Consider the following 72,089-nt stretch of genomic DNA (forward strand, 5'->3'; position numbering starts at 1 on the left):
ACCTTTTTTGGCAAAAGATAGTAAAGCATTCTAATTATATCCGCAAGAATATCATAGTCTGCATTTGTTATAAACATACACAACTTTGGATACAAACTATCAAAAAAATCATTTAGTATCATTCCTGGTAACTCATGATTCTTAATAAAAAGTGTTTATTTTAATTTAAGTATTTAGTCAAATTGTAATAATGAATACTTTGTATATGAAGCTCATCTCTCTAGAATATCAAACACATATGAAGGAAAATTCTAAGATTCTGTTAAATGTTTGATATATTTTCAATTGTTCACCTTCTATTATTGAATAAAATTCTCATTATTATTTGATATTAACCATTATGAATTTTGATATAGATTCAGGCTGAGTCTGTATGAATTAACAGAACTGAAATTTGAATTTTTTCCCTCAGGTTTGGAGGAATTTAACAATTTCTTAATACCTTAATGTTCATTGAATTGAGTAGTATAATCAAATATATTTGACCACCCAAACACTTTCTGGAAAATTCATTAAAAAATAATACGTATCTGCTATACTCATGCAGCTCAAGGCAGAGACCTGAAATCACAAATGAAACATTCCAAAGAACCTAGACTATCTTCAGTCTGAATAGTTTAGCTGCAAAGAGCACCTAGTAAATCATCTTTATTAATCCTGATGCATCAATTAATGAGGTCTTATCTGGTTGTAAACTGTTCTTATAACTGGAATCAACTATTTGCAGTAACTCAGTAGAGGAAGGAGGAGAAGAAGGAGAAGGAGGAGGGGAAGAAAAAGAGAGAATAAACACTTTCACTTTTACCTCTGTCAGAAACTAATGTCTTTTGTCTAGATGATTATTTGCTTTCCAGATATTAATTACTTAGCGTGAGGTCCAGGCCACAATTTCTGTGATAATTTTCAAGTCTGGTAATCACTTTTGGTGTACCAAAAGTCACCACATTCCAAATAAGCTGAATTATTTATGGGTAAAAGAGAAAAAAATAAAATGTGCAAAAGAACTGTGTTATTTTTGAGAGGGAGGGAGGGAGAGAGAGAGAGAGAGCACGCAAAAGGATAAACAGGAGGAGGCACTGAGGAAGAAGAAAGAGAGAGAGAACCTCAAGCAGGTTCCATGCCCAGTGTGGAGCCCAACATGGGGTGTGATCTCAAAGCTGGGAGATCATTACCTCAGTTGAAATCAAGAATTAGAGGCTTAACTGACTGAGCCACTCAGGTACCCCAAGAACTGTGATTCTTAAGATAAATAATGGGTTCAAATAAACATATAAAAGTGGTTTTTCTATAAATTTAAGTAGAGAGGAATTTTTACTAAATTTTTGGCAAAGATGAATTCAAACAGAGCATGAGTAGAAAACTTAGAAATATACATAGTATGGTTCAGTGATATGTACTGATTAATTAAACCTTTAAAATAAAAATTATCCAAAATGATCAATATTTAAATCAATATTTGATTTCTATTTTAGATGTAAATCTTTTGGCTAGATTCCTAACTTAAAGTGATTATAAGAAATTATAAATTTATATCCTGGTATATTGAAATTATCTGTTTGATATGTTTCTCTGTCCAGTTAGATAATGTATCGAAAAAAATGATTAGTTCTATTCTATCAATATTTTAATTTGCGTGCCTGTAGAGTGTTTCCTTGATGCTCAATGAGTGAATGTCAATCTAGCAAGACAAGATCTATTCATTCATGTGCTTACTCAAAATAAAAGAAAACAAAATCTGGTCACTGTATTCAAAGGTCAAACAAAATTGGCCAATTTCTAAAAAGGACTGCTGTCCATTGTTGAGAAGTAAAAAATGCCATGTTACTTTACCCTACAGAGACCTCACTTCCCAACTGATATGAAGACCTGGATACTTTGAACAATAAGAGTAATGGGTAAATACTGAACGTACCATACCCTCTAGCTGCCTTATTTTTCTGCTTTTTCTGAAAGTGGCCAGAATGATAGTCATTGGACTTGTCACATGACTGTTTTATTGCCTTACATGGTTTGCTGCGGTGTGGTGGCTGTCTTCTCATTTTTAGAAGGCATGTCCCTATCTGCAATATCTTCCTCTTTGCCCTATGGTAGAGACCATAGTCTCTATAGTGACTTCTCACAAATACAAAGATTCTTTCTTGTCAGCAAAATCTGTCTGCTTCTGTCACTTCAAAGGCATATATTTTCTGCTTCAAACTAGGCTGAAAAACATTCATATACAATTTCTCTGCCTCACTCACATGATAGAAACAATATAATTTCATAGTATTATTAGATAATTAGTTAGAAATGCATTCACAATCCATCTTGGTGAGTAAGGGGTTGACTTATTCATGACCTGACCAAGTCATTAGACAGTAAGGATGTTGGAATGAAATAAATGTTCCCTAACTAGAAATGTCCAAGGCCGTGATATTTTCTGAAGAACTAATGAAGTAGAGGCTTGTTTTAATGAATGCTTAATAATATATCCTTCATTTAAAAATCAAATCAATATTTTAAAAAGCCATTCTCAGAGATGCAATATTCTTTAGATTTGTATGTGTTAGTCTGGACAGAAAAAAATCATGCAGATTGTTCTTAGTGGACTTTTAAAAAAGGTACCTATAGCAAGTGTCCAAATCACTCTATTGGAATCTATATATAGCTGCATAAAATGTTGCAGCCATATCTATTTGCAATGATAGTGTATCTTTAAGGTTGTGCATTCTTAAATTTACCATTGGCTTTATCTGGCCACCAATGATTACAAAAAAGTAAATGAAGAAAACACGCACAAAACCCCTCAGCATTTCAACACTAAATGAAAAGCATTAGCAATTTAAACTCTACATACATTTTTCTCATATATTTTTGTCACTCATATACTGGATTAAATACAAAGTTGTGAATTGATTAAGAAAAACATAAAAATGAAATTACAAATGGGGAGATTTGAAACACTATCACCCATAGTCTGTTTTTGAAGTTGGTACTTTTTCTGATATAAATCAAACTATAAAACATACTTGTCTTGTATACTACTAACAAAGGTAATCTAATGTATAATATCCCTTAAGTATTTATTACACTAGGTGAATATTACAATGTGTAATATTACAATGTGTCTACGTGACAACGTTCAAAAACATTAAATGATTTAAGTTACCAGTCAGATCACGGTTGTTAAGTTCTGCCTTCTCCAAAGGTAAAGACATGAGGGGCTTCTCCAATTCTAACAAAGTAATTATACCTTTCAAGGCCTGCAGAAGGAATTCAAGGTAGATAGATTGTGTGAATTTGGCAGAGTGGAAATGAAAGTCTTGGAGATGAGTATTTAGCTCAATGATCAGCAGCTCCAGGAAGTAGAGAATAAAATGATACTCATAAAGCAACGCATCCTACCTAGGTCAACTAGCGTTTGTCTAATTTCTTTCCTTTTTCTAATGCTTTCCCCAGCCACTATTCTATACTTCTCATCAGAGTTTCTTTCCTCCATTGATCCTGACTTACGATGGCTTGACTTACATTTTTTTGACTTTATATTCCTGCCAAAGAGATAACACATTCAGTAGAAAACATACTTGGAATTTTGAATTTTGCTTTTTTCCTGGGCTAACTCCATGCAGTGGATATTCTCTGGTCATGCTTAGAGCAGCAGCAGCCACGTGATTATGACGGTAAACAACCGATACACTGACAACCATTTCTGTGCCTTCATAGTCATTCTGTTTTTCACTGTCAATACTGTATTCAATATGTTACAATGAGATATTCAACACTTTATTATAATATAAGCTTTGTCTGAGATGATTTTGCCCAACTGTAGGCTAATGTAAGTGTTCTGAGCACATTTAAAATAGGCTAGGCTAAGCAATAATGATCACTAGGTTGGATGAACTAAATGCATTTTCACCTTATGATATTCTCAATTTATAATGAGCTTGTTGAGATATAACTCTATTGTAAGTCCAGGAAGATCTGTAATGGAAAACAGCTACAACTACACAGTATCTCACCTACCTCAACAAATCCACAGACTGTCTATCTGTCTACCTATCTATTGATCTTCTATCTATCTATTATCTATCTATCTATCATCATTGGTAGTGTTAGGGAAATAGAGTTAAATTTCACTTTTCTCCTTTAACCTTCCAGCCTCTTTTGGTATAGAAAGAGTAATAAAGTCAAACATATCCATTCACACACACAAAGTTCCTAATACATGAACTTAAAAAAAAACCAAAAAAAAAAAAAAAAAGACCAAAAAAACAAAAACATCTACATGTCAGAAGGAAATATTGAGAAAATATCACAGAAACTAGGCCCAGAGCTTTGCACTCACCACAATCAGGTACTTTGGCAATTGTAAATGGAGAAATGGAGCAAGCATCTGAAAGCAAGCATGTATAGTCCTCAGGGTGATGAAAAGAGTGGTAGAAAGAACTCCCTTTTCCAATTCCTTTCTTTCCCAGCCTCCCCTTCCCCCCGCCTCAGTTTCCTCTTAACTACATTTCACCACCAATGGCTCCACCTTGCCTCAGCCCAAGGAATCTGTGCATGTGCAGAAGGTAAAGGAAGAATCCTGGGCAGCATCCTTGATGATGGAGCAAGGGGAGCAGGCAATTTCAAGTGCAGCAGCAGAAAACGCTTGAGTCCAAAAGCATCTAACTGTGGTGATACTTCTTAGATGGCTATTCCAAAGTAAGATCTTTGAGTGACTCAGAAATTGAAATTGTCAGAGTATATAATCTTAGGTAGTTCTTTGTTTTGTGAATTTTTTAAATTTTTATTTATGTTTGAGAGAGAGAGAGAGAGTGAGCATGAGTGGGGGAGGGGAAGAGAGAGAGGAAGACATATATAATATAATATAATATAATAATACCAAGGCAGGATCCAGGCTCTGAGCTGTCAGCATAGGTGCCCCTGTTTAGCATAGTTTTAAAAATCAATAATCCAAATGAATAGTCATTGTAATCCAAATTTAACTAAATTTAGGAGGTTAGGGGAATAAAATAACAGAAAAGGACCTAGGGAAAAAATACACAAATGAATTATCCTTGCATAATATATAATGGAACTTTCACTTGTACATGAAACCTTTTATACTATTTCCCTATGTATTGTGTCAGGCTTCAAGAGTACTTGAAGCAATAAAATTAAATGAAGAATAAAATTTCCAAATTTTCAAAATTCTAGTTTTATACACACACACACACACACACACACACACACACACACACACAATCAGGGCACAAGTAAAACAGTAAAATCTCTTTTTAAAAATGCATGGTTCTGAAATATTATTTTTTACATTTTTTAACTTACTAAGGACTTTCAGATCATCATGTAAATCTTGTAATAAGAATGAACTCCACATAAGCAAAATATCAAGGAAAAGGAAAACTAAAATAGTACATAGCAAGTAGGGCACCAAAATGCAAAACAGGAAAAAAGAAGACACCAAAATGCAAAGCAGGAAAAAAGAAAGGAGACCTGTATGTTATACACCGAATCATTGTTCACAATAGCATAGTTTGTATAGAGTAAAACAAATAATGATAATGATCTGGAATTATATAATAAGGAATATTTTTAGACACCTGAGTAATTTAAACATTAGGGTTTTTTAGATAAGTAGAGGAGAAAATGTGAAATATGCAAATAAATGACTATTCAAAAAAGAATGTCAAAAATAATGCTGGGGTGACAATGCTAGAAATATATTGTATCAAACAAGGCAAGACTTGATACAGAAAGTCTTAGAAAGGGAGACTAATTCACAGTAAGAGCTCAATATTTCAATGGCTTTGCTCTTTTGTCTTATCTTGATTATATGACACTTAGTTTTACTTTACTTGTAAAAAAGCGTAAGAACGGAGAGATTAAAAAAGTCCTGTAAGGAAGATGTGGCTTTATTTACTCACTCAAAATCTTACTAAATTTTTTTCTGGTCCAAAACTATCATTTGAAACATTGGTCTATTTGACAATGAAAGTTGAAGATAAGTGGTTATTCCTAACAGCTTATTACCATCCCCTAAATCAGATAACAAACATATATGCAGTTAACAAGGCATAGCTGGCCACTGAACGTTTGCAAGCCCCACTCTGTTTTGAGGACTTGGCCAATGAAGTGTATAGCTCACAGGTCTTGGCATTATTTTCTGCTGGTGATTTGATGGGATAAAAGAATTGCTTAAAGATTATGGAATCTTCTTTCAAATCTTCACCATGCTCTTGTATGTGTAGCTTATAACGAAAACAATTACAATGGCTTAGAAAATATAAAAGAGAAACAAGCAAAAATTGATGAAACCAGCAAGCCTTCCTGTAAAACTTGCATAACGTGCACACACACACACACACACACATACACACACACATACACAAACACACACACACATCATAACCCAAAAAATGTCCTGAAAGGAAACATTACTTGCTTCTTTAGTTCTCTTATTTTTGTATACAAAAAAGATAAGTTTAATGATCCAGTTCAAAATTGCTGACCATGCAAATTCTTCTTTAGCAGTTACCTATTGGAGTGTTTTAACATAGGTTAAAGATACTAAAGATCTTGAAATACTAAAATTATAAGGAGTACTTAATTATTTTATCCTACTTGATATATTATTTTATAGGAAAGACATCTAATGCCCTGAGTTTGAGTTTTCTTTTTTTTTCAAATATTTATTTTTGAGAGAGAGAGAGCGAGAGAGCACATGGGTGCACATGAGCAGGGGAGGGGCAGAGAGAGAGGGAGATGGAGAATCCCAAGCAGACTCCACTCTGTCAGCACAGAGCCAAAAGCAGGGCTCAAACTCATTAACCATGAGATATAACTGTGAGATAAGAACCTGAGTAGAAATCAAGAGTTGGACACTTAACCTCTTGAGCCACCTCAACACCCTTGAGTTTTCTTTTTAAAAATCCCAATTGGAAGACTAAAAGCACTTCTGTGATTAAGATCATACTTAGAAAAGATAAGCACAAAATCTGTTTTATTCAGGAAAGAATCACAGAATTATGTTACTATTGAGGAGTTCTGTTTTTACTGAAGAAGCTATTTAAATTAGAATTAAAAGGGAATGAGTACATGTGCATTTGAACATTTCTCTCATGAAATTGCATTATATGTGTGGAGAAAGAAATAATATATTTCATTGTACCAGTAAATAAATAATAACTGAATAATATAATACCAAAATATATTTCAACTGTTTATAATTTATTCAGTAAATATACATAATTGTTATATTAGCCAATTAATTAAAAAACTATATTTTCTTTGACAATTTTTTAAAATGTTTATTTATTTTGAGAGAGAGAGAGAGAATCCAAAACAGGCTCAGTACTGTCAGCACAGAGCCTGATATGGGTCTCAATCCCACAAACAGTGAGATCATGACCTGAGTAAAAACCAAGAGCTGGGTGCTTAATTTACTGAGCCACCTAGGTGCCCAGATGTGACAAACAGAGTTTAAAACAAAAGTTTTTAAAAAGGTATTAACATATAATGGAATTAATTAGATTTGGTGATTAAAATGTCCTTGTCTTTTTACCCTCCCCAATTAAAAAAATTTTTTTTAATCTAAGATAGAAAATATAAACCACAAAGAGGCAGGTGAGTTATTCCCTTAAGTGGCTATATTTTCTATGTGATTGTCAGTCTTAGCTGAGTGGGCTAATCTGCATAGTATCTGTCTTTGGTGCTGAGCTTGGTTTCCTGTCCCACTAACCTCTATCATTGCTGTCAGGGAACCTGGGTTCTGTAGGTAGAGGTATGTATAACAGCCTTGAAAATCCTTTTGATCTCTGAGTTACCTTCATCATAATGTGTCTCTCATGAGGCAAAATGTCAGGAACAAATTAACACTCCAGAAAAAATAAGTTGAAAGGAAAATGATTGTAACTTGCTTGGTGAACCACAGGTTAAAAGGCAAGCCAAAACAGAGAACAAAACTGAAAGAGAGGTGTTATTTATCTACTTCATATTTTTCTTAGCTTAAATCCAAGCAGTTTGAGCGGATTCTTAAAGTTATGAACAACTAGAACAATGTAAATTCAAAAATTTGTCAAAACTCATAGAGAGTGATCACAGTGTACAATGTTTTCACTGAATTGAATATTGTTAATAAGTAAAAAGATCAGTAATCACTTTAAAATATTTTTGACTTCCCTATGTAGAGAGATGCCATATCCTTACATTACTTGAATTGGCTAGTAACTCTATCTGGCTCATTGCATTACAAAAAAAAATTATCAGACAAAATGCATAAAAGGAATAGGGTAATCTTGATAAGAGGTAAATTGTTAAAAGATCCATGAATTACATTCAGTTAAAACAATATAAACCATAACAATGTATCATGAAATGTAGTCTAACAATAATGTACAAGCATGAATCTGGTTCATGTGAATAATTCATTATATAGAAACTTTTACACCAAAATTCTATACACATTGGGGAAATAAAAAATTAAAGGGAAAACTTTGACACCCCCCCACCCCTGCAAAGCCCTAAGTCCTAGTTAATACAACGGAGTGATTCAAGTTGCAAAACATTGAAACTATCCAAATACAAAAAGATATATATTATATACATATGAATATACATATGAATATACCTACATATTGAGAGTTCATGACTGAATAAATATTTGGTTTAGACACTTTTATTGATTTTTTGGAGATTTTCTTCACAGTACCTGAAGACCCAGTGCCACACCAGTTCCAGATGATAAGACTTACATAGGGTTTCAATGATAGAATGTTTCTAAAGGGCAAAAACAGCAGCAGTAATAGCAACATGATTCGTTAGAAGAAAATGACATGAAATGGAATTTTGCCTAAGACTTCTAACATTTCAAATATGAATCTAATAGCAAAGTTGAAACAGCTATGATGTAGTGGGATTAAGAGTTACTTTAAAGTTATTTACTCAAAATTTGTATGTAATTACTGCATTTATATATTTAGTTCCTACCTGATTGATACTAAATTTGGAACTTCTTAAAACAAAATTAGGCTTAATTATTTTGAAAAATGTCTTAGTTTGATCATAACCACAGTATTACCTTCCTTTCTTTCATTGTGGCCCCATCCCATTGTTGCATGGGAAGTTTCCTGTTTTGTAGAAAGATTTTCAAATGAAGAGGATATCCATAGATCTATAGCAGTAAATATAATAAGTTGGAAACAAAACTAAACCAAACATTGCTCTTTCCATTGGAACATTTACAAATTTGTCATAGCTGTGGTACAGATTCCATATAAATAATGGCCTAATATCTTTTGTTGTTTGCTCATTTGAAATAGCATATTTAAAGGAATTATCTTTAGCATGTATATCGATATTGGCATTATTTGAAATAAATGAATAGATAGTATGTGAAAATACACACTACCAACTGAACCACCATGCAAACACCCAGAGATCAGATATAGGTTAAAATTTGCCACATACATTATTTTTTCTAATTATTGTTATTTTTAAAAATTTTTTTAAAGTTTATTTATTTTGAGAGAGACAGACAGCATGAGTGGGGGAGGTGCAGAGAGAGAGGGAGAGAGTGAATCCAAGCAGGCTCCAAGCTATTCCCACAGAGCCTGGTGCTGGGCTCAAACTCACGAACTGTGAGATCATGACCTGAACTGAGATCAAGAGTCAGACGCTTAACCAACTAAACCACCCAGGCACCCCTCTAATTATTTTTAAATAAAAATTACTTATTTTTTTAGACTGTTTCCTTTCTCTGGCACTGCAAGTAATGTCACCTTTAGTATTATTCGTAACACATATAATACACTAACTTTTAATGTAATTTTATTTAAAATATTTTTGCAAATAGAAATTTCACCATAAAAATTGAGTAAAATATTTACACATTGTTTAACCTTAATACAAAAATTCAGTTTCTGTCAATACGTAGGTGGTGGTATTTTTCAAGTTACTCTATAAAAATATGCATAATATGAGATGATTTAATTTTTTACCAATGTGATGATCTTAAATTTTGTCAGTTAGTTGTCTAGATGTTATATCATTTTTTCCCAATTCAAAAACAAATATGTAATTTAAACTATTAAGGCAGTATTTAAATCATGCATATGAATACCCACATTCCCATTTTAAGACAAGTAAACAGAAATCTGCACATCAATATTGTCTAAAAAATCACAGTCCAAATATTTAAAAGAGATTCAAATTATTAAAAAATGATTGCTTTTTGCCTCTTTACAAGTATTTACTATGTTTAAGCATATGATAAAACAACTTTGATATATAACATATAAATAAGCTTTACATTTCTAATTTATGAAACTCATTTCAAAAATAAATGATCTTAATTTTAGTTATTTGAATACACAAATAGCTACATCAAACTTACTTATTTGAATAAGTCTACTTATTATTAAATACCACTACCTATTAAAAACAAATTGGGATTTTATTTTTACATAATAAATAGCAATTCAAGTGAAGCAATTTTTGATGAACATTAGTAACAGGAAAACTGATTTGGTATTATGAAATGAGAGAAAGTAATAGGAGGAGAAGAACTTTCCCAAATACAAAAACTTAACTTTCATTTTGATAATATTCAGTATTTTGAAAAGGTGCTTCTTTTATTTTTATTCCTCATTATTGCACGAGTCTGGTACTCTTAAAGTGAAATTCATTTTTCATATCTGTCATCAGATTTCTATTGAAATGTTTGAATACTGATGTATCTTCTAAGAAGGAGTAATTTACTGTAGTTGATGGTTATGAAAGTATATATTTTACAAACAAAAGCAAATACCAACACATATTAATGTTTTAGTATTATATATTTTTATATCTAATTGGTTCTTATTTGGAAAGAAAATTATAAGAATTTGTGAAAGAAAAAATTTAATAGCTAAGTACTTAAAATCCAAAAAGTTATGCAGTTGTGTTCTAGTAGTCTTTAATGGACAAAAACAGTGACCAAAAACAATTTTAAAACATGTGAATATTAAATATAATTTTGAAGAATTAAACCATGTGGCTGCAGAGTCAAACAATTTCACATTCTTAATGCGTAAATGCTCCAAGACACTCGAAATAATCACAAGAAGTAAATAGTTCATCCTCCAAGTGCTCGTCACAGTTAAAATGAAGTAAGTTTGAATGTTGAGAAAGAGTTTACGTATTGGCATCAAAACAGCTTAAAGACTTCTAAAATTGTGCTGTTTGGAGTTGGTTGGTGAAATTCTAAAGCCACTTCATTTAAGCCCCTTGTTCTCTGTCTCTAAATTTAACAAAATATGTAAAGTACATATAAATAATTATTGTATCTCAAATATGAAGACAGCTAAAATTTTAACAATAAATAAAATTTCCTAAATTATAATTATATATCTAAAAGCTCAGAAAAATATGTCAATATATATTCAAAAAATACTGTATCCTACCGTCACGATGACTTATGACTAAATGCAGTGATATTTTAAAATATTAAAACTTTCTAACTAAAATATACACGCAGTCAGCCCCAGAGAAAAATGTGTCCCTGTGCAGGCAACTGCTGGAAGGAAAGTATTATTCCTTCTGGATTGCATTTTCCCTGGAGGTAACATTCTCATTAAAAGGATGAACTGATTTTCTCACACCCAGGGGAAAACACATAGTGCCCAGAAAAGCTTTCTAAATAGATAAATAACTCACCAGCTTAAAACACCAAAATCCCTGCAAATTTTACCAGTACCTCTATTAAGGCACGCTCTGAACAGTAATATAAGTTCAGTACAGCAATCATTTCTTTTCTTAATTATTGAAACACGTAGCCAATGATTCCAAAAAAACCCCAAAATTAATAATTGCAATTTAAAATTGGGTTAAGTTTTATGTCTAAGTGCTCAAGATTTATTTCCATTTCTCCTTAACTATCAGATCTTTACCAGAGAAGGGGACTAAAAGTGAAGCCATCTGGAAAATATTTACAGTGCTTATTATTGTAAATATATTTAAAATTCACTAGCATTCCCCAATGGTTTTCTAATATAAATTTGCATGCCAAGGTACTAAAGAGTCACTTAATGTTCTTATTGATGTTTTAGTCACCTGTGAAGTTTATGCCAAGGTAAATGGTGTTCTGATAAACAATTTAGGAAGTTTATAGTGTTCACTGAATTCACATTAGTTTGTAGACATCTGTAAATACCTATTTGTTAACTCAATAAGGGAGTGCCTAATAAGTGTAACCTTTAGTTCTATGGCCTCGTGATAGATACAGTTATTATGACAAGTATCCATTTTTCTAGACGAATTTTGCAAGCAAATAACAGACAGAAATTGTGATCAAAATAACTCTGGACTAATCCTCTGTTACACTGAATAGAAACATAGTATTTGTATAAAACAATATAAATGTTCTACAATGATATTAATAAGATTTTTTATTAGGTATAAATGTCAGCTTGCTACATTTCCAATATCTTTCGAGACATTATTTTAATGTATTTGAGCTTCTGTTCTCTTCTTAATGGAGAAAGTAATGATTTAATTATTATGTTTATAGTAGATTTGTCATTACTACCATTTTAAATTCTAGACATTAGAGCTCTCTGTTTATAATATTCTATAAAGACTCTTTGAGCATTTCAGGAAGAATTCAGATTGTCAATGAGACTAGTAAATAGCAGTTGTAATAGTACTTTAAAATATTGAGAATGGAAACAATTTCATTATTGGATTAACAGCCAAATTCATACCACAGTAGATAAAATAAACTTAGTACTATCTATATTATTAATCATTATGTAGAAGAGCCGTAACTTTAGAATATTAAAATGATGAATGCTATGTCACAATTTATTCCATCTTTTGTAATTAACACTACAAAAATATAAGTCAAAGATCATTAAATATTATACATGGTACATATTATTGGTGCATCTTTCTATATTTATTATGGAATATTATCTAACAAAAAATAAGTATGCCCAAGATTGTTTGAATTAAAACCAAAATAATGGAAATTACCTCACACATAATTTCAAAACGTTTTAGTTAAATGCAAACAATATAAGCCAATGTAAGAAAAATTGCCACCCAAGTTAGAAACAGAACTCAATTTTTTGAGAAATGAGTATTAATCATATATTTTTGAAATACACCGAAAACTCAGTGTTACTATTTCAAAGAGTAAGAATATGTCATGAAGTCAATAAAATTATACCAAGTTCTCTCCTTTTCAAAGAAGTTGTACCTTTAAATGTACTGTAAAATATCTACCAATGATGACTTAATATTATAAAAAGAATCCCACAGTTAATGGAGAAATGAAAAAATACATTTCAAACTAATATAATATTAGAAAGAGAAGAAAGGATGTTTTTATCTGAAAGATATATCTTTCATAGATACAGTATAAATAGCAACGATAATTAGTATGTTAGTTTTAGAAAGAATCACAGTTGACATACACCCAGTAGAGACAACAGAAAGCTAATTTTTTAAGGTGTTCACAAATCACACACATTGTATTAATTTTTACAAATTGTAAATAAGGCTGAGATACAAAGAAAGTTGCCAAAGGACAAACCATCTGTAATGGAAAAAGGAACATATTTCAGAATTTTAGAATCATCTTTCTGCCTTGTTGCCATTGGCTACCATTTGTGGTATAACATAATGAATAACGTGAAACTATTATTTTGTTATTTCAGGCACAGCTTATTAAATTTTCTACAAAGAAAAAAATTAAGATTACATGATTGTCAAACCAAATCAAGAGTAAAAATAAAAGTCCAACTGACAGTATATTAATATATCAAAGCTAATTCACATTGTGTTAGAAAATTAACAGAGAAGATGAAATTCAAAATTTCTTTACAAAGTATGTCAGTGTTTAGTCTTAAAAAAATCTTAAAAGAGAAACACATTTAGAAAGTTTGGGAATCTCATTATGTTATCTTTTACTTCCTCTAAATATACATCAACTTGCTTCCTCTAGATATACACCCAATTACAAACAAGTTATCATTGGCACAGTTAGCAATACTAAAGAATATCTGTCCTCATTATTTTCTTCTAACATAGCGAAAAAAAAATAGTCTTGGCAATTCTGTCTCCCTCTTTTAAAAATTTTTGCTCCTAAATCTATTGGATCAGCTTTTCCAAGTTATATCTTCCATCCTTGAAATGATTCTCATAATATTTGATGTTTGACATATTTTCATTGAATTGACCTTTTGCACTGTTTTCAAGCACATCAGCAGTTAGACATTTGGGGGAAAGCTTCTGTTGTGAGCTGTGATTATAATTTTCCCTCTGTAATAACACACTCTTAAGTTACTATTGCAGCTCCCCTTAGGATGTCCAGGGTCCTTCAGAGTCAGGGCCGTTTGCAAAGTTGGCTCTGGAGACTCCAAGTGGCTGTAAATCTTGTATTTACATTTTTAATAGAACATTCATATGTAGTAAACTGGTTTCCTCTGGTTGTAAAACTATTCACTGTTTTTTTTCCTACACTTAATTTTAATTTCTTTATAGCATCAACCTACATAGAATTTGCAACTTCATATATATAAAGCATTGATAAACTCTTGAGCTCCTAGAGAACACTGCCTGAAAATCCATGATTGTGATACATAAATTATAATACTGCAGGAGCAAATTTTATTTAAACATTCTTAAAAGCTAAAATGCCCTCATGGTCCAGCAGATCTATTATATGAAGCTGCTACGTTAAGACAATATGAAGAGTGCTTATCTAGCCTAACGGCATTAGAATTCAAATTTATTTTTTATCTTATTATAAGATATCTTATTATATGTTATCTTTTATAGAAGACAGATTTTTCAGAATCTAGACTGTGCCTTACCACTTGGCAAGCATTGCTTTAGTATTTACAAGCACACAACAGTTGCATTTGTAAACTACACGTGCTACCCAGTTAATCAGTGTGTGTAATTTTAAGTACATTAGCATTCCAAGAAACACTTCACCTCATCTTTACATGTTTTGTATTAAAGATGGTTATTAATGAGTGACGAGTCCACAGTAACAATTTAATATCCACATCCTCACACTCCCACATTAAGTCATGCTTACATAGTGCTTGGATTGTTACACCAGGAAAAAAATCTGAGTAATCATGTCTTTAATGTTTTGAGGGGATGTCATTAATCTGAGGATACCTTTAAACTTCATGAAAGCAAACTGAAGAAATATACCAAGTTTTTCTTTTCAAAAATTGTGGGAGATAAATGGTTTGAGTTGCAAGAATTAAACATAATAATACAGACCATTTTCAATGTGGTTAAAATTGAGCTTTTAAAGGAAAGAGTAGATCAAAGCTATAATGTGACAACAAGCATATTCAAGTGCATCCTCTGTGAAAGATATCTTCCCTCAGACGAAAATTCTTAAATGAAGACAGTTCATTGTTAACTTAAAGTCGAAAGATCATGTAAACCATATGGAATTAGCAATTTCAAAATTGCATAAATTTATGCGTAAAATGCATAATTCTATACAAAGACCCTTCCTAAATGGTTTTCTGTATATACAATTTTGTTAGTTTTGAAGAAGATATTTTAAGATTAGAATCCAAATACTCAGCATTTATCTTTTACCTTTTTTTTTCTTAATTACCAAGGAGATCCTTAATTTTCATCTAAGACTTGGGGGTCTTTAATCCTAACAGGGTAACAAAAATATCACTGCACTGATTGAATGAATTAAGATGACAGTAAGGTGAATGATATTGAATATATTTTGACATATATGAGCAGTTTCTGGATCTGAAAGTTCACTTTTGTAAGTACCTATGTAAATATACTATTCACTAGCTTTAAAAGTTTGAAGATAATTGTAAAATTGAAAGGTACTATTTAAGTGAAATGAAACTTAACAGTGTTAGCTCATAACTTTATTTTAATATGTGCTACCTAAATATGAAACAAGAAAAACACTATGGCTATTTGTATACTTTAGGGGTACTTTATCAGGAGCAGAGTTCAGTAATATAGAGAAAAACATGTACAATGAACTTTATAATTAGGACTGGAGATTTAAAGTTCATATTAAAACTCGGGGTTTAAATAAATTTGATAGATAAGTGTTCCCCATTATTACTAGTATTTTCAGAAGTGAAACACCCTTTTGACTTTGGACATAAACATAGTAAAAATATTCTATTGTTGTAATGATAAAAAGCAGGATTTTTATACAGGTGATTTAAATAGATATATCATCACAAATAAAATATTTTGTTGATCAAATAACCATTTTTACATATTTTTATATTTAATATTTAAATGTATAGTTTACATGAGCCTGGTGAATCTCTCATGGATAAAACATGTTGGTCAAAAATTTTACTATAGTACCTGACAAAACAATTTGCTAATCAGTTAACATAAGTTTATGGCTACCCTTCATGTTTTATTTAAATAGATACATATCTAATTATAAATTGAAAAAATATAGCAAATTTGGTTTCAATATCCAATATTAAGTGTTATTTTTAAGGAAGCATAAAATAAAATTCTTAAAAAATATTTTAGTTGGAACCACTGGAAATTATTATTGGTGGTGGAAGTAAATTTGTAAGAAAATCTACAGTGCATATTCCAGAACACTGAAAAGTCACCGAATTTTCCTACTTGTCTTTATATGATTCAATATTGATCACAAATTCGAATTCAATTTATATCATGATATTTTGAAAATGATCTCTAAATAAGTTTGTCTAAAATAAGTAGACCAAGAAATTAATGAGCCTTTAATAAAGTCGCAGTTCCATTTCTGCATAGGTTAAATTTTTAAAAGAAAACAATTTATCCTTCATGACACTGTTTTATAATTTCCACTTTTAGAAACACATGTAATTTTTAAACATGTATATGTTTATTTTGTATTATAAATATACAATATTCCTTCATGTTCTGATAAAGACCTAATTAAGAAGAAAACTCTGGAAGACTTCCATTCAACATATCACTATGAACATTACTCTTCTTTTATAAAATGAATTTCCTAATATGTAATAAAAATGTATCTGATATAGTTAGCATTATGCAATATATCATTACATTTTAATTTTGACAGTAAATAGAAAATGAGAAAGTAAAATGATTTCATACTTGCATTACATCAATTCTTTATGAAATATTTCTGTTTTGATCTTCAGAAATTTTTTAAGAAGTAATCTAAGTCACTCTTTAACTGAATCAAGGTTAAAAGTCATTTTTTTTAAATGAGTATAAAATTATTCATTTTATAATATTGGTACAATTGCCATGAGAAATATTTGACCTGTGTCTTGTAAGCCAAATAGTCTGCTGTAAACAGAGTAAGAAAAGGGTATTATACTATAGTCACACTGAAACATTACAGTGCATAAAATCATTTTCTTTCCCCCAGTCTAACATGCCTAAAGCATAGACCATAAAAGTAGAATTTGAAATAATGTAAAAATTTGAAATATAAAGAACTCCAGATGAAAATTAAGTATGCAGTGCTCTCTTTGATAATATGTATTTTTGTATACCATATACATGCTACATAAACTGATGGAACTATCAATGGATAATTATAGAAAAGCACTAAATTAAATTAAAATAAAATTAATGATAAAATGCACAGTTGTCAAATGCAATACTCAATGACATAAGATTCCTTTGGATATAGATGTTAGATAATTCTTTGATGGACTAATGTCCACCCACCTTCTTTAATTTTGTATTTACAAAAATACATATATTTGTATTTACAAGAAAGCAGAGAACTTTGGGGGGTCTGAAGAACTTTATCCATAAGTGAAATAGTTAATTTGATAACAGTTTAATTACCTTTTAACAACTTTTTATTCCCTTTGAAAATCAATTAATTAAATGCCCCCTTCTAACATTTAAATCAGTTCTTTTGTTGTTTTTAGTTCTTCTTTCTGTTTAAATTTTAGTCTTAAAATTAGTTATACTAAATATTTTGCCACCTCTTGCAAATATCTTAATTTGGAGCCACCTGAAAAGTGCTACAAGAGCATATTCCCAAATGAATTGGAAGCATATTTGTGGTTTGTTTTATTTTCATTAATTTGGAGTTGTGTGACTCTGGGAACAATCCATTGAGCTCTTGAAATTAAGTAGCTAGTTTTTGGCATTTCAAACAAGGACTGAACTATTCTCGCTCTCCCCCTTGCCCTACTGAAAAATAATCAAGAGAAAGGATAAGACAAGAGAAGGAGGGAGGAAGGAGGGAGATGTAAGCAAAAAGGACAAGAGTCTGGAAAAATAAAACAGGGAAAGAAACTATACATACTTAATTTGAATAATTTGCTAACAACATAATAATAAGAATAGAATTAATGATATAGGGCAAGCAACTGGTATCTTCAATTCTCTTCTTAAGTTCTAACCTTTTCCACATTATGTGTGGATGTTTTCATTGCACATAGTTTGATTTTCTTACTGAGGCTGAGGGAACAGTGGTGAAGGACAGACCCAGATACACAGGACATTTACCCAAATTTCACACTTCACATGTGTAAAGGTGATAATCTCGCCTAAACAAAAGATGTGTTCCAAGTATATTTATGCTAACGTTGATTAAACACATAACTTCAACCAACAGTTTAGCTGTAAATAATTTTGAATGCGAGCATACCAATTATCACATTTACATAGAATATATTTACTTTCTCTGAGATAATTTAAGTATTTACACTATATTCATATATAGATAAAAATAAGATTTTGCAATGTCTATTTGGAAATATATTTGTATGAGATTATGCAACATATCAAATGGAAAAGCACAAAGAGTAAGCTTAGTTTGCATCCAAATTTTAATTGATGCCTGGAACATTACATATTGTTCACCAAAATGCTACGGAGAGAATTTGCAGGGTTCCTTAATCCAATCATATACCGCTGATATACCCAATTTAATTATTTACTCGGTGAACAACCTGAAACACCAAAAATCAAATACTCAAAACCACACAACTCGTGTTCTATTGTATATGTTAATGTATTGGCTGGACACAATGAATAAGGAGAAAGAATTCAGTTTTTTAATTCTACACAGTTTCATAACTCTACATGTTAAAAATTTTCAAGTTTATTAGAGCAGGAGTGAATTTACTCTTATCCCCTTCGTACAATTGGAAAAAAGATAATTTAAAAATTAGAAGTAACCTCTTTTCATAAATCATATGATTGTTATTTTTGAAATTAAAAAAAAAAAAAGGCTGGACACCTTAGGAAGAGTAGAAGTACAAATGAGCTACCTAAAGAAGTATTTGTGACAAGATTATGGACGATGGCGCTGATTTGAATTAATAACATTATTTTGTGAATCTTTGAAAAATGCATCAACAAACTTTCTTTGGAAGCTACTTACATCATTCAGAACTACATCTTGAATTTCATGTAATTCTTATCTCTCACTTTTTATGCATCAATTAAGAAATAAAACTTACAGTGAAGATTCCACTTTGTATTAATAGTCTATAATTTATACAATACTGTCATATCTACATATAATAATATTGAGGAAGTGATTTGGACATTGAAAAAATAAGTCCCACTGTGAAGAAAAATTAAGAACAACCCCAATTGTGAAGTCAAATGCTATAATTTATTTTTCTTTTCTAGTCCTGGATTAAATATGGAGGAGGTAGATGAAGAGTAAGGTACTGGTTTTTTTTTTTTTGTTTTTGTTTTTGTTTTTTTCATGATAATATCATGGCATTATTAAGCTTGTTACTTTCCCCTTTGAAAAAAATTTGGGAAAGGGAAGATGTTACACAGAGTGGGGATAGTTCACTTGACCGATGTAGCATTACTAATTTTTTTTTTTTAATTCCTCAGGGAAATTGTTACCACCTGTTCAATCTGAATTCAAGCAGTTACTGTCAATTTACTCATGGGTGAATGCTGCCTCTTTGTGGCAGAATGCCATGGAAAGTGTTCCTTAAACAGAAAGTTCATGAACAGCCCTTGATATTTTACACATTTCAGGTGAGATTCTGGGAAGATCCACTAATAGCGATGAAGCACATGGCTCTTTAAGTTTCAGATTCACTCAAACATTTCCTACTCTTAAATACTAATCTAAATTCATTGGCAAACCTTCCTCAGAGGTGAACAGCTTACACCCACCAACACTTCAAACATTTAGGATATATAGATCAACTTGAGATAAAGTATCCATCATAATCATTGAAGGTAGTTTTACACAAGTTAAAATTAGGAAAACTATGGGAATACGGGGAAATTAGGAAACTATGAGCATTGTAGACTGAATAAATAATACTGACATAACAAAATATATATCATTGGGAGAAAAATGAATAGGCAATATATTACTTACCACGGTCCATGTATTAGAAGAATACTTCAGTAAGGAAAGAAAGTATACAATTGAAGTTTCATTAATAAAGACATTAATGCCACCTTTAGGAAAACATAATTCCCTGAATTTGCAAAGGAGAATTTTACATATATACATATATTCAAATTTGATAATTGGGGAAATTTTTTCATATTAGGAATAAAAGTTAGCTACTATGTCCTAATTGTTAATAATGGAGATTCAGTCAATCACACGTAACTACGTCTTTTGCACCTCAAGTAATCATTACTTCAGTCCCTCATATTTGACATAGTTATCAAGTGTTTATTCAGAAACTATTTAAAAAATTACATGTGCTGGGATACATATGAGACTGTAACAACAGTAGCCCCATCTTACAGAGATCCTGTTTGTGGTCATCATCATTGCTTGCTGCCCAGAGGGATAAAGACATCGTATAGAGATTTGTACAGTCCATCATTTGGTCTTCTGAGGTGCCAGTACATGTGGATCTGTACAAATGCAACTGGGTTTGGTTAAACAATCAAAAATCGGCTACAATAGTAGTCAAATCAATACATCATTTTGGTTGACTAATAAAAATACTTTTAAATCTTCTCTAATAAAACCAGAAACTTGCACACGATTCTTACTCAAATGGCCCAATTAATTGCCCTAATTTTTTTCCTTTACACATTGGGATACAATCCGTTATTATTTTTTTCTTTTTTTAAATGACAGATCCAATCGGGTGGGTTGCATTGGCTTTACGATTTTCCCATTAAGTTCTCCACATTTTTAGTGACTTAAAATGCGTTCCTGATATCACTCCTGTTTTGGAAATGCAGGTCCTAATATAGTGCGACACCTCTGTGAAAATCATAGGCTAAATAGTGAAGGAAAGAGAAATGCTAAATGTGTATATAAAAATAGGTGCTACAATAAAATATTTGTATATTTCATCAATAAGTTATTTTGACTAATCAATTATGGATCATATAGCTCTGTAATTTTAATGATTTGTCCACATCTATGGTGATCATTTTCCAGATCACAATACTTTTGTTTTTTAATTCAAATGTCCAGAATGCATACAAACACATCCTTTAAAAAGAAAGGAAAAGTAATGAGATAGGAGGGAGGAAGGCAGGGAGGCAGAGAAAGAGAGAGGAGGGGGAGGGGGAAGGACAGAGAGAGAACAAACTTTCTACTAAAGTTGGGGTGTGCTAATCTCTCCACAAAAGCCATTTAGACCCACCCATGGCTTAAAGGGGCGCGGGGAAGAAGAGGAGGGAAAGGGAACAAAAGAGGAAGAGTAGAATCTCTGCGCTGCCATCTTCCACCGTTCTTAATGGCACTTCCAAACACCACAAGAACAACTGCGACCGTTAGCAAGTCACTTGCGCAGCAAACGGCCCTCCGTAAACCCTTCTGCTCCCCTCCCCCACAAGAAGAGAAGAGAAATCGATGTGCCCAGTTTACACAAATGTTTCCCCCACGTGTAAAAATTAAAAGGAAAGTGCACACCCTTTCAGTATCTTCCGCCCAAGCTGAGAATCTCGTGCCAAGGCACTTCACCCTAAACGTTGAAACAACACAATTAATCAAATGCGTTCACCGCGTGTGTCGGCTTGCTTGTTTGTTTTAAATGCAAAAGCTCCCAGGGAGTTTCTCTGCTTTTAGAACTGGCTAAATGTGGTCTGTTTTTCCAGCACTTCGAGGTAGTCCGGCTCAACGTTTAGTTTTGCTTTTAACTCCAGATACTCGTTCCGGTTGGGTTCTACAAAGACAGCACTGGGAGGGCTGTAGAGCACCGGTTCCCGCAGCCTGCTGTCCCCTGCCCCCGGGTGCAAATACTGATGGGGGCGTCTCAGGTCATAGTTTGGGGAGAAAGTGTAAGCAGCGGGGCTGCACGGGAATTTGGGATATTCCGGGAGGCTGTTGCCGGCGGGGGTGGTGGAGCAGTGTTTGTCTGGTTCTAAAATGCCCCTGTAAAAGCGGTCGGCGTCCTGCACCGGCGACAGTAGGTCCTCCCGGGGCTCGATGGTGCTGACGCTATAGGCGGGACTCCGCAAGTGGTGGCTTTCCCGCCTCTCCTCCTCCCCCGGCTGCAGCTGCAGAGGCGGCGGGGGCTGCTGCTGCGGCTGCGGCGGCGGCGGCGGCGGCGGCGGCTGCTGCTGCAGGTGGTGGTTGCTGCTGTAGGTGACCTTGAGCTCGTGCAGGTCTTTGTAATCCTCCACGGAGTTGCCCTCTCTGGAGCGGTAGATGGGGTTTTTGCACATGTGGCCCAGTGGATGGGGGATGTACTCGTACACGTGGCCCGCGGGCGTCTTCACCTTGGGCAGCGCGGGCCCGCGGTGGTGCACGTGCGCGTGCGGGTGGCCTCCCGCGCCGCCGCCGCCGCCGTATACGCTGTACTGCATGTTGAAGGAGCTCACGTCGGAGTTGTTGGTGCTGGTGTGGTCGCTCTGGTTCTTCTTCCTGCGCTTCATAACCAGCACGAAGAGCCCGGCGGCCACGAAGACGGACATGATAAAAACCAGCAGCAGGCTGAGAATCAACACCGACAGGGGCACCGACGACGCACCTCCCCCCGCGCCCAAGCCCGCGGGGGCCCCGGTGCTGTTCGACCGGACCGCGGGGGTCACCGCGCTGGTCCTCGCCGGGACCTGGATGGAAGAGGGCGTGGGCGTGGAAACCACCACGTCAGAGTAGTCTGGACACAGCAGCTCCGACTTAATGGAGCGCATATCGGTCTCCGCAAACTTCTTGGGCGCCTTGCAGATGACCTCATCCACCAAGACACCCACTTTGAGCTGTTCGACCCACAGCTTCATGCCCACCACGTCGCAGGTACAATCCCAAGGGTTGTCATGCAGGTCGATTTGGATGAGTGACTTGAGCTGGTCCAGAACTCCACTCACGGGCAAGGAGGTGAAATGGTTACTCCTTAGGTTCAGCCTGAGAAGGGTCAGGCCTGAGAAGACGCCTGAGGGCATGGCCTGCAGGAGGTTGTTATTCAGAAATAGCAGCTGGAGGTTTGGGACCGGGTCGAAAGTCCCAGACTGAATCTCACGTATGAGATTGTACTGGAGGAAGAGATACTGCAGGCTTTGCAGGCCATAGAACAACTCCGGGCTCAGCCTCTCAATCCTGTTGCCATTTAGGTAGAGGCGCCTCAGGTTGGTGAGATCGCCGAAAGCGCGGTCCTGGATCATGGAGATTCGGTTGTTGCCCAGGTGTAGGAGGTCCAGCCCCGTAGCCTCCAGGAAGTCGCTCCTGCGCACAACCGCAATGTAGTTCTCCGTCAGATACATCTTCTTGGGGTTGTAGGGCTTGGGCTGCAGCTCCGCGATGCTCTCGATTTTGCGCTCCTGGCAGTTGACGTTGAGGCCCAGATCGGAGATTTGTAGGTTGCAAGTGCACGCGGTGGGACACTCCAAAGGCACCGGAGATTTGGTCTGGTAGGCGATGCTGGGGCCATAGTTGCTGTAGCCCAAATCCTTGGAGGGCTGCCGAGAGGTGGGGCGCACTCTGGGCTTGTTGGGTTGGCGAGTCCCCTTAGGGGGCTTTAAGGGAGGTTTGTAAACAGCAGAGGAAGAAGTGGCCACGGAATTCACCGAGGCTGGGGTAGTGTGTAGATACCCCGTGGTGCTCAAAGGCGTCTGTGGCCTCATCTCATAATCTGAAATAAGTTTCCTTGGGCAAAGTTCCTGCTTGGACACCTCGTCCAAATCCCGGCCGTGTAAGCGGAAGGGGGTCTCACAAACCACATCCCCCACCAGGGCTGAGTAGGAGATACTGTCCAACCAATCCTTGAGAGAGATCAGCTCGCAGGAGCAATTCCAGGGGTTTTCTTCCAGCTGTAACTCCACAACTTTATCCATGTGCTGCAACAGCCCCACATAGGGTAGAAGTTTCAGCCGGTTCCCCCGCAGGTCCAAGTGCGTTAAGGGCACAAAACGGAAGAGGTTGTTGGGTAAACTGGACAAGAGATTGTCATTGAGGATAAGCACCTGCAATAAATGCAGTTTCCCAAAAGCATTGGGTTCAATGACACTGATGTAATTGTAATCGACCTGTAGGTACTCCAGGCTCTCCAGGCCGAGGAAGGTATCATCTCGCAGAAGTTCCAGTTTATTATTGTTCAGATGCAATCTCCTTAAACCCCGCAGCCCGTGGAAAGCCCCAGTCTCAATGTCCTGGATAACGTTGCTACCCAGATGCAAAATTGAAGCCCCGGTGTAATTGACAAACTCATTGGGATAGAGAAGGTTCAAAAGGTTTCCAGACAACAGGAGGTGGTAGACTGGGAAACGGGGAGGGCTAATTTCAGAGAGGCTGATGATCCCCCGGTTTTCACAGCTCACAGTTAAAATGCCGTCCTTTTCCTCACAAGGACATGCATTGTCACAGATTTCCCCATAATAATCGATGGTTTCTGCACACGAAAGGACGAGAGATGTTAGAGCAAACGCTAGACTCTGCAGCATCCAGCTATGCATTTTTCTGTGAAGGTCCTGTTCCAAAGTTATTGGGGGGCAGCAAGTGTGCATTTTACCTCCTGCAAGGGAGAGAGGAGAAAAGGAAACAACATAATATGACAAAAATCTAAGGGATTGGGAAGAAAGTCTCTCTCTTCCCTACTACTATTTCTCTGAAATCCAGAAGGAGGGGATATGAATGACCCCCCCCCCCCAGTGGAACACGACATTCTCCAGACTTTATTATTATCTGATACTCATTTTGATTTAAAGGTTGATTTCATTTCCTAATGAGTACAACAGAAATATGCTGCCCTTTACAAGAGAAGGGCAGGTTAGATAAAGTCCCATTTTAGTGTTTTCCCTGCTCCCCCCTCTTTTCGAAACCAATCCATAAATATACATAAAATGGCTGTCAGTTCAGTTTCATGGTTCTAATTTAAGAGAAAAGAAACACCATTTTACAAGGTTCCCCACCTCACCTATAGCAAACCCGTCTGCCTTTCTTTCAGAACCTCCTCAGTTAACAGTTCACCGTGAAGGTCTCCCATTTTCACAGAAAAGCAAGGAGTCACAATACTTGGGCTATTTTAAACCGTCGCTGGAAATGCCAGGGTGGGAACCTAAAGAACACTTTTCAGAGGCAAAAAAGAGATGTAAGATAATGCATCAAAAGGACCCAGAAGAAGCTCTTAAATCACCAATTGTCTTCAGGAGCTTTGAGTGTGGAGAAAAAGGAGAGCGCGTTCCTTTGATGGTGGACTTCACTACCACGCTTTTAAGCACATCAGCGTCCTAATTGCATGCACGGTGCCACTTAGCAGCGCTTCTCTGAGAGCGCCCTGCGTCCACTTCTCCTCATTGATCATGTCAGCGACGCTACCAAACCGCATCTCTAAGCCACAGAAATAGTTCTGCACGAAGGATTACAAAGAACTCAGCGAAGGCATCCGCAATCCCGGAACACCTCCCGATACCCGGAGTTTAAAGAGGACGTTCCTGCCGCTTACCGGGAATCAGCTAAAAGTAAACCGAGGATCATCCTTACCTCCCTTACCTCCCGCTCCGCGTCGATTTGCCACGGAATGTAACACTAACGCTCCTGGATGAGCAGGATTTGGACTCAACTAAGTACCTCGCCGGCATCGCCAGCATCTTGGGAGTTGTTTCTTACATTTAAGTGTCAGTGTTTTACTCCCCTTCCTTTTTTTACTTTCTTTGTTTTTCCTTTTTCTTTTCTTCTCCCCCCCCCCCCGCCCCCCAAGAGAAAAAGGCACTCGGGCTGATTAAAGGCGAAATAGAAAGGGAGGGAGAACAGCAAGTAACATAGGTCTGTGCTTTAATATCCGAATTTCATCTCCTCAAGGAATCGATCTGACCCCCTCCCCCTTTTATTTCTGGATTTCTTTTTGTCCTCTGAAAGGCTTCCTTGGACTTGCTACTTCGGGTCGACAGCGGTACTCAGAGGGGAAAGGACACAAATGGTCAGAGTGTGTGAGTGCGTGTTGTGTTGGCTGCGGCCGGGGGGGGGGGGGGGGGTGGGGGGTGGGGGTGGGGGGAGGGGAGGCGGGAATTGGGTAAAAATGCTGGGCTCTGGGAACCCATGCTTCTTCTCCAGTCAACCTGGCCTTTGCCTCATCAGCACCGAAGTCTGATGTCGAATCACCACCAAAACTAAAGCCAAGACATTTCTGAGTCACGGGTTCAAGCCTCGCTCCCCTGGCCGACTCCAACCCGCGTTATTAAGAGCCCCTGCATTCGCACGCTCATGTGCAAGTGTGCCTGAGAATCATTCACGTGTGGCCAACCCAGAGGTGTCGAGACGAATCGGAATCACAGTGTATAAGCCTCACAAGTATCTCCAACCTCCCAACGCAACCGCAAACGCCTCCTAGCTTAAAAGCGGAAAAAACACCCCCTATGGAAAGCAAAACGTTTACCTTGAAAATTCAGTTCTCCACAGGATGAAATCTGCACATCCATTCAGCGGGGGTTGGGTCCCCTCCCCCTCCTTCCCTCGACTTCCCCGCCCCCATTCACCTCCCTCCCTTTCAGACAGCCCATCGCAAATTGTGACCAGCCGGTATTAAACTCGAGCGTTTACAACTTTAATTCAGTTCTGGGTAGCCGGGGTCGAAGAGCTTCCTCTCACCCCACTCTCTTTCCCCTCCCCCTTGCCATCAAAGGAACCCGAAAATTTGAGAAAATAAAGTTGAATGAGCCGAGGAGGGCTGACATTCTGACTGGGAAACGCACCTCCGATGTAAATTCGCGGGTACGTTGCACATTCTCAGATTATCTGATTTTTTTTTTTTTTTTTGGGAGAACGGGGGCGGAGGAACTGTATTTGCCCCCAAAGAATTTAGACCCTAGACCATCGCCCTGCACATCCCTGCATTACACAGAGTGGGGCTGCGTGGGCTGGAGCCCAGCACCCAGGCCCGACCCGTGGCTCTGGGCACAGCTGCTCCCACAGCGGCCCAGGCAGAAGCACCCGGAGTTCCAGGACGCGAGGCTCCCTTCCCCCACTCCGCCCCAAAGCGAAGGAAGGGAAAGGAAAGGAAGGAGGGGAGGGAGGAGAGGGAATGCTAGCCATCCCGCTGCCACACGAACACACACACACACACACACACACACACACACACACGAGCCTCTTTTGCAAAGTAAACGGTCGACTTACCCCGTTTCACATCTCCAGGGCCCACTCATCATAGCCGCCCCTATAAAAATACCTCTTTGGGGTGTGCATTGGGTTTCCGGAGCCCAGGCAGGGCAAGAAGGCGGCGAGCTGTGCGGTCCGAGCGGCGGGAGGAAAGAAGCGCCCGGACGCCGCCAGCCCGGGGCCGCCGCCGCGGTGGCGACCGCGGGTTCCGGGGCTCCCCAAACGGCTCTCCCCGGCAATCTCCGCGGTAGTCGAAGCGGGCAGCGGGGTGGGGGGGGGGGGGGAAGGGGGCGATCGCGAGCGGCCGATAGGGAAGGGAGGAGGAGGGGGCGGCGGAGGACCGGCTGTAGAGGCGCCTGGCGGTAGGGGCCGGGAGCAGGAGCCGGGCGGGGCGGGGAGGGAGCTGTTGGAGGGGGGGAGGCGCGGAACCCGAGGAGGGGACGTGAAGGCTGCCAGGCACCGCCGGCCCCTCCAACGTGACGGTCAGCCCCGCCGAGCGATCGCTCCCGTTCACACTCACGCTCACTCGCACACTCGTTCCCACCCGCTCCACCGGGCGATCGCAGGGTCCCGGGCACCCAACGCGGCACTCCCCAGGCGGGTACTTACAGTTGCCATCTGCATAAGGGGCAACTTTGTCCAAGCCAGCAGCAGCCGCCGCCCCCTCCAGCCTCCGGCTCCACGAACCCTCGGGCCTGGGTTCGCGCTGGCCGCCCCTCCCCTCCCCCCTCAGCTCTCCTCCTCGCCGTCTTCACCACATTCCCCCCTGGTCAGTGGCGCACGCCTGGGGACTAGCCAGAGGGAGCGGGGCGCGGGGGTGTGCATGCATCGCCCGCCTTCTTCTTGCAGCGCACACTGTACATGGTAGTGAGGGGGCGAGCAAAGGTGGCATCGGCCCCTTGGCTACTCCTGGGGTGGCTACGGCTCCTGCGCCGTCCTCCAACCCCCGCGTAGTGGCGACCACCGCGCCGGGATCCCGCCGCCGCTGTCCCCTCTCTCTGTCCACCGCCGCGGCGGCCCCTAATTAGTATTTGTACGGTTCCCGCATCCTCTTGGCAGTTTCATCGCTCCCGGTGTTTGCAGAGGTTTTTCTCATCCTTTCCCCAGATGCGGCGCACGATCGTCATTATTTGGAACTCTCTATCTCCGACATCCTTTAGGGGGCCTGGGGGGGGGGGGGGACAGGAGCAGCGTTGTTTTACGCCTGTGGCGTGTCCCGGCAGCCTGGCGGCTCTAAAATACTCAGAGAAAATCGCTTCTTCCCTCCCGGGCGCTGAAGATGTGGCAACACGGTAAGCATCACCGGGGTCTCTGAGACATCTGCTCCAGAGCGGGCGCAGGGCCCCGTCCAAGGCACTTGTTTATTGTCGCGCCGCTGGTGCGAGCCAAGCTGCAGCAGACATGATGGGCCCGGGGCGAAGCGGGCGCTCGGTGGCCGATAGATGGCAGCCGAGGGCGAAGGCGTCCCTGGATTCGGGCGGCGCAATCGGAGCCCCCTTGGATGTCACATTCGTGGGAGACGAAGAGTCTTGGAACCTGTGCGTAACTCGAGCGTGGGACTGTGAAATCCTTGGATTGAAAAAGGGAGGAGTGGAAATAACCCCGACAGTGCCAGGCTTGTTGGTGGTCAGGGACAGATGATTCCAGCCCTGTGCTGATCGCCTGCCTTCCTCCCACCATTTAGAATGATACTGCCCCTGCTTCTGTCTCTGTACTTAACTCTAAAGGACCCTGGAAGAGGGAGTGGTTCACCCTAGCTGCAAACAAGGGCGCTAATGTTTTTTTTTTTTTTTTTTTCTTTAAGAATTACGTTTTATAGGTATGTCTGGGCGATGCAAGGGAATGTTAACGACTTTCAGAAAGAATGTTTGTGAATACATTTGGTGTGTACTAAAAAGCTGGAGACCCCTAAATAAATGCAGTATCGATAGAAAGCGAGTTTCTTGAAGAGTCACCTGCTAAACTCCACTAGCATCATCTCTACAGTAAGTATTCCTGGCTCTTGCCTATGAAACCAGATACCTCCACCCCAGAGGGGGGGTCTTTACATTCATAAGGCGTATTTCCAGTGTTTGTAATACTTAGACCTGCAGTCCTTCCCAGGTATAGAAAAAAAGTTGATCATAATACGTGGCCCAATGGAGGCTGAGTGAACATCGGCCTGTTCCTATGATAACCGGGAAGTTTTACCATTTAAATATATTTCATCTATTTTATTTTGGGATTAATTATGAATTAATGTTCTTTTGGGATCATCTTAAACATAATTGATATTGTCTCCTTCTTGGTAACGTTTGGGATGCTATTGTGGTTATAATATCTTGATTAAAGATAGGATTATAGAGATTCTGATATATATATATATATATATATATATATATATATATATATATGTATGTATATGTATATACATACACACACACACACACACACACACACAAACATCTTTTCACATACTCTCTCTGTGTTGAATTAGAAGGAGTTTTCTAGAGGTGGTGAATATTGCAGCCTCCTGAGGTTTTGCAGCATTTCTTGAAATTTCCTCTCAATCTGTTTTGCAAATATTTTTGTTAATCCATACATACTTTGTTTAAATTCAAAGCATATACAAGAGAGGGAGAAACAAAGTAATCTGTAACATCATTGAATAACACAATAAAATCTTATAACAGAACTTCCTGTAAATTTAGAAACATTTGGCTGGGGAATGAGAGCCATTTGCCACAGGTGCTTTATATAAACAGAGAACTTAAACTTCATCCACTAAAGTCTGGTTACCGTATATTTTATTTAGTCATCATCTTCTAACATTATATATTTTAGAAAATTTATTTTTAAAGTATGAAATTGCTTTTATATTTTTAAATGAATGTGTTAAATTGTCATGTTTTAAAAATTACATATTACTTAAACTTGGAAACTTTTGGCATATCAATATTAAGTTCTATCACAGACATAATTTTTGATGTAGACAAACTCCATAGAAATTCTGGGTATAACATGGTTTAATCAATTATTGGAATTTTCGAAATAGCTGTAGTATAGTTTTAGTTCATTATTTTATTGCTTTCATAAATCTTCAAAATTGTATTTAATATCACAATTCAGTTTAATTTTTGATTTTGAATTAAAGGATTTATTTCCTAATTAAAAATAAATTTGTTGAGCTAAAAAGTTTTAAACATGGTAGCAATTAATTTAGGTTATAGTTTTGTTGGAAACAATATTCCAGTTTATTTCTTGTGGTTCAAATAAATAAGTAATGACAACTTTCTACCATTTACTCAATATTAAGGATAGCCTGAGAAGCCATCATGATGGTTTACCACTAGGTGTCTCTATAAACTGCTATGCAGGAAAGTGAATTTGGAGAAAATACAGTGACATGCAGAGACCAAACAGAATTCCGGAGGAAAAACATCACAGAAATAAGGAAAATCCTCGTTTGCTAGTCTTTGAACTCTTACTTTCTTTGAATATTGACTATGGCCAGAAAAGAAATAAATTAATCATGTAACAGTGATCAAATTTAAGCCAAGACTTTCACCTACACGAGCAAACATATCTATGTTTCAGTCCATACTAAACAATATAGTCAGATGAGATGTATGCTTGGCTTCACATAATACTCCAAAGAATGCACAGGATTTCATAAACACTTTGGGGAACTAGAAAATGAAATGATTGATCAAATAGATCCCTCCTGAATTAAGGGCATGATACTAAATTAAACATTATTTGATTGAGTCGGTTGGATGTGAAAAGTTGAGAATCTGTGTCTAAATATTTGTGAACATACATGTGCATATTATAGTTATTAATGATCTAGTATAATCATAAATACGTTTCATATATGGTAATACATTTGGCAATAATTAGTGTGAATTATGGACATAATCTGATACCTCCCCAATAAAATTTAAATTCAAACCACAACTAGCATACTTATCACTTGAAATTGGCCGTATATCTTGGTGAATATGAATTCACCAATGAATTCATATTCATTATTACCTGGAATTATCATTTTAGTGTTTTATCAACTCTTTGGATGAATTCTTATATTAAATAATTTCTTAAGATATCTCATCATATTATGTTTGTGTATTGTTGTGTGGTTTCTTTAGAATATTAAAATGCTAAGTCAAGAATTATGGTCTCTCATGAAATAACCTAAAAGACATTATAAACAAGGAAATTCTTTCGTGATAGTGATGAGATCTTGTAAATACTAACCAACGTAATTGAAATCTAAAGCAAGTAGAACTTGCATTTCTTCTTGTTAGCCTAACTGGTAAGTTAAGATTATAAAATCCAACGCTAGATTCCAGACTCCTCCAAAATCAGCTCTAATAAGAGTACTTTTGTGACAGTGTAGCTAAAGATCTATACAGCCCTATTTGGTAAACAACACGTTTTTCAGATATATATCTTTTTAATGTCTTTGAAATTAAATTATATATATCACATATTCCTAAAAGCAGAAAAGTTTCTCCTCGAAGGGAAAACATGAGTCATCTCTTATGATTGTTTCTCTGTGTAATTGATAAGCTAAATAACTGTAGTATAGCATATTTTTTATCAGTTTGGTACATTTGGATTTACAACAATTGAAATTATCATGCAGTGATATTTATCAAATTCAATGACTAGTTAAGCTGATTAATTTCAGCAAGATTATTTATTCACTTTTAGATTTAATTTGTTTTTTATAGTCTTAGATATTTTCCCTCAGAGGCATAAAAGAAAGATGTACATAAAATAGACAATTTTCTTCCTTGCTTCATACACTTACTTATAAATATACTCTGATAATCTTTTGATAGATTAGGTGTTAAAACCCTGTCTTTGGAGGACAAGTTGGAAATATCTTCCAGAATTTAAAATGCATTTATATTTTCAACAATTATATTTTCAGAAAGTAGGCTACAGGTGTACCAAAATAAAAAGTACGTGTACAGTATAATGTACCTGTAATGTACATGTACACGTAATATACAATGTAATATGTAAGAATAGTCACATTTGTAAGTGACTGAGTCTAAGTGAAAAGTGGTACTTATTTAGCTATACCTTGGAATGCTCTTCTGCCTTTCATAACAGTGTATGTAAGTATATGTTCCTGTCATTGTTAATAGCGTCCATAGCATCCATCCGTGTACACTGCTGGGGAGGAGGAGAGAATCTTTCTGGAAGGATACACAAATTCAGTAACGGAGTTTGCCCTTTGGGGGAAGACTAGGGAGTGTTTAGTAGGATGAAGGTTTTTCACTTTACATTCTATTTTTTATTTTTTCAAAATTTCAATTTACATGCACATTTCCAATAAAAATTTTCAAAATACATGTACTTGAAAAATAAGGATATTACAGAAGATCCCTGACTTAAATGGTTCGACTTAGGAGTTTTCAACTATATGCTGGTTTGAGAACAATACACATTTAGTGGGAACTACTTGGAATTTTGAGTTTTATCCTTTCCTGGGCCAGGGATATGTGGTACGATCCTCTTTTGTGATGCTGGGCTGTGGAGTAGCAAGCCTCAGTTCCCACTCAGCCAAGCGATCACAACCTAACAGCCCATAAACTTAACAACCATTCTGTACCCATGCAGCACCAGTTTTCACTTTCAGTACAGTATTCGATAAATTACATGTGATATTCGGCCTATTTTTATAAAATAGGCATTGTGTTAGATGATTTTGCCCACTATAGGCTACATAAGTGTTCTGAGCACATTTAAGGTAGGCTAGGCTAAGCTGTGAAGTTTGGTGGGCTGGACATATTAAATGCATTTTCAACTTACAGTGGGTTTATCGGGACATAACCTTGGTGTAAGTCAAGGGAAATCTGTATTTGGAACAATGATATGGGAGGTGGTAGAGAGCTGAAGATGACGTTACCAAGTTAATCTCTGTCCCGCACTTCTCAAAACTATTTTTTCTATGACACATTGCTGTCAGTGAAGACACCAAATATCTTTCTAAATATGTGACTATAAATTAATTAGTTAAAATGTTTTTTCTTCATAGCTGTAACATGTGACATTGAATTCTAGCTGCTAGTCCTAACTATTAGAATAGTAATTAATAGAAGCTGGCTTCCCTTTCCTTCTTCCCTGTGTAGAACCATGCTGGGTACTGGTGACGTTACCTTTATTTGATACTGTGGTGGGTGAAGGAAAGATCAAAATCGTTCTCTAAAGAAGATAAGTGTTTATGCTCAAAATTGTCAGCAGCAGATCTTTACTGCTATCGGCAGGAAGATGAGTGAGTGTGTAATTGTGACATGTTTTAAGTATACAAACTATCATCAGGCCCTGTTAGAACAAAGGCTGCTGCCATTCTGCTTATACTCGCATTGAGATATGCATAGTCCACTGGAAAAGAAACAGTTTTATTATATAGCTAGAATAGCTTTTCTATGTATCTTTCTATTAGAGATAGGATTTGTCTCTTAAGGTTTATCAGTTCTTGGGTCTCACATATCTCTAGTCGTTCTTAGGAAACAAATCCAAACAGGCATTATGTATATCTGTATTTCCTGTATCCTTTTCAGGTTTTCAAAGAAAAACAATGAGCCATCCTAAAACACAGTTTCATTACAAAATTTTCAGAAGGACTATTGTTTATAGGAGAATGTCTAAATTGACGATACTTTATTCAACTTTTATCAGCTAGGATCTTTCATTCAAGGGGAGACTCCCATAATCTCTCTATCCCCTCAAAACAAGTCAGCTTTCCCAACTCCAAAAGTTTTGTTGTACTGCTCATTCATCTAACTGGCTCTTCCCTTTTCTTTCAGCTATTGTTCTAGAGAATTTACTGTAAATCCTTTCTTCACCAAAAAATTCCTTTCTGTCCACTCTAACCAACACCGAAGACTTTCTTACCTGAACATTTTCTTCCATTGTCTAGCACTTGCCTAGCACGATGTTCTGTTTCCTGATTAAGGTTGCCATTTTCTTCTGGACTAGATTATCATTTCTTATTGAGCAAAGAATTTGAGTTTCTTACCCCTCAAACAGTGGAAAACTGAGCTTCAAAAGACTCTTTGTATACCCAATAAATGCATGTCCAGTTTTGAATTTTTTCATTCAACAAATATTTATTTGCTAAATATATTATCCTAAACCGTATTATGTTTGATATAAAATAATTGACTCATATCAGGGTAGTTGAAGGATTTCAGGGTCATTTTTACTTTTTGACAAGTCACCTGCATTCTCCAGTCAAAATAAGTGGAATATAATATATAACAATACTAATGCATAGGGGCACCTGGGTGGCTCAATCAGTTAAGCGTCTGACTTTGGCTACGGTCATGATCTCATGGCTCGTGAGTTCGAGCCCCATATCAGGCTTTGTGCTGATAGCTTGGACCCTGGAGCCTGCTTTGGATTCTGTATCTCCCTCTTCCTCTGCCTCTCCCCAGCTCACACTCTGTCTCTCTCTCACTCTCAAAAATAAATAAACATTAAAATAATTTAAAAAATACTATTGCATAAGTTGAATACTTGAATACTATTTTTTGTAACATATATTTGCCAAGCCTCTATAAAAATGTTCTCCAACAGAACGTTCTGTGATGATGGAACTAACCCCTATTTGCAGTGTCCAATATGATGGTCATTAGCCACAGGTGACTGTTGAGCAACCGAAATGTGGTCGGTCTGACACAGCAAATACAATTTTAATTCTTAAAATTTTAGCTTATTTATATATAAGTAACCACATGTGCCTTGTGGCTACCATATTGGACAGTACAGATCTAGAGGATAAATCCCTAGAAGGCTGCAGCTGTGTTTCTCACACAATTTCTGGGATACCTTGAAAGTCAATCAGTATGAACAGCTGTACTCATGAGTAATGATGGTGATTATGACACTCTCAATAAATAAGGACAATTATGATTCACATTTGGCAAGGGGCCTGATTTGCATTCTGTTGAGGGTCTGTATTCAATTCATTTAAATTGCATTCAGTTGAAGACTCCTGCCATTCTTTTAAAGATTTCAAGGCATTTTACAGGCATTTCAAAATTCCTTATTACATCCTTATTACACCACTATAAAGAAGGCAAGGTAGATTATTTTATATCAATAGAATTTTATTAGAAGATAAGTGCCTTTTTATGTATGATGGAGTACTCTCTAAGGTGCTTTTCTTCAGATCACACAGTGGGATGTTAGTGGAACTGGAGAAGAAAGTCCTAAGAGGGTATTTTGCTTCAAGGAACTATCCTGGAATAGGCTTTTTGTACAGAGAAGTCTGTCAGTCAGTAACAAAACAGCACTTGAACTCTTACATTCCACCATTTGAATACAACAGCTCTATTTTGAAGTTCAATGCTGTCTTGTACAAGTAGAGTGGGCAGAGTTTGGACAAGAAATTATAATTAATGAATTTATAGAATGCAAATATGTCCTCTATTTTCCATGAAGATCTGAATAAATCTCAGTTTAAATAAATTCATATTTATATATTTGAAACAGAGATGTAATAGCTTGGTAACCAGTCCTCATTACAAATTATTATAATATTTGAGATTAATTTTTATTTGTTTTCGATCAGCTTATCTAAAATATTAATAATAAAATTGACCTATATTTCCATTATTGTATTTCTTCTTTGGGCAAAGTCAATATAGCTTCAAAAGAAGCATGAATTGCTTGAGAGCTTAAGTCCAAAATTGAGAGGAAGCCGTCTGCTCCATAGCAGTACAGTGGCGCTCAGAGACTTCAACGCCATTCTTGATTCTGGCTTGGCAACAACTATACACTTGCATTTCTGCAGAAACCACTCTGGGTAGATCACATATTTTATATATAAAAAAAGTTACTGTGCTTCTCTTCAATGGACCTTAAAAAAAACCACGCTGGTTAATCAGATGATAAGTGTTAAAATGTCCCTGGAAGAAACGTAGTATTATTACCCAAAATGTAGACTTTAAATGATTCACTTTATCCTAAAATGGAAAGTTATTTTCATTTAAATAAATATTAATAATAGAATGGTAATGAGAACGGTGTACATTTTGTGATAAATGGATCTAAGGCAGCTAATTTTTATTTAATATTACATGATGCATTTTTATCCTGTGATCAAAAGCATTCTGTCAATCTAATGATGCTTCTCTAGTGAAACTAGATTCACAGTTATTGTCATGTGACCTATTATAATGTATGCTGCAATTTTAATTGATTGTTACGTATCCCAATGAACAAATAACCAATTTGGATTTGAATCACTAGTATAAGAGGCATGCTTCGTTGTACAATCAACTGTGTCCTTAACTGCAATATTATATGGATAGTGACTGCTATGAAGACAGACTTTGATCAATGACTATACTGCAACTTGATTGAATGTAAATACTAAAATTTGTTTGTAGGTATTTTTATATTAAAAAGTTTTCATTATAGTATTGATACAATAGCATTTAGAAGTCATCTATTATAGAGAGAAAGAGATGCTTAAATTGATTTGTCCCAAAGAATAGGAATCTATTTGACGAAGTTTTTCAATTTGTAATTATATTTACCAGCCACAGTTAACACAAGCATCAACAAGCGATTCTAACATCATTTATAATTCAAAATCCATCAACTAAAATGTATGCATGCCTACAACATACATTCATTTGCTGTTTGTCTGCTATTTTGTGAGATGGTCATATTCTTTCATGTAATTATTAAAACAACTTCATGTTGCCTCAAGGTAGTTGGTGATATTCAATGTTTCATACAGACAGTATAGAGCAGAACCATACCATGATATGAATTACAGGGACTTTTGGTATCTTTTTTCTTTTTCTTTTTTAAAAATTTGCTAATTTAGATGCACACTTTTGGACTTTTACTTCAGTTTAAAGGAAAAGTGAAAATAATGTCTAGCAATACTTAGTAATGAGCTTTAATAAACATACCTTCTAAGTGATTAATCATTTCTATAATGTTGAATGTTTTCTGAGAAAGTCAGCAGTAAGAATACCTTTCAAATTATTAATACATAGTGTTACGCTTACAAATAAAATATATCTTAAACTGATCATTAAATATATTTACAAATATATTGTTCTACCTTAAGAATAAAAAAACATTATTAGCTACCAGGAGTTATTGTCACAGCAACTAGAATACATAAGGTTCATAAAACAATATTTTTGAATACATATAGTATACTTTTCTAATGTAAAAAATGTCCATAATAGAAGGTTTTTCTATTTTTGAGCTTTTGACTAATTATTATTTTATATTTAGTAAACCAGTAGTCAAAGCAAGCATTATATACCTGCTAAAAAAATCAATAATACAATACTAAAATGGCTCCTTTGAAGAGCACTCATACCAACCCTTTCATGCATAAGTTTAAGGATACAACCCATAGCCCTTTGGCATATGAATTTGTTCTAGAAATCATATAAAATTGAAAATGGCATAACACATATTTTCTAAGTTTTCCAAAAAGTACATAAATGAGATAATCTCATTGCCTAATGAAATTTCTTTATAATTGATAAACCACTTAGGTTCATGAAAATATTAATCACAAATGACTAAAACCCACTATAAATAACTATACTTTATTGACCCTTAATATTTTGATCATCCATGTCCAATAGCCCAGTTTTGTTATGAATGTCACACAGGTGTCTCCATAAAACTCAAAGAAAATATTTGAGTTTTGGCTTATGTTAGTACTTCCTCAATGTAAGTAAAGTTGAACATGGAATGATTTGACGTTAAGTATGATACGTCTTCAAATATTGAAAATTTATAAATATTAGATTCATCATTGACTATTACTGCATCTACTTTTAGCTATACTGAAATAAATATATGTAGAAAAAATACAGGTTTCTGTCCATGCTAGCAGTTCATGACGATTCTGACCACCTTCTCCTAACATGCACGCGGGGAGTCTGCAGCAGCCCTTGAGAATGCATCTTGGAGTTCTTCCAGAAACTCTGAGTCAAAGAGCAATGTCTGCATTCACAAAGAAGCATTCACAGCTGTCAGAAGTTAAATGTCCATGAGACTCATAGTACAGCTGCAGTCCTTCCAATACACTGACAATGCCTGTGGAAACTAGAATTTGATAACTAGTTCTTCCATGGGAAAAATATCACAGAAGAATGATTAATTTTTGCCCAACTGATAATGAATAATTATGCATTCACAGTACATGAAGCATCATTATCCTACATTACTTAGCCTGCAGTGCTTTTGCCACTGTTTTTCACTACCAGGGAAGGTACGCTGGTTGCAATAAACTGTCAATGAACGTCTTGTAGGCAAACACCTGCAGACACCTGCTAGCAGCGGGTGCCTCAGATCCGGGACCATAGAAATTGCAGCATAAACCAAAGTCTGCAAGGCAGTACTGGTTCTGAGTGAGTGTGTGAGAGCGTATAACTGAAGAAATGCATGCATGAACAAGTATATTGTCTTTCCATCTATGCTTAATAAAATGAATAAGCTGAATTGTATCCCCCCAGAAATGTGTAATACAGTTGAGCAGAATAATAGAAAAGCAAGCTACATCTGCAAATAAGGTTTTCAATTTGGGATGATTTATCCTGATTTATGATCAGATGATTCAGGACAAATGGTTACTATGCTGAAAATGTTGAGCATATACTCTCTATGCCCATATGGTGATAACAAGTCATTCAGATTTTGAGTTACTTAAAAAAATTAATATAATACATTTTGAACATATGTGAAAAATTCTGAGAAAGGTTACAAAACCTTTTCTGGAATGGTTTAGGTGAGGCCCAAATGGAGGTAAGGGGATTAGCTCATCTTTGGTAACTATTCAACTTTATGATTGAATGGAGAAACCCATTTGAAAGTTTATCAGTTTTTAATTACTGAGTCACTTAGAAGGCCAATAGTCTTCAAATATAAAGATCTGGTTCCTAAAATCTAGTGAATTATTGAAGATTTACTTCAAAGAACTTTTTAAAATTACATCTAAAAGCAAAAACAATTAGCTTTTTTTAAATGTTAGTTTTTAAGTATGTTTTCAGAGTTGTGGAATGAGAAATAATGAAGAAAAATAGAAAGCTAATCACATTAAATTTTAAAAGGAAAACGTGGGGTACTATCTCCTTATTTAAAGGACCCAGACAGTGTAAATATTTGAACCAACGTGCACCTCTGGTTATTGGAGAATTAGATTCCCAATTTTCTGACTCCTTAGTGTACACCAGAAGGAACAGAAGTGGAGTTAACTTGATAATTAACGTATTCTGAAAAGCACAAAATAAAAATAAGACACTAACAACCTCAGGTTCCATGTTGCTTTGGCAGCATTTCATGTCATTTGCATAAGGCTTTCATCTACTGAATGGATTATCATGAAAAAAAAAAAAAGCTTGAAAAACTTCATTATATAATGAGAGCAATAGGTAAGCTATGAAACTGTATTCTTACCATGTGTGTTCACTGACAGAAAAAAAAAAATGAAACCAAAAGATTGATTAACTTTATGGGGAAAACTAAAGTGATGACAGTGCCCTAAAAGTCTGGCTACATGCATATGAATTTATGCATGTTGGAGCATGCTCAGGGTACCCTTATTCCTATCAGAGACCTTGTATCTGTACATTTCTGATGTCACTAATGTACTATCAGGGCATCATAGTTTGGAGGTTTTTGTGAATTTGATAACATTTTGACAGAAGATATAATTAAAATGTGGAATATTTTCCCCAATGTCATTCAGATAGGTACTTTAAATGAGGAAACTGAACAAAAATCTGAAGTGTATAGAGGTTTCTTTTATTCCTTTCAAATCATTGTTTAGGAGACAAACAGGTTTAATGTGTTTAGAATATATATTCATCTACTGTTTTAGAACACAGAGGTATGGGTCCTTTTTGATCGCATTGATAGTTTTCACCGTGTGAGGGACTTTTTCAAAGATAGTGAGTGCAGTGATTAAAAACAGAGGTTTGGGTAAATCAGTTCCATTTTTGCCTTTTAATGACTGCTTAAAATATTGTGAATTTATTTACATCAGGTAATTACTTTCATTTGTCATGAGGATTCAACGAGTTAATTCATACAAAATGTTTAGCATACTTCTTTGCACATTGTGAGCACTGAATAAGTGTTAGGTGTTGTTTCATGTTACATTATTAGTTATTAAAAGCACCAACATGCTTTGAGTCTACTCTCTAAATCAAAGAGTGGGAGAAGCCTACATGGGATTGCAGGAAAGTTTTTTTTCCCAGAATAGATGTTCAAGACAAGTTGCATTCATTATCAGCTGATCCTGATTAGTTATGGATTTATAGCACCAAGAGTCTGCCATAGATTAAGTGGTTGCTGGCTTGCAGATTTCACTAGCTCTTTTTGGCTACCGGAATAAGAAAATGGGAATGCTTGCCAGACAGCACTTCCTAGTGATGAATTTTAGAAAACTCATGCATGTACATTGTTCCAAAAGACCTGGAGGACAAAATAGAGGAGAAACTATGTTTTTTTTTTTTTTTTTTTTTGTATCCTGACTTTAGAGCATAAGTAACGAAAAACTCTAGTAAATTGTAAGGAAAATTAAGTCAGGTTTGAATATGAAACATATTTACTACACTAAAGAAATTATAAAGCAATTTTTATAACTGTCTCCATGAAGAATATATAATTTGGATTTATTTAAAATAAGTTTGTAGCAGTACAGTCAACAGCTACATATGAAAGTGAAAGTTGCTTTTTTTTTTTATTTATTTTTTTTTGAAAGTTGCTTTTGTAGAAAAATACAGGACTGTCAATTTAAGTTACTACGAATATAAACTCTAGTGTAAATTAGTTTATCATACATATAGAACATTATATATGCATACCATTAATTCATATTAGTGCTCTGCTGTATCATCTATTAATTTTTGTCAGTATCTATGTAAATATATATCAGGAATGTTATTGTTTAATTGCTAATTTAAATATATACATCTATATATACATACACATACTTTTGGCTTGTATATTTTGAATGATTTCTGTCATCCCTGAATTTATATCTTAGCACACAACCTTATTAACTTTGAATTCTGTTATTCAATATTTTGGGGTTTTTTTGTAACTGCCCGCCTCTATTAAAGAACTTTTGTTAAGGTGCAATTCTGAAATCCATGAGTATGATCTTGAAAGTCACATACAAGAAAATAACTTATTTCTTCTTGAAGAAAATATTTTCACCATGGGTATTGTGTTTGATTCTACAAAGGTTGATTTTGGTGCATTTCACTTACAGATATTATTTTTGATATGATAGCAAGCCGTATAATAACTGCTCTCATAGCTGTGGAGATGCATAGCCTAGGTTACACACACACACACACACACACACACACACACACAGGCACACACACTAGCAGACAGTGAATGAAAATGATAAATGTATATACTATATATGGTGCGTTCAATTTTCAAATATCAGAGCATAATAAAATGCACTCACCTTGAATGTCATCCTGAAAACAGTAAATTTTAAAAAGTTGCTGCCAATTTTAACAGGCACTTGCCATAAATATGCAAATATACTCTTCATGTGTTCACAAGAATTGGTAATTTTCTCCATGGTAGGTAGTAACTTTATTATGCTAATATTTATATCTCCCAGTAGTTAGGCTACTTTTTGACTTTCACATTAAGATTGTGATTTGCTTGCTACATCTGCCTATCATTTCAAATAATGATTATTATATGAATATATCCAAATGTCAGTTAATAGGTACTTTTTGCTGGGAGAAAATCCGATGACTCAAGATTTTACTGAGTGTTGGGAATTTAGATGTTTATAAATATTATGTTGCTCTATTTATGTAAACCAATGTCATATGTTAGGGAAGTTTTCAGAAGGGATGTTTAGACACAGTCCCTATGCCTGTTTTATCTATCTGTTGCTATTTTCTAAAACCTGAGTGGAAGGATTTGTGTGTTTGTTTTTATTTTGTTGTTTATAATTCTATTCCCTACACCCCCAGCCATATTCTCGCAGAATGCAGAATACCCAGGGCTCAGAGCTTGAGCACACGTGAGAGGAGCCTGGGGTCACAGTAGATGTAACTTCTGGGACCCAAGGACCCCTTTAATCGTGCAGGGGTCTTGGGCCAGAAGAAACCCCTTGGAAATATATAGCTATGTAAATCCTGGTTGGTTGACGAGGCAGGTCGAAGCTGACCACTGAAGCCGTTCTGTGCTAGCTTGAAAGACTGCAGAATCCTTCAGGCAGCTATTAGAACAGTTATTTCTAGAAGTCCTTTCTTGTCTGCGAAGGTGATTCTAAAGTGCTCTGTTCTCTGAAGTTCCTGAATTTGCAGTGTGTAGTGTTAGGAGAGTCTGATGAATGATCTCACAAAATAAAACACTCTGAAATGGATTTGGGTTTGTTTGTTTGTTTTGTTTTGTTTTAAAGCTCTTCTGAATGTGAGATACAAAATGAGAGCTGCGTGTCTGCCAACAGGTATAGACTTTATGAAGAAATTTGCACTTTAAGGGGAAGCATAACCAGTAGGTGGATATATTATTATTTTAAAACTATCTACTGCACTCATATTAGTAAAAGATAATGAAATTTAAGAGCAAAATGATTATTAAAAAGAGTACATTTGGGTAAATTCACTAGTCAAATTATATAAATGCTCAAAAATTAGTTGAATTAAAGATGATAAATATTTAATCTTTCTAACCTGATATTCCTAAAGAGCTGGATGCAAACTGCCTAACTTAGAATGGGACATGTGTGGAGATTTTACTTTTTGCATCATCTGATTTTAATATGACACTCTTGGGACGTCTGCGTGGCTCAGTCAGTTAAGCGTCTAGCTTCGGCTCAGGTCATGATCTCACAGTTTGTGGGTTTGAGCCCTGTGGCGGTCTCTGTGCTGACAGTCCAGAGCCTGGAGCCTGCTTCGGATTCTGTGTCTCCCTCTCTCTGCCCCTCCCCTGCTCACATTCTGTCTCTCTCTGTCTCTCAAAAATAAATAAATGTTAAAGAAAATTACTATGAAACTCAGGCTTATCTTCAACCCCCCACAGTTCACCCATCATCTGACCTCATTTCTTATATTTGCTTTTCAACATAAATTATACAGGAACTTCTCTTAGCATGCAATGACACATGTAGATCCCCACCCTCCAAATATAGGTACTTCTTTATTACATGCATAATTATTTCATTTCCTCAATATAAATCTTAAGTGATCAGGGTCCTTCCTTCCCTTCCAAGATATGTGTTATGCTAATAATATAAGCAGGTTTTATTTATAGTTGTTCATGAGAATAATGTCAAAGCTACATAATCAACGATCCATGTGCTATTTTTTGTATTGTGTCTTATTCCCTTCCTATTTTGTAATTAAGTGCAATTGTGAAAGCTTTATTTTTTAAATGTTTATTTTTGAGACAGAGAGCGTGTGCGGGAGAGGAGCAGAGAGAGAGGGGGACAGAGGATTCGAAGCGGGCTCTGCTCTGACAGTAGCAAGCCTAGTAGAGAGCCTGATGTGGGTCTCGAACTTGAGCACGAGACCATGACCTGAGCCCAAGTCAGAGGTCCAACTGACTGAGCCACCCAGGTGCCTCCAAATTGTGAAAGTTTTAAATTTAATATCTTGCATTTAATACTACTTTTTTCTGAGTCAGATATCTTTTGATATCTATCTTCCATATTAAGGGATTTGATTAGATGTATACTATTAATATGTGTTTATGAGTTTTATTTGTGTGTGTGCTTATATTTTCAAATATTAAATTTTCTAGTATACTTAAGTATTTAACTATCATTTACTAATCCCTTAACATGTGTAAGGTTCTTTGTCAATTTTCTAAACAAATAGCATCAAGAAGTGTAAGATCTCACTTTTACGGAATTCACAGTTTACTGGAGATAACATACAAAAAAAGAAATATTAAAATGTAGTAAACTGTGTACTTTTAGTAAACAAATATAATTAACTCTTAGTTAACTTAATTGTGAGTTAACAGCAAATGTTCATTAGACTTCTAATCATTAAAAAGTATTCTAGTAATTTATTTAAAAATTTTTTTTAACGTTTATTTATTTTTGAGAGAGACAGAGTGCGAGCAGGAGAGAGGCAGAGAGAGGGGAAGACACAGAATCTGAAGCAGGCTCCAGGCTCTGAGCTGTCAACACAGAGCCTGATACGGGGCTTGAACTCACAAACTGTGAGATCATGACCTGAGCCGAGGTTGGACACAACCAACTGAGCCACCCAGGTACCCCAAAAGTCTTCTAGTAATTTATGAACAAATGGAAGAACCAGAATAGTCTTTATTCTGCTTTATTCTGCTATAAATTTAGTGTGGAATAAATTCTGGGGTTGGGTATTTTAGGAAAGAAGAGTTCTAGCTTTTGACAGGTTTAGAACCATCTAGGATTTGATGCATAATCACTATTCTAGAAGGGACAGAGTTTTCACTTGCATTTTAAATTAATTTGTGATTTATTTTGCACATTCAATTTGTGATTTATAGTTTGTTGAGGGTACACCAAATTCTTCTCTGTAAGTAATTTAAGGTGAACATCATACCCAAGTGTTAGAAGCTATTTGTGCATGGTAGCTGAAAAGTAAGTCAGTGCAAATACGAAGGAATGAAATAAATCTAGTATGAAATTCATAGAAATTCATAGTGAGACAACAGATACCTCATCTCTCTCGTCCTCAGTGTCTCCTGTCTCTGTCTCCCTCTCCCTCCCACACTTTCCCTCTCCATCTCCGTCTCCATCATCTCTCTCTATGTGTATTTCACCAAATCTAAGGGGAATTGATGTTGACTCTTGCTTGATCTTAGCAGAAGACATCAATGGAAGTTTTTACACAACTTTCTAATAGTCATCTGACTGATAGTGATTATAAGACATTATTGACTGCAAAATGAACCCTCATTTCCATGATGTAAAAATGTGAAAAAAATATATCTTAGAATTGATAAAAATTATAACTAAGTTGACTCTAGGCTAGGAATTAATACTCAGGCTCTACAGGAAGGCTCTTATGTTTTTCACAGGCTTTCTGCTTTGTCTGTACTTTCTCGCTACATCTTGATCTAGCTATTCTTCTGTTCAATGTCCTTCAAAACTTAAAAGGATCAACTCCCTTGGAGAGTCTTTCTCTGAGTATCCCACAGAATTCCTGTCTGCCTTTCCTTTGCTTTTGAGAAACTGTGCATACTTTTGTGATTGTACTTACCACACCAGGACATGATGACTGGTTTGTCTTAGGGACTTATTCTAACCTAAATTATTTGAGCTTTAAAATGCAATAAAAATTGTGTCTCTACCATCAAGTATCATGTCAGCAGCTTATAATAAAGGATCAGTAAATATTACCTGGATAAAAATTCAATAAATAAGGGAAATCTATGAATGTTAAATATTTTTATCAATATATCATAAAAAAGAAAAATGGAGAGTCAGGGAGGTTGAATGACTTGTTCAATAATGGTCAGGCTTCAAACCCACCTCTTCCATATTCTAGCCCAAAAGCTCTCTCCATTGTTCAAACCTAATATTGTGCCACCTCTTTTTTAATTACACGACATCAAGTGAGCACACACCAATTATTGGCTTAGGAACAAACATGGTGGAGAAGAAGCCATATTTTTTTAAAAAATTTTTTTAACGTTTATTTATTTTTGAGACAGAGAGAGACAGAGCATGAACGGGGGAGGGTCAGAGAGAGAGAGGGAGACACAGAATCTGAAACAGGCTCCAGGTTCTGAGCTGTCAGCACAGAGCCCGATGCAGGGCTTGAACTCACGAACTGCGAGATCATGACCTGAGCTGAAGTTGGACGCTTAACTGACTGAGCCACCCAGGCGCCCCGAGAAGAAGCCATATTGAGAATTAATGTTTTGGCAAATTAGGTCGTGCATAAATGTTGGACAATTATGTCCAAATAGCCATGGCAGTGAACCTGGATATTGTACAAACAATCTTAAATGGATAGATCTTTAGAAGTTATTCTTAGTGGATTCCATCATGTAAGGCTTATTTTAGAATAAATTTTGGGCCTAAAAATCATATTGGAATATATCAACACAAGATTTGGGACTTCATTTAAATAATAAACAATAATTTTATATACAATTCCAAATGTTTGATATTAACCTATTTTCCATAATTTAATTGAGGCCTAATGTAATATTTCCTTCAACTAAATAACTGTGTAAAATTGCACAAGTTTATAAGCATCTGTCTTCCCAATTTCTCTCTGTTTTAAGTCTTAGCTTATACGTATGTCAATAATATAAACATTTTTATGATTAATATTGTATTTGTTAGCAAACAGTAATATCTCTGATAATTCCTGATATTTTCAACTACATAAAAGCACATATATATTACTAGACAAAAAGTGAATAATTTTGCTTTCATGATAAGTTTCATATAAATTATAAACATGTTCCTTCATAATTATTCCTTAAGACATGCAGGTACAGTCTATGGAATCATTGTGAAATCATCAGCCTGGTTTATCTTTTAGGAATTAATAAATGTGTGCCCATAATACATTTTCCAACATGAATGACATTGTCTTATCATTAAAAGCAACAATATTAATATAAAATTATAGAATGACATGGCGAAATGTCTAAAAATATAGATTGATTAGAATTTATATTTTGGAGGTTTTGTAGCTAATGTATAATTTTAAAAATTGAGTAAAAAACTTTTCTCCAAAATTTGGAAGGATATTATTGCCACAAAGGAAAATGTGTAATCACCAGAAGAGATAATTGGTATTGACGGCATATCTTTGTTTATGAATGTTATATGTTGACTTGCAGTTTTAAAAATTTGTTATATCTGAGAAATCGTATCAAGATATATGCAGGGATACCCGGGTGGCTCAGTTGGTTAAATGTCTATCTCTTGGTTTCCACTCAGGTCATGATCTCACAGTTCATGGGTTCAAGCCCTGTGCTGGGCTCTGTGCTGGCAGTTTGGAGCCTACTTGGGATTCTCTCCTTCTCTCCTCTCTCTGTCCCTACACTGCTTGCACTCTCTCTCTCTCTTTCTCTCTCAAAAATAAACTTTAAAAAAATATAACATAAATAAAGCTGTCAATAAGTTAAATTAGAAAAAATTTCAGTGAACTTTTTTACAAAAGTGAAGCTTTAGTATTATTTGTAAGTAGAAAGATTTTACCTTCCCTTGAGAAATATCTATGGAAACTATACCATAATTTAAGTACTAAAAATGAAACCCCTGTCTGCATTTCTGTACTAGCAAATATGTAGACCTCTAGGGATCCATTGAATGAGTATGAGAGAAAGAATGTAGCCTTTCTTGTTTGCGTTTAGCCTTTCTTGTTTGCGTTAAGGTCAAGTCTGTGTTTATCTTGAGGTGGTGGTGGTAAAGATTCTCTGGTTGTATCTTAAAGGCAGTAAGGATTCCTTGGCCTTTTCAGAGGAAGTGCAAATTGAGATAAACAGGTTAATAATGAGAAAAATAAACAAGATATGTAAAAAGTCATGTTCAATCTGGGGTCAATGAAATCTGAAGCACTACTTACATAAATGCTGTATTTGTGCCAAAAGACCTTGCTTTTAAGCTTTTGGTTTAGCATAGATAAATCAGATTCATCACTTACTAAACTAGATTGAAATTATCTTTAAGGTAACAATCCCATATACAGTCTTTATCAACAATGTTTACTTTTATTTTTAAAGTTTATTTATTTTGAGAGAGAGAGCATGTGCAAGCATGCATGGTGGTGGGCGAGGGGCAGAAAGAGAGGAAGAGAGAATCCCAAGCAGGCTCCACCTGTCAGTGCAGAGTGACAGCTCAGAGCCCTATGCAGGGCTCAATTCCATAAACACAAACCTTGAGATTGTGACCTGAACTTAAATCAAGAGTCCGAAGCTCAACAGACTGAGATACCCAGTTGCCCCAACAATATTTACTTTTAATAATGTAGTACATTTTAACATTATTAAAAATTTGAATGTATATCTGTAGCCCATGGTCTTTCATAATTCTCATAACTTTTATAATAAAGTTTTCCTGTATACCCCTACCCATTCAATTCCCAGATTTATATTGTGGTTAATATCACACAACATTTCATTTTAGCCACAATATTTCAGAGTGCACCTCTAAGACATTCATTTTTTTAAGTATAACAATAAAATCATTTCACACTTTAAAATTAACCATAATTCCTTAATGCTCTCAAGTAACCAATCAATTTTCCTTGATTTTTCACAAATTTTATTGTTTTTCAAATTAAGATCCAAATAATATTCATATATAACAATTTGTTAATATACTTAAAATTTTTTAAATGTTTATTTATGTTTGAGAGAGAGACAGAGTGTGAACAGGGGAGGGGCAGAGAGAGGGAGACACAGAATCTGAAGCAGGCTCCAGTCTCTGAGCACAGGACGTGGGGCTCAAACTTACTGGTTCATGACCTGAGCTGAAGTCAGACACTTCACCGACTGAGCCATGCAGTGCTCCAGTTAATATGGTTTTAAGCCTCTTTTAATTTTATGTTCCTATTACAGCATGTTCATGCTTGCTGCCTTCTTCCCTCCCCCAATCTTTCTCTCTCTTTTCTTCTCTCTCTCTCTCTCTCTCACCCTCTTGGTTTTATTCTGGCAAAATATCTGATGAAGAATTTGGATCATTCTCCTAATCTGGATTGTACAGATTGCCTTCTGTAGTGTCATTTAAAATGCTCCCTGTTTCCTTGTATTTTTTGTTAGAACAGTAGCTACATTGAGAGGCTAATATGGATATTTTGAAAACTCACCGAAACAATGAAAAAAGCAAGGAAAAATTGGACTGTAGATTTAAATATTTTTCAGATGTATAGTTTAATCAACATATTTTGTAGATAATGATACTGAGATCCAAAGATATGTTAAAACTCATAAAGCTTGTAGATGGCATAGTTTCTATTAGAATCCAGATGTCCTGATAAGAGAGAACAGAAATTGAAATTTCAGAACACCTAATAAAAAGCAATAGGATATATTAGCAATCAAGTAGCAGTTTGAGTCAGGAGATTTTTGTCTTCCTTACTATATACTAACTCTGTAAAATTAGGCAAGTTGTTGATTTCCTGGACCCACAGCAGATATCAGAATAGTTATTACTTTTTTTTCACAGAAAAAGCACAGAGATACAAATATTTAGCCAAATAATATTTAATCGGGTGAATTCATCTGGACTTAGAGGGAATTTAACCCCTGTAATTCAGAGATGTGGCTTTGGGAATATCCACACTAGCAGAAGCCATTGGACCTCTTACAGTGTGTTTTCCAGTGGGTTTTCCTTAGAGGCCAGAAAGACAAGCATTTTGAGGTATTTGTTTGTTTTTTTTAATGTTTATTTATGTTTGAGATGGGGGGTGAGGAGGGGCAGAGAGAGGGAGACACAGAATCTGAAGCAGGCTCAGAGATGTCAGCTCGGAGCCCAACACTGGGTTTGAACTCACCAACCTTGAAATCCTGACCTGAGCCAAAGTGGGACACTTAGCCGGCTGAGCCACTAATCCAGGCTCACCAGGATTGTGCGGTTTCGACGGTTTCGACGTGTGCTCTAGGGAAAGCTGCTAGCTATAGTTCCAGGCACAGGTTTTGTTTCTGTCATTCTGCCCCTCTTAAATGTGTTTATAACAGGTAATCACTTGTGCTAAATATTATGTCATCTCATGGTTAAAAACTGTCACTTAAGGCTGATGGAATTTCTCCTTTTAGATTTCCTACTGAAGGGATGAACTTTCTTAGCTGGATAACCATTTAGAAAGTCGGCTATCCTCAACATCCCCATTGTATGAAACTGCCCCGTGGAATTCGTTTTTCTCCTTTATCAAGGAGGCAGGTGTGCAAACTGCAAACGCCCCGTGGCCTCTGGTTGTTACACCTCTGCTGTCTCACCAGGTGAAGACTCTGTGCCAATGTTACTGAAGACAAAATAAAAAGAAAAAAATCAAGGGCCATTGCTGTAAAGGTGAACAGCAGAATTTGAAGGGTCAAAAAGTCCATGCCTCCAGATATTTTCCCCCACATCCTGGATTCAAACCAAAAATTTCAGTAATTTATTTTAAGGTGTTGCTTCAAAAAAAAAAAAAAAAAACCCTGTTAAATTATAAATATTCACTTAAAGCTCCTTGTAATTGCTTATATCACAATAATATTATAGGAAATTTCAGATTGATAAGATGTTATATATTTGCTCTCTGGGGACCCATAAAGTTAAAAAAAATAAGAAGACTGGAAAATGAGAATCTTACAACCTGGGTTCTCCCTGTTCACATGAGAGATGTTCAGGTAATTTGATGGCACAGGGTATGTGTATAACGTGGATTAGACAGAGTTGTCAAATGGCTGGCAAAAGTTTATAAAGACAAAGTAAACAGGTAATTTTCATCATATTTGCTTACTTTATATTAACATTTTTATCTAAATCCAGGTTTTACCTTTCTAGGATCCCTTTAGTTAATCAGAGCTGACTTCATTGACAGCTTGCTCTGGTTAATTACTGAAGTGTTTTAACTGAATGCCCCAAGGTATCGATGTACTCAACCACCACTGCAAGGCTCAGAACATGAGAAATCTTGGAAGAAAGCTGGAGACAGTTTATCAATATCTGAGGTATTTAGTATTTAAAAAACTACACAGTCTATAGATACATGGGTAATGATACTACAGTGTTTAAAAAGTATGGTTTAACTGAAGATTTCTTAAAAAAAACGAAAATCATTCTCCTGCTAATACTCAGGTTGTGTACTCTGAACAACTATTAGCATATGCCTTTTGTAAGATAAGCATATGCCTTTTATTGTATTTCATACAACAATTCTTAGGATTTTCATATAATACATAATATTTTATTTTTAACAGTTACTGGAACACTTAATTGGGAAAACATGTTTTTTCAGAGTATATAAGATACATCCTTGGTCTGGGCTTCAGGATGTATCAACTTGTAGTTTCAACCACCTGTGATCTGTGTGGCTCTGGGAAGATACCTGGATCACTCAGAGTTTTTTATCCCCTATGTGAGAGATCAGTTTGCTCCCCTGCTTGTCTGTCCAGGTTCATCTCTACGTTTGCCAAACCTGCCATCTGCCAAACTCGAGGCCAGGGTACCCTGGTCCCATAGCATGGCTTGCATTGTCTGATCTGGAAATGGTCTCTCTTGCTTTTAGGTCTTTACACCTGCTAATTAAACCATATAATTTAATACTTAAATATAACATGTTAATAAGTATGTTCTATAACTCTTTGTAGTTATATATAATCATATATAATATATTCTATGTTGACACATGTATTATACATAAAATATATACATGCATGTTGTTATTAGGGTATACATATATATATCTCCTAATTCTTTAGAAGGCATGAAATGGAAATCAATTTACAGTTTATGCAAGTGCATTACAGTATTTTGCAGATCTTTTATGTAATATTTTGTGGAAGGATTGGAATTGACAGCAACCATAAAGAAAATAAATCTCCATATAATAGGCATTCACAATATTTAACTACTGAATCCAAGATTTTGAAAAAAATGCATTGTCCTTTCTTAACTTGATTCTTTCTCTACTCACCTTCCACTGCAGAGACAGAGTCTGAAAGGCAATTAATTTGCTACTTTTGCATTTTACAATATAATCTTCATTGAATAAATGAAAAAAGCTACCCAGTTTTATTTTTTTCAATTTTTAATGTTTATTTTCTTTTTTTATTTTTATTTATTATATGAAATTTATTGTCAGATTTATTTCTATACAACACCCAGTGCTCATCCGAATAGGTGCCCTCCTCAATACCCATCACCCACCCCCCCCATCAACCCTCAGTTTATTCTCAGTTTTTAAGAGTCTCTTATGGTTTGGCTCCCTCCCTCTCTAACCTTTTTTTTTTCCTTCCCCCCACCCATGGTCTTCTGTTAAGTTTCTCAGGATCCACATAAGAGTGAAAACATATGGTATCTGTCTTTCTCCGTATGACTTATTTCACTTAGCATAACACTCTCCAGTTCCATCCACGTTGCTACAAAAGGCCATATTTCATTCTTTCTCATTGCCACGAATGCTACCCAGTTTTAAACTGACAGAAGAAGGATTCAGGATGTCATTTTATTCAGGCAAAGTAAATGTGCATTAATAATAATAATTCTAGGATTTATATAATTCTAATAATAATATAATATAATATATATATAATATATAATATATAATATATATATAATATAATAATATAATTCTAATAATAATAATTCTAGGATTTGATATTATGTATCAATATATCAATATCATATTTTTCTAATTATGATATGAAAATGTATTTCATGATTTTAGTTTATGTTTAGTTTTATAAAATAGTTACAAATATTTGAAACAATTGCTGGAATAGCAATGATAGAGAAATCCATGGTTGCATGTTTTATCAATATATTTAAAATAGATACAATGTTTTAACATCTCTATATTTGCACTGAACAAAAATTAAATTATACTGAAACGAGGTCATTATTACTATTTATACTGAATAATGTAAATATATACTTTCATCTAACATCCTAGTCTATGCCGATATGTCAGCATTGTAGGGCAAGCCAGCAGGCTTTGAGGAAGTGTGCCATTTTCTTTTTTATTTAAGTGTCTACAAGACATAGATTAATGTGTGCTTCAATTAAAAGGCTTATTTGATCATTGTCTGCATTTCAGTTCCATGCTTAACTTAAATTCACATGTCATGAAAATCACGTAACGAAGGACATATGGAGTGTGCTATGCTTCCTTCCTTCAAAAATTTTTCATACATTCCCTTAACTGTTCTGTCTACGACTGTTTTTTCTTTTTCTAAGAGTCTACATTTATTGCATTCTTCCTAAACTTTCATGTATATGGATGTATTACATGTGGGTTTAAAAAAACAAATTTCTCCGTGGAACTCCATACTTATGAGAGCATTTCTGGGTTATACATTATGACAGTTTCACACAGATCTCTGTCTTCCTTCTTTCTTCCATTATGCTTGTCTCCCTCTATGTCCTTACTAATGAAAATGCCTCTTTCTTCTTTTAGGCAGCTATACTTTTTCCTTGCCCTTGATTTATCACAACTACCTGCTCAAAAACCTTCCCCAGACTCCATTCATCTCTTCATTTGGATCTTACTATGCACCTGAAAAAATGTGACACACACAATGTGAAGAAAGCCTTTAAAACTTGGGAAGCTAAAATCTGATTTTAATACTCATGATCTCTTTGAACGTTAAACTGTTACCTTTAGTGTGTAAACACATTTTTCCTTATCTATAGAATGGATTTAGAACTCATGAGAATTAAATTAATGAATGTATTGAAAACATCTGCCATAGTATTGGTACATTTATTTAGTAAGTGATGGTTTTCTCTAATATTAAAAAAATCAATCTATTTTCTCCACTTATCATCATGATCTACAATTATTCATTCATTAACCTCCATAACTTCCAGACATCAAAGTGGATACTACAGTTAGAATGCAAAGCATATTCTAACATCCTTGACCTTGAGGACTTGTATTTTACTACATAATCTTGTCTAAAACCTGAAATTGGATTTCTGTCTGTTCTCCTTCACTGCAGCTATTCTCAAAAGTCATCAAGATATCTCATTTATTCAACATATTTAGTAATATCTGTTGAACATAGGCATGGTGAGTGCCCTCACCATTTTCTTGACTTTGCAGCATTTTACGTTGATCTGTATTTCCCCATTTTGAAACTGTGTTCTTAGGAGCTTATGGTATTTTATGCCAAAATTCTCTTCTTCATGCTTCTCTGACAGGTTTTTATGCTTTGCCTTGTTGTACTTTATTCCTTGTATCATCTGCATTTCTATTTCTGTGCCCTGAATTCAGTTCATACATTTAACCCTTTTGTTAATTGCTTAAGTCTCCTCTAATTTCTCACTGAGCTTCAGTCCTGCATTTCTAGCTGCCTGCTGGATATTTCTTTTTTTTTAAGTTTGTTTATTTATTTTGAGAGAGAGAGAGAGAGAGAGCGAGCACGAGTTGGGGAGAGGCAGAAGGAGAAAGAGATAGAGAGAGAGAAAGAGAGAATCTTAAGCAGTTTCCAAGTTCAGCACAGAGCCCTGTGTGGGGCTCGATCTCAGGAACCATGAGATCATGACCTGAGCTGAAACCAAGAGTTGAATGCCTAACCGACTGAGTCACTCCTGGATATTTCTATATCTCATTATATCAAAATTTGCATATTTTTAAGAGAGTTCCACATTTCCCTTGATATAAAGTCCTTGCTATTATGATTGTCCTATTATTATTAGCACTAATCTCAGATATTCAGCCTCAGTCCCTGTCTGTGATGCTCCAGAATTTACGTATATGAGGGCATTACAGGGAGTGGCTTGATGACATCAGAGGATAAAAGGAGCATAGGTAGATTTTTTCTTAGCTTTCCAAAGCAACTATTTTATATGTTATTATTAAAAATATGAAAGTTATGGGGTGACTGGGTGACTCAGTCATTTGAACATCGGACTTCAGCTCAGGTCATGATCTCACGGTTTGTGAGTTTGAGTCCCACATTGGGCTCACTGCTGTCAGCTGGGAGCCTTCTTTGGATCCTCTGTCTCCGTCTCTCTCTGTGCTTTCCCCACTCACACTTTCTCTTTCTAAAATAAATAAACATTAAAAAAAAATAAAAGTTAATACAAATTTAACCAGCTTTTTTCTTTCATATTTTATATAAAACTGAAAATATCAATTAATGTTATATTATCATTAGGAGTATTATTAACATCAGTACTTCAGATGACTTGGGAAAGTTGATGGATATTATAAGGAGCTGAAGCCTCCTGCTGTCCCTCACCTTAACACACCCCAGAGCACCATCATGGAGACGTGACTTTTCTTTATACTTCTGTTTTCAATTGTTCACAAAGCTCACTCAATTTATTTTACACAATGCTTCAGATATGTCCCTTCCTTTCTATTACCACTGCCGCAAACCTGCCTCAAGGGTCCCATGACCTTTCATCCAGAGAATTACAGTAAACTATTATCTGATTTATTTGCCTTCAAACTTTTCTCAATGTATCCCATATATTACTTTCAGGTGAATTGTCTCAAAGCAGGATTTTGATCATGTGACTTTTGCGATCAAACACCCACCTATGTCTAGTAAGACATATAATGGATAAATTCCAAGTATTTTTGAAATTGGGAACCCTATATCATCTGGCACTAATATCTGTAATTACTTTCAACTACTCATATATATGAACCCATCAAACTAGTGTACGGAACACTGTAAATGCATTTTTCACCTTCCTGCTTTCTTACTTCTGCCCATAAATATTTGTCCCTCTTTGTCTCCTATCTAACTTCATTCACCCTTTAAAACTCAGGGAAATTTTTTTTTCCTGACCAGTCTAGTTGCAGCTTTGAGGTCTCATAGGATAGCAACAGGACATCGTATGCCCTTCAGGATTTTCATACATTTGACATAATTTTTTTAAATATTGTAGTACATAAACATTAAATTTAGAAATTTGGAAGTTCCCTAATTTCTCATTTAGACACAAAGTGAAGAACCATGTACTTCTTCAAAGTAGACATGTATGGGTCAACTGGGTGGCTCAGTTGGTCAGGTGTCTGATTTTGGCTCAGGTCATGATCTCACGGTTCGTGAGTTCAAGCCCTGCATCAGGCTCCATGCTGGCAGCTTGGAGCCTGGAGCCTGCTTTGGATTCTGTGTCTCTCTCTCTCTGTTCCTCCCTCATTTGCACTCTGTCTCTCTCTCTCTCTCAAAAATAAATAAAAAAGATTTTTAAAAAATGTTTAAAAATGGACATGTATGTACATACATATAGATCACTTATATAAATTACATACATACATATTGGAGTATATTTTAAAAATTACCACATGATCAGTCATCCAATTAGTGTTATAGAGATTTAAGACAGTTGATATTATCTCTGGAGGCTACAATTCATATATTGCTTTTATCACAGACACTAATCTTCACAGTATTTTTAAATAGTAATCTCTCCTTTGCCTCTTCTTCTTAATCTTCACAAAGAAGAATTTAGATTTGAAAAGAGAACTAAGGTAGAATAAAATTAAGTTAATCATTACCTTGGTAACAATTGTGTAAAATTAAGTATACGGGAAAGCATTACTAATAGCCTTCTCAAATATGAAAAACTGATGTGCTGTATATGCTGGTTCTAATTGAGATTAAACATTGAATAAGTATTTTAAAAAGACTCTTTGATGACATTTAAAAATATTTAAATTAGGCAAGGGTATATATTCACAGGAAACCTATTTTAATTAGTTCTGCTTAATTAATACTATGTTAATAGATTTTAGTTCTTTTTGTGTATCATTTTACATATACTTCTATTCAGAGTTATTCACATTACCTAATATTGAATATATTGTATAAAATAATGTTATTACTTTATTAATTTATACATTTTAATATATACAAGAAATTTAACATATACAAGAAATATATACAGAATTTTAATTTCTGAAATGTTTGTTAGTCTTAATTTGTTAGCTTCAATAATGTTACTAAAATTGACATTATATCATTTTCCTATCTCTCCTAAATTTGTACAACTAAATTTATTGTTTATTACGCTACGCTTATGTTTAATACAATTAAAGTTTGCTAAATATATGAAAAACTTTAAAGTTCACTGGGTTAGTTGTCAATAATTTTAATTTTTGTGATAATGATCAAAGCAGATAAATTATTTTTACTTTTCATGACCAAATAACTATTTATCATGTAAAAATTATTTATTATTATTACTATTACTTATTTTTAAAATTATTTATTACTTTTTTATCATGTAAAAATTAACATAATGAAATACCTGGATAAAGTATTATTTTATTAAAGAACAGAAGGAAGATAGGCAGGAAGAAGCAAAGAAAGAAACCATGAAAATAAAAAAACAAGCAACCATAACAAACCAAAGCAAGAAATCATGGCCTCTTTTCAGATCTATGTCAATAAAAAGCAAGTAGGCAATTTAAATCTTTATTTTACAATTGAGATAACATTTTTTTTCTTCTAATTCTTCAAAATAAGTGAAACCAGTTAGGTTTTTCTTAAATTAATAAAATGCTCAGTTTATTTTTAAGGACTCAATGCCTTTACTGGCTGATTTTCATACCTATTATGTTTCTATTATTTTCTGATTTTTTGTAAGCAGAGCTCTCTTCCCCAACTTATTTTGATAATGATGATTTTCATAATAATGTTAATAAATATTATTATTGATTTTTAACATTGAAGCAATAGTAAGGTTTTCACTCTGGGGGTAACTTTAGCATCTGATATGCTCTCAGTGAGTTTGCAGATATATTTAGTTAAGAAAATCAATCTTTACACATTAAAGGTAATCATTTCAAATTCATATGAATCTTTCATTTTATTTATTTATTTATTTAAAAAATTTTTAATGTTTATTTTTGAGAGAAAGAGAGACAGATCACGAATGAGGGAGGGGCAGACACAGAGGGAGACACACAATCCAAAGCCAACTCCAAGCTCCAAGCTGTCAGCACAGAGCCCCACACAGGGCTGGAACCCGTGAACCGCGAGATCATGACCTGAGCCGAAGTCGTTCGCTCAACCGAGGGAGCCACCCAGGCACCCCATATGAGCGTTTCGTTTTAAGTGTTATTTTACTTGATATCACCAAAAAATAATTAAAATAGAGGGAAGGTATAAGCCAGATTCCTGCTTTCAAATTCTACAGTATTTACAAAAAACAAGTTATAGTCATTAACCTCTTCATTTAAAATATAATTTTCATAAACATTAAAAAAATATTTTGTTAGTATCAGACAGTGGGCCAGGAGATTGAAGATCTAGTTTGCCTTCAAAGAGTTAACATTCTGGTAAAGAGACAAAGTGAGTAAAAATGAATTACCAATTTCATGCATTGTAGAGAATCCTTGAAACATTTTATTTAGCTCTGTTGGCATGATCAGATTTGATTATTAGGTATATTGCAGTTGTAGCATTGTCTGAAATAAATCAAAACACCAGGGAAATAAAGGAAACTAGTTCAGAGTAAGTTACAATAATTTCTACAAATAAGAACATGTACTTGAAATTAAGATAGATCTGGGAATGCTTTGGAGTGAATTGATTAGGGAGCTATTAAGAAGATAAAATCAATAGAATTTGGTAGAAGATTCGAATATGAGTGTCAGAAGAGAACGTCCAGATTTCTAGCAATGGCAATGGGTATTCACCTCATGTGAAATATAAGAAAGGGACAGATTTTTTTCATTTTGAGGGATAGACCATGAAGTCAAGTTTGTACATTAGTTTTTCTTTTTTGGCTGTAGGGCATGCAAGTGGAGATATCCTGAAGAAGATTAAGTGGAACCATGTCAGATTAATAAATAATTTAGATCTATAAAATTAAATTTAGAAATTCCAATTCAGTCACATTTAAATTTGTTTTTTGCCTGAGATCCAGTACTTAGCCTCACCATGCTTCAGTTTGTTCATTTATATTCTAGCATCTCATGGAGAAATAATATTAATTTTATTAATACAGTTAAGGTGTTTCAAAACACCTTGCATAGTTCTTGCAATGTATGTGCTCAATCAATCTGAGCTAAAACAGCAACAAAAAGTGACATCTCTATTTACATATGGTCTGGGGTGAAATTTTGTTCTAATTAAGTTGTTCTGGAACCAGATGGTCTTAAAAGAATGTGAAGCAGCTTGTAAGAAGGAAATAGAAACATTATCATGAGTTTAGGTGTCTTGCAAGAAGGCCAAGTCCTGGACTCAACTGATGGGAGAGAATAATGCAGTAATGGGAGATGAATATCTACAATTTGTTCAGAATCATTTGGCAAATAAAGAATAATGCCTAATATAGTCCATTTGTTTCAAATCTATATTTATAATTTTTTATTAATCCAATTATCTAAAAGTCATAAATGGACAAGCTTATGAAACCTAAATATTTTTGGTCTCTATTTCGTTCCATTGACCTCTATCTTGTGCCTATCCCAGTGTCCTGGTTATTGTACGTTTAGAGGTACCTAGTTTTAATTTTCTTAAAAGTGCAGAAAAAAGCAAAGAAATTATTTTATATGTACTCTACCCAATTTAAGTTATATCTAAATATTATATACATGGTAGAACCCAACTCATTGTTCCCTTAATTAATACAGTTTTGGGGCCTTAGTAAATGTATGGAACCATGAAGTCACAATGGACTTCATTGTGTTAATCTGAGTAAGTTATTAATGTCATCAGGTGACAGGGAAAGGTGACAAGTAAGTGAGAAAAAAATATATATTTTGTTTTCCATTCAATCAGTGTCCATTTCACATATATTTTTAATACTTAAGATGCGTCACCTATAACTTTGGAGTATCTGCAAAGAACAGGAAGACAATGTCTCTAGCTCCTGGAAGTTAAAATCTAGTAGCAGAGACAGATAATAAGCACATAAACCAATGTAGTTTAGTTCAATAGTAATAAGTGCTATAAAGGAATAAAATTGGGCACTGTAGGAGGAAGGAATGACAAGAGAAACAATTTTGACTAGAATGATTGGGTAAGTCTTCTCTGAGGAGGTGGCATTCAAGCTAAAAGGTGAGAAGGATCCACATAAATCAGGGAAAGTATATCCAATAAAACAAAACAAAACAAACAAAAACAAAAACACAAGAACAAAGGCCTTCAGCTGAAAGGGTATTGGACTGATGGAAGACCACAGAGGAATCTTTCGGACCTGCAAAGTAGTGAGAGATGGTAAATGTGGAAATAAATGAGGTTGGCCATGTGACCAGAGTTCCAGTCAAGAAGGGTTTACTAGGCTCTGGCGAGTAATCTGAGGCTGTGGCTTGTTTTCCCAATTCATCTGGAGATTTTTGGAGGGTTGTAAGCAAGGGTATGTAATTAGTTGTCTTCAACATACCACCTCAGGCTTATTGGCATAAAACAACAGTGTTGGTGCTGGTGACAGGAGAGCTGGTCTTTGCTCTATATGACATCATTTGGGGCAGCTCGAATGGAAGCTGGAGGAGCCACTGTAAAAATTATCTCTTCTATGGCTCCAAGTTAATAGTGACAGTTCGCTGGAAACTTAGCTAGAGATGACAGCAAGGGGCTTCTGACCCTCTCCATGTGAATTTCTCCAGACCGGCCTCCCAGCTGGGCTGCTTGGACTTCTTTACAGCATAGTAGCAGAAGAACCAGGAGACAGTTCTGGAAACTGGCATATTATTTCCACCACATACTATTGGTTATTGTGTATAGAACCTAGATTTGAGGGAGACGCATAGACTATTTCTCAATGACAGGAATTTGGGGGCCACATTTTCCGTTAGCCACTGCTTGTTTACATTCTTCCCACATGCAATATATATTCATCCTGTCCAAAAAGTCCCAGAGATTTCATCTCATTATAGCATCAGGAACAAGATCAAGGAAGAAGATCTCTCCATCTAAATCATGTATAGCTGTGGATGAGGCTCATTAGCGTTGTTTCTTGGTTACTTCTTGAATACAGCAATCCTTGACATGAAACTGTAGAAGATAAAGGGGCACATTATTCGCCTCCCACATGCCCAGCATTCAGTGTTTGGACAGGATGGGATAACAGCAATAGTAATTAAAGGGGATGAGGTGGATAGGAAACACAGAGCATTCATTTGTCCATAATAGGCTTTAGATCTAGTTGGCAAAATGTTGCTACTTTACTGATTGACTCACATTGCTGCTTCCTGGGAATGATTCCTTAGGGCTTATGGCTTTTTTTGGGGGGGGGGGATGTTGGTTCCGCCTTCTGAAATGTCCTTCTCTTCCCATAAAATGTAGTTGATATTTGCAGCTGAGTAGCCTGCTTTCTCCCCATAAAAGTTCAGGAGTTCAAACACCTGTTTTTATTTTGTACTGTCTCTGTTCCTTCAGTCCAACCTGGTGCTTCTACCAGAACAATTCTGTGGGCTTTCTGTACGTTTTATTGATATTTACTCCATTAAGTAGAAACCACAACCACAAATCTTGCTGAGATAAGCTTTATTCTAACTTCAGATCCTTGTGAGGCTCTATGGGGGTAATAATAGCTGCTTGAACTTGGCATTTCTCATACACTTGCAGTCAGAGGTGAGGAGCTGGACAGCCTGTGGACTATTGAGGACTGGCTGTCTCTGTCTTCTTTTAGTGTCAGTGCCTCCTCGATCTTATTTCTCCCTGAGGACTGATTTTGGTTTTGTCACAGCACGTTTGCTGGTTTACAAAATGTGGAATTTTATGACCTAGCCTTGGAAGTTACATATCATTGTTTCTGTCATAGACATAAAACCTCCAGGATTCAAGAGAACGGAGCATAGATCCCACCTCTTCACAGGAAGGTGGGCAAAGTCACATTGTAAGAAGAGTGTACAGAATAAGACACAGTACTACAGTCATGTTGGAAAACTACAACCTGCCATAGTTAGAATTCAGACTACATTACTCTAACAAAGAGATCAAACAGCTAACAGTTTTAAAAAGTTGCAAGGTTTTTGTTGTTGCTGTTGTTGTTGTTAAATGCCTATCCTGCCTATAACGTAACTTCTGTGCTTTGTACAAAATTGGAACTCTTCTAAAGATCATTAGGTGTGTTTCTTGGAGTTTTTCTCTGTGAACTTCTCTTTTAGAACACACTTCTGGCTGTATAATACCACAGGGAAGGGGCCTGTCTAAGAAGATTGAAAACATGTGACTCAGTTTGAAGCTCTTGGCCTTATACATGCATTGTTTTTTCCCTATTGTCTTTGGTGAATTTTTCGTAGGAAGAGCTCTTTGCTGTCTTCACCATTAGAGTCATGGTATTCAAAGAACCGTGAGTAGAACAGAGGACTGTGGGAAAGGGGCCAAGAAACACACTAGTACTGCTTTAGTGTTACCCTTAAGCTTGCCAGTGGCTTAGGTAAAGGTAGTTCTGAAAGCTGTATACTGACTAACCCAACTCATGAAGCCACTGAGCCTTGGACCAAAGCCACAGTCAGTAATATAACCTGGACATTATCTGTCTATATATAGTGGTGATCTCCTTTTTTTTTTGTTTATTTACTCTATGGTTTTAGAAAACAGATGGTTGAGGATTCATCAATTTTATGTAGAAGCCAAATACAGTTTCAGTGTTGAAATAACATGCAGATGTTAAATGTTTCAGCAAACCTAAAGAATAAGGATGGCGATTCACAAAATCGAGATATCTAAGAGTCTAATATAAATTTAGTGACAAGTGTAAGTATGACATATGTAAGTAAGTAGAAGAACAGGACTTAATCTGTTGGGGTATAAAAATATGTGGTTTCCATATTATATGAAGTTGCTTATGTGGCAGCAAATGAGAGCATCCATAAAAGAGAGCCCTCTTTTCACTCCAAATTTGTCATAGTCTCACTGGATCTGAGAAAAAGATGCGTGTCCTGAAGAATTGGAGCTGGGGGAGATACAGATTTGCAGCAGGTGGGATTTAGGTATGAATAGGAGATGAAAAGGCATCTTTTCAAGGTGCTGGAGGTGTAACAGGCAAATAAAGTCTTTTAGAACCAAGTAACTTGTTCCCCACCTGCCACTTCAGCTGAGTTAGGTTAGGTAGGTTAGGTTGAGGCTCTGTCATAAGTATAACAACCACATACCCTGAATTCCTCTAAGTGCCATTCCTCTTTCTTTCATCGTTTACTAATGTTGTTGCAAAAAGTATGAGTTTTAATAATTAATAAACAACATGAACTCGAATTGTTTCATTGACTGACTTGACATAAGACTGGCAGGATTGTTGTAGCCTGTTTTTTTCCCCTCTGAGGACATAATTATTTATAGCAAAGGTTGTTGAAAAATTTTATTTTAAGATACTCCCAAATACATTTCTCATAGATTAAAAAGATACACATGCAGACTACAATAAAATAAGGCTGGATTGTGGTAAACCTATTTTTTTAGCTATTTCTTTCAGTTTCAGACTTCATCAAGATTTATGTGCTTTTCTCTCCTGAAGTGAACTCCATATCTCTTCTCAAATCAAGGGTGTGAAGCATGGGATTCAATGCAACTTGCCTAAAGTGTAATAAAATTGACCAAAAGAAAGCCAAAAGTTCACTTTTGCGAAATATGAATAATGTTACAGAAGAGAATAACACTCATCCTGGCTTTTTTTCTTATGAATGTCCCTTAAAGAATTTATTACTCAAGTGAATGACTAGTCTAGTGGGATGCAGTTTTCTAGGCTAGGGTATGAAATATCCTAAGAACATTTATAACTGCTTGACTGCACCTGAACCTTTTTCGAAGGATAGGTCTGCAAATCAGAGGTATCGTGTTGAAAAAAAAAATAGTTTCTATGAAATTTGGAGGATAATATAAAATAAGATTAACCTCTTTGAATTATCATTTATATTTCATTTTATCTACTTCATATCCTCTGAGAATTTATGAGTAGTCTAGCTAAATATATACCAACAGTAGTATTAAACTGAGAATGATATTCATTTGGTTATGCCGTTGTAGTTCTTTCTTAGAAATGTTATTTAATGACTACTATTTCCAGAAAGCTCTTTGACAATACTACAAATCTTTTCAGATAGGGTTCCATAATAAATATGGCCTAGATGACTATTTATTCACTGCTGATACCTCTCAAAGAAAAGAGCAAATCTGCATGATTCAAACCTTTAAAATATTTACCCCAATAGTAGCAGCAGTTCCCAACTTAGCTCAATCATTACTTCCACTTTTCATTTTGTCTCTATATTTATAGACTTTGTATGGCATATGTGAAAATACAGGTATAAAGTTAGCATTTGATATATTATGAAAGCTAGTAAAGGGGCATTTATCAAAATACAGATGTGTTTAAATAAGTTACATAGAGATTTCGTGTTGCACCCTATGCAGCTAACTTTTTTTACTTATTTTTTAAAGTTTACTTATTTATGAGAGAAAGAGAGAGAGAGAGAGAACAGGGAAGGGGCAGAGAGAGAGGGAGACACAGAATCTGCAGCAGGCTCCAGGCTCCTAGCTGTCAGCACAGAGCCCTTTGTGGGGCTCAAACACACCAACCACGAGATCATGACCTGAGCCAAAGTCAGAAGCTCAACCGACTGAGCCACCCAGGCGCCCCTACAACTAATTTTTTAAAATTATAGTTGCACTTAATTACACGTGGTTGAAATGTTTAAAAAGATGTATCCATTTTGTACATTACAATTTATTGGTTGGTTGAGTGCACTTTCATTAAAAAAAAGACACATTTATAATACTTAAAAGGCAAAAGATTAGATAGTAAACTAAATTCATTCCCTTAATTAAAATATGCAAAAACGGATGCCAAGTTTGACCTGCTCAGTTAAAGAAAAATAGGCTGTAAGGTAAACAAGTTTTTCAGAATAGTTGCATTGTCCGAATACATTAGCAACTTGTTCATCTGTACCTTTCCATCTTTGCTATAAGGAAATAAAACCATGAAACAGATACAAAATGATTAGGAGATTAAAGCAGTTTGAACATATTTTGGGAAGTTGCTTTAAAATAAATATTAAAGATTAGACAAATCTATGCAATGTACAGCTATAAAATCATTATTTGGACTGCAACCCAATTTTACTATTTAATGCCAATTTGAGAATATTTAGATATTCCAAGTGTCTTTTATGGCTGATACGTTAACACCTGGAGTCAATCAAAGACCATATATTATTGTATTTGGATGTTTAGCTTTAATTTATTTAATTTTTATTTTTTAAATATTTATTTATTTATTTTGAGAGAGAGAGAGAAGGAGAGCATGAGCTGAGGAGGGGCAGAGAGAGAGGGAGAGGGAGAATCCCAAGCAGGCTTGGCACTGACAGCAGGGGGCTTGATCCCACCAAGTGTGAGATCATGGTCTGAGCCAAAATCAAGAGTTGGATGCTCAACTGACTGAGCTGCCCAGGTGCCCATTTTAGTTTTTAAATCTCTTTTAATCTAAAGCAAACACAGCTTCTCTCTCCCTCCCTTTTTCTCTCTCTTTCCCTTTATGAAATAGAGTGGTACATGTTCAGATTTTTAACTTAGAATTGATGTCCTTTTTTGAAGCATATTACATTATTGTTTTATATACCAGCTTCCTTATTTTATTCAATAAATACGTATTGAATGCTGAATATATCTCAGCCTTTGGACACATTGTAGCTATGGCTGTGAAAAAGAGAGAAAAATCCTTTATTCCATTTCCTTTAAATATGTTTCTTCTTTTTAGAATGCCACTTACTCACTTAAAATAGCTGTTTGGATATAAAACTTTCAAGGATTATAATTTATTGAATTATATTGGTGCCCCCCATCTTAAGTAAAGTACATCAGTAAATGCTGAAAAAAAAAACATACTAGATACATTTTTTAAAAGTTGAATTCCATTCCAAACTCTTCCCCCTCTATTTACAAAAAATAGTTTTTGAGTAAGGTTAAGACATCGGAGTCTAAGGCCATCAACCAAGGATGGGTCTGCTGCCCAGGTAATTATTTATGGGGCAAAGAATAAGAATTCTGAAGGTCTGTGTCTGGCCTACTCATAGGTGAATGGGGTGGCGAGGGGAACATCTGTGAATCTTCTCTAAGTCACATGAGGAAGACTGGTTATTCCAGCGAGCCATTTCCTGAAACACAAAACTTGAGGAGATTTTTAAACCTTCACTGTTTTCTAGGGGTACAGGATTCAGGTAAAGTTCAACATTGTCATGGTAATAAGAATAACTCGTATATATGACTACACTTAATGCAAGTGGTGGCTGTGTCTGGAAGAAGCAATGACTTCTCCCTAAAATTATAATTTTACATTAACAATATGGTACATGCCAGGAAAGCAATAACAGAGTCCAGCAGGTGTAGTCCTGCTCGGAAGCTGCTGTGTAGACAAGCACATAAGATTTTGAATGGAAGCTTCTTGAACATACCAAAAATGAGAACCCAAAAATGTCTCCTGAGTTAAAACAAAACAAAACAAAACAGATCTGCAAAGGTGTAGACTTCTTAGGATTCCTTGGAGAAAAATCCAGTGAAAAAATGGATTATTACTACAAAAATGACTTTATGTTTACAAAGTATAAAAAATAGGGGTGCCTGGGTGGCTCAGTCAGTTGAGTCCGACTTTGGCTCAGGTTATGATCTCAGGGTTCATGAGTTTCAGCCCCACGTTGGACTCTGTGCTGACAGCTCAGAGCCTAGAGCCTGCTTCAGATTCTATGTCTCCCTCTCTCTCCTCTTCTCCACTTGCACTCTGCTCTCTCTCTCTCTCGAAAATGAATTAATGTTAAAAAATTTTTTTTTAATGACCTATGGATTTCCATAACCTGTGGAAGTATAGGCTACAGTCATGTAGAAAAAATTTACCCTTTACATGAAACACATTGACGTTTTGATCAAGAAAAAAAAAAACCAGAATAGTTATTTCATTTTGGAATGACTTGAGGTAAAATGGTACGATTGAGATAATGCAATTCATAAATGGTAAAATTCCATTAAACTATATTATCTGTAATTTTTACAGTAAACATGTTTTGCTTTTGACATTAGGGGGGAAATACCCATTATGTAAACAGAAATATTCGAGATGCCCAAAAGAGTAAATTTCCTTAGTGATTTGAGAAAACGACAAAGTGAAAAATGGCACACACTATTTCTCTTCTTTGGTTAAAATAGGAACTCCAGTAAAAGATAATAAGCTTCAGGCTAGTGCTAAGGAGATATTACCATTAAGGAAAAATGAGTTTCTAAGTAAATGGGACTAATCAAGAGCTAGTAAGGTGAGTATTTTAAGGTCCCAACTGAAAGCAGTCCCTTTTCACATTTCCACAAAGTTCTGAACCTCCTACTTCAATAATTAAATCTACTTTTCCTCCAGCACCTGCTTTCAACATTAATTTAAAAAATACCCAATCAAATATTACTCTTGAGGTTTTGTTTAATTATTATTATTGCAATACTTTGAGAAACTGCTGTAAAGCAATTTACATAATTTATATTCATATACTGAAAATAAAGTAGTGACTTTGCTGAAGTGATTTCTATTATCTTTATGAAAATGCAAAGTTTTCAGCTAAATTACAAAGTTAAATTGTCTTATAAAGGTCTGAGTTCAAAACGATTATTTTGCCATTCTCTTCTGGAAAAAAAAAGTGGATTCATATTTTTTTTTTAAAGTTTATTCATTGTGGGAGAGAGACAGTGTATGTGCGCAAGCTGGGGGTGGGGTTTAGAGAGAATTCCAAGCATGCTCTGTTCTGTCAGCATGGAGCCCAATGCAGGGCTCTATCCCATGAACCATGAGATCATGACCTCAGCCAAATCAAGAGTTGGATACTCAATTGACTGAGCCATGCAGGCGCCCCGTCACATTTCTAATTAATCAACTTAGAAAAATTCTTTGGTAAAACTAAAATTTAGGTTCCTAACAACTGAAATAGTTCCTAATACAATTTGCATGACAAATGGTGTTTTTCCTTCTGTGTAGTGTTTCTCCAACTTTTTACTATAGACACAGAGTGATCTATGTACATATTTTTAGGTCCCACAAATTCTTTATTAAACTTTTTATTTTAATTATATATTTTCATTTTAAAGGTAATTTAATCATCACTTTATATAACCATATTCACTATCATTTATGTGACCAAGTACAGGTCTATTATTTCATGCCATGGTTCCCTTTAGCTTTATGAATTCATTGGCTCCGAGTAGCACTTCAATAATGACAAGTTAATTTAAAAATATGAGATAGAAAAGTCACAAATACAATGTGTTTGTCCCTCGTGAAGGTCAAATTGCAGCCACAGAACACTACAGAAACAAAGATTTGGTGGCACTTTAGAGTGAGGAAAAAGAAATTGAATCATTGCATGGGTCAAGGTTGACCACACTTGTGAAACTCAAAGCATTTTACCATAGAAGTCATTTCACATTCAGATCAAGGTAGGAAATTTACTGGTAGCAACATAACATGATCTGTTACCTTAAATTTATGTTGTTAATTTTAATTTTAGGGGTTTCATAATTATGTTTGCACCTAATTTGTAAATTCCCTTTGGTTTTACAGTTACAAATCCCAAGAATAACTTGGAGTTTATGCCAAGATTTATGTTTTCAAGTACTTAATTAATACCATAATGTAATTTAAATTGATATAGAGATCACCTAGGATCTTTTTTTTTTTTTAATTTTTTTTTAACGTTTATTTATTTTTGAGACAGAGAGAGACAGAGCATGAACAGGGGAGGGGCAGAGAGAGAGGGAGACACAGAATGCGAAACAGGCTCCAGGCTCTGAGCTGTCAGCACAGAGCCCGACGCGGGCCTCGAACTCACGGACCATGAGATCATGACCTGAGCCGAAGTCGGACGCTTAACCGACCAAGCCACCCAGGCGCCCCGGATCTTTTTTTTAATGTAAAATGGGGCCTATACGTTCTTCAAGCTTGAGAAACTGTTCATTGAATTATTTATCTTCTTTCACTTTCATATTTGCAGGATAAAAGAGAAAAGAGAAGAAAATTCACTGAATTAGAAGAATTTTTTTCAAGTTTATGGTTGAAATTATTTGTTGATACTATATCATCCATTCGAGACATTTTATTAGTAAATATTTTTAAATTTCTCAGTTTTAATTTCTAACACAGCAATATCAATAAATATAATTCACATTGAAGAAAGTTCTTTGGAGTCCACCATAAAATTAAGAGTGTAAGAGTACCCAAGAGAGAGAAGTTTGAGGACCACTGCTGTATGGATTTGTGACATTCTATTTTCTCCTATTACTATTTGATGTTTATACAGTTACTATTTATTTAAGTTGTAAACTTCTTGAAAATGAAAATAATGTTGTTTCTTTTGTTTGTCAGTGTATGTAATACCATGATTTGCACCTAATTGGCAGTTATAAAATATTTGGAGATTGTTGATTAGTGGGGATTAATTAATTTATCCCTATCTTTATTGAATTTAAGATCAGAGTGGAAATTCAAACCCAGAATTAGAGTATACTTTAGAGTTACAGCTGGAAAATAAATGTCTGTCCAAAATTGGAAGATTTCCTATTTTAATACTGGAAAATTATTTCCCCTTGTTAGAATATTCCAACTCCCTCCTGCTTGGTGCTCCATTTGTTGTGCAGTCAAAAACCAGGACATAAATTGATGTCGTCCTAAATAAAAAAAAGAAAAGAAAAACAGTTTTTCTTCATTTTAAAGTTGAAACGTATTTTCAAAATATGAGTTTTAAAGTATATACATTTATGTACAACCTGAATGAAACAAATTAAATTTATTCTAAGCGTAGAGATAAATAAAATGGAACTTAATTTTAGAAAGTATGTTTAGGCTTTCCAATGGCTGGGAAACCATCTGTCTTTCTCTTAAGATCTTGGATTCTTACCTTTCTCTGTGTGCATATATTCGTGTCTTGTTTCTGTACATGGCTGCCTGATTTTAGCTTGTGGCAAATGAAAGCATCCCCAAAATGGGAATTTTATACACTGATAGCTTAACAGGTCAATCTTGCACAGCTAAGTGACACAGCATTGTTTTGTCTCCAGTATAAACTCCCTAGAAAAAAGAACCAATTGTGTGTTATCCTCACTGGATACAATTGTCTGAGTCTGTGGTGGTAATATATTTGGGTTAGGAGAGGAAGGTTGTTTCAGGTGGAATATAAGGTTAACTATATGTCCTTTCTGAAGGAATGTAAAGAAATAAATATATAGAAAAGGTCGCTAACTTTAGTAATTGAAATAACTAAGTCCTTCAAAAGATGTCAGATCTTTAGATAAAGTAATAGAAAATCCCTACTGATTTATTAAAAATCCATTTCAAAATTATATAAACTTTTGCTTCAATGGTTTTAATATTAGTTGTCATGAAGCTTTTGGGAGTTTTGATCAAAAATGGAAATGTTATAGCTATAGTAGCAAGTCATATATAATGCCTGAGTGGCAGTTTTAGTTTCTTGCCCTCAAAAATAACATTATATTCCACATAGATAGGTTTATTGGTTTCAGAATGAGATAAATGGGCCTATCTTTGAAACATTAAAAAAATTAGCATTTATTCATTTTTGAGAGACAGAGAGAGACAGAGCATGAGCAGGAAAGGGGAAGAGAGAGAGAGGGAGACACAGCATCTGAAGCAGGCTCCAGGCTCTGAGCTGTCAGCCCAGAGCCCAACGCGGGGCTCAAACCCACCAACCGTGAGATCATGACTTGAGCTGAAGCAGATGCTTAACCAACTGAGCCACCCAGGTGCCCCAAAACATTTTTAAGTATAACTGCATACTTAACATAGTGAAACATTGCAGAATGCATGTTTTTATGAATTTGCTCTATCTGTAAAGTAAAGGAATATTAAAACATAATTTTTTCTTTTCTTTAAAGTTTACTTATTTATTTTGAGAGAGATCGAGAGCAAGAGAGAGAGCGAGAAGGAGGAGCCTGGAGAGAGCAGAGGGAGTGAGGGAGGAGAAAGAATTCCAAGCAGGCTCTGCACTGACAATGCACAAACCCGGTGAGATCATGACCTGAGCTTAAATGAAGAAACACTTAACCTACTGAGCCACCTAAGCACCCCAAACATCATTATTTATATAATGCATGTGGGGATGAAATTACGTAATTTTAAAATAAACTCTTATTATCATTATAATACACTTGTATAGAAAAGGAGTTATCTGGAAAACACAAGGACTTGAAGTCAGACCTAGGTCAACAGGCAGAAAGCCTGGTTTGTTTTCCCTTAACTCTGTGTCCAGAAGTTACATAAGAGCTAAAAAGAAGCTTAGAGGAAGGCTCAGAAACAAATGATTCTACTGCCAGAGGTTGTCACTACAATATTCCCTAGGAGTTCATTAGGTCTATTATCCTGAAATATAGACAGTGCTAACAAGTTTGGATCAATAAACAAATCTCCAATAAAGAGAAGTCAACATAAATTAACATATATTTTAATAATATTCTTAAAAATATTCATGAAGAAAATATCTAAGTCAAGTTATTAAATATGAAATTGACTACAAAACACATTGAACACTGATCCTGTTCAGTATTTAAAACTCCAGCCTCATATGCAAAAGGAATATAAGAACTATATAGTACAGTATATAGTATTTATAATAATTCTTACGTGTGGTTCTCACTGTGTATTATTTTTATTATAAGTGGTAACGACTACTGTATGATATAGCTTTATATTATGGACTGGTAAAGGGAAGACCTAGGCATGCCTACTTTCCCTTTTGGGAGAGAGGTTGGGAAGCTGAGCAAATGACCAAAAGTGCCATAAAACAGATTTACATGAGTGTGGAAAAGCAAGATAATCCATTATGTTCTTCATCAATACCATTCCAAACCAGACGGGTACAAGGTTGACTTTAGCACTAACTTAAAGAATTTTAAGGAATTGCACATTTGAATTTGTTTTTAACAATACAGCCTTTATTAGGGGAACCAGTTTTAGTGTTTCTGAAAAGAGGAAGAAGATAAATCTTTTTACCAATTACTAGATACAGGAAGAAAAACAAAACTGTGTGAGGGAGACTAAGAATCAAGCTGGGGTATA

At 35.6% G+C, this 72,089-nt stretch overlaps 1 protein-coding gene across 5 annotated transcripts; it reads right to left on the minus strand.

Annotated features, from left to right (window-relative positions):
* Positions 1-21,356: 21,356 nt before the first annotated feature.
* SLITRK5 (SLIT and NTRK like family member 5) lies at positions 21,357-28,183 on the minus strand. 5 transcript variants are annotated; one of them, XM_060636863.2, is made up of 3 exons: positions 28,070-28,183; positions 25,281-25,431; positions 21,357-24,878 (listed from the first exon to the last, which is right to left on the minus strand). In XM_060636863.2, exon 3 carries the CDS (start codon positions 24,868-24,870, stop codon positions 21,994-21,996), a length of 2,877 nt encoding a protein of 958 aa, XP_060492846.2. In that variant the 5' UTR covers positions 24,871-24,878; positions 25,281-25,431; positions 28,070-28,183; the 3' UTR covers positions 21,357-21,993. The 5 variants fall into 5 exon arrangements, with proteins under 5 accessions (XP_060492846.2, XP_060492848.2, XP_060492845.2 ...); XM_060636865.3 differs by lacking the exon at positions 28,070-28,183 and adding an exon at positions 27,479-27,693; XM_060636862.2 differs by lacking the exon at positions 25,281-25,431 and having other exon boundaries at positions 28,070-28,182.
* Positions 28,184-72,089: the final 43,906 nt, after the last annotated feature.

This window comes from Panthera onca, chromosome A1 (genome assembly GCF_046562875.1).
Source record: "Panthera onca isolate mPanOnc1 chromosome A1, mPanOnc1 haplotype 2, whole genome shotgun sequence".
In the NCBI taxonomy this organism is placed as follows: Eukaryota; Metazoa; Chordata; class Mammalia; order Carnivora; family Felidae; genus Panthera; species Panthera onca.

Excerpts from the sequence above, each read along its gene's own strand:
- SLITRK5 (XM_060636861.3), bottom strand. The coding sequence starts at position 26,781 with ATGGATGTGCAGATTTCATCCTGTGGAGAACTGAATTTTCAAG. Across the intron at positions 24,879-26,738 it reads TGGAGAACTGAATTTTCAAG|GAGGTAAAATGCACACTTGC; the intron begins GTAAACGTTTTG and ends TCTCCCTTGCAG.